Below are 60,093 nucleotides of genomic sequence, written 5' to 3'. Positions count from 1 at the left end.
GTTCCCAGGTCTGCAGATTGCTGGTCCAGGAGCGGTTCCCACTGGCATAAGCTATCAGTGGAGACTCCCTTAGGCCATGATTGTTGTCACTGCAAACTTTCGGCCTGATTCTGCCAAGTAGCCCAAGGGGGCAGTCTAAAATGAATCCTGACTTGGTTGCAGGGTATGGGTGGGTTGCCCACTTTACCTCCCAGCAAACTCTCCCGGGTAGTGTTAGTGTTAGATTTAAGAGAGTTAGAGGTGTTTGTGTGTGTGTGTGTGTGTGTGTGTGTGTACACGAGCATCTGTGCTGCTGTCCCCACAGGTACTGCTATCCTTTTTCACACCTCTAGTGCTAACCGCTGGCCTTCTCCAGGGTCTCTCTCTTTTAACTGCTTCCCTGAGCCACTCTGAGTTTTCTTCTCCAGCACAGAGGAAGCAAACACCATTGATGGCCAGGCTCAGCCAATCTTTTCCCGGGGTTTGGTGACATCTAGTGGCTAACTGGAGAATCTTTGCTTACACTAAGAGAATGTTCTGGAAAATTAACTGAGCAGCCTGGAAAGCAAAAACACCTACTTATGAACCCTCTGCAAAAGCCCTCCTGAAGGCCTTAGGAGGGCAAGGTAAATGACTGGCTCAGTATGACATGAGTTGAAATGGATGTCTTGCTCTCTTGACAGCTGTGACAGAAATTAGAAGTCATCAAAGAATCTCAAATCACCACCCACTGTATCCTCAGCATGAATGGTTTTCAATAAAAAGTGTCCTTGAATAAAATGGAGTCAGGTACTACCAATTTGGTATTTGCTTCCCTTCTCAGAGCGTTTCTCTGGGCCTCAAGCTCTGAACAGACCAAGGATTTCCAGGCTAGTCACGAGATCTACAAAAAGATCTATTGAAGTTCAGGTGCATCTGGTACTGACCTGAGGGCGTCCAGATCTGAAGGTCATTGAGAGTTGTTAATGGCCACTATGATATGGGCGGAAGTGTAAGATAATCCCAGATGTCATGTTTTCAAAGTTCTCATGGGAGGTGCAAGGTATTATAAATAGTCAAATGCAATTTATACTTTCATAGAAAGCTTAAACTACTTGTTACAGGAAAGTAAGGGGCAATCGGGGATCATGAAGGAAGTGGCTTCTTAGAGTTGCCATTTCAGGGTTTATAGGCCTGTAGCCATTAGAGAACTATGATGGATCACAAAACATGGTCTTGAGACCTGCAGGATCAGCAGATTCTCAAGCACCACCCCCAAACTACTGAATTTCAGAAACTCTAGGAGTGGGCCCCAGTAATCAATGTTTTAACAAGCCCCATAGATGATTCCAGTGCACACTCAAGTCTGAGAACCATTGGTTTAAAACAAGCTTTAGGGCTTCCCTGGTGGCACAGTGGTTGAGAGTCTGCCTGCCGATGTAGGGGACACGGGTTCGTGCCCTGGTCCGGGAAGATCCCACATGCCGCGGAGCGGCTGGGCCCGTCAGCCATGGCCGCTGAGCCTGCGCTTCCGGAGCCTGTGCTCCGCATCGGGAGAGGCCACAGCAGTGAGAGGCCCACGTACCACAAAAAAAACCCAAAAAAAACAAAACAAGCTTTAAATGCCCCCTGAAAAACCTTGAATAGTGTTTAGAGACTATTAATGAATTCATGGAGGAAACTGAATTATTTCTATGATAACATAGGCCTACTTCTTCTTTTAAACACATAAAGGTGTCTTAGATCTTCTAATTTATGGTTAAAGGAAGAGGATTATTTATTTGCCTTTACTTCTTTGGATTTTGGAGCGTGCTGTCTTGATAAAGTACAATGTCTCCAGAGTAGCTCAATAGTCCTGTGGATGTGGTGAGGATAAACGTAGAAAAAAAACAGAAAAATGCTCCATCTTAATATTAATCTAAGGAACACAAATTAAAATAATAACGGGACACCACTTTTCAACTAACAAACTGGCCAAGATCAAGCAGAATAATGTGTTTCATTGAGCAGGCTATGGGGGAAATTTTTTTTGAAAAATACACTCCTAGTGGAAACATAAAGTACCATAATCTTTCTGGCAATACAAATCAGAAGCCTTAAAAAGGTGTGGACCTTTGACTAAGCAATTCCACTTCTAGGAATATATCTTAGAAATAATTAATGATATGTGCAATAATGTATTATAAAGATGCTAAGGTATATTTATAATAATTAAAAACAACTTAAATTTCATCAGCACAGGACTGTATAAAAGGAATGGCTCATATGATAGAACATAATAAAAATCAAGCTATACAAGATTTTTCCAGTTTTCAAAAGGAAGATTTATTTAACAAGTTTCACTTAGTACAATACATCTAATGGAAATCACAATACAAGGAAAGATTTAAACCAAAGCCTCAGAATTTCATACAAACGACATGACCAAACTCCTAAGTATTGGTATTACATCTCAAAATTGTCCCAGAGCGTTTTTTTTTTAAAAAAGTAAAAGTGTACACTCACGTGCCTTATAGGATATTAAACCGAAAAGCTAGAATTAACAAACATGCCAAATGTTTTCACTTTAAATCGTAGACACAGCTCCTATATTTGAGTTTTACAGAAAAGCATGTTTCTCAACATGCATCCAAAGTTTTCAATGTATCGTGGTATAAGAGCAACATTTAACATAAGTGAAATTGCTTTAACCTAAATACGCTTACTGCTTAGGTACACTCCTACAACATAACTAACTTGAGGAAAGCTGAAAGTTGTTTTAACAGTTATGGTCAATACTGAACTTTGTTATTACATCCTAGGTGAATGTTTCAGTGTTCAAAATTACTGAGCTTGAAGTTTTAAAACAATCTTGACTTCCACTTTACAGTAAGCATGAATCACAAGCCTGTAATGCGAAACCGTTAGACTTAATTTTTGTTTGTTTTCTTAAAAAAAAGGAGAAAGCAAAAGGAAGGAAGAAAGGAAGGAAGAAAGGAAGAAAGGAAGGAAGGAAGGAAGGAAGGAAGGAAGGAAGGAAGGAAGGAAGGAAGGAAGGAAGGAAGAAAGAAAGAAAGAAAGAAAAGAAAGAAAGAAAAAAGAAAGAAAGAGGGAGGGAGAGGAAAAAGAAAAGGAAGCTAGCTGACCAAGAGTGATCAGAATCAACGATATTTCCCATCTACCAATCATACTGGATATGCCTGACATCATTCCTATTCTAGTCAACTCCCATAAATGCACGGCTGCTATTTGTTGCTGTTGTTTAGTACTCCTTCTCTAAGCGAGGTTTGATTGATAGTCACTGGAGTTTTCCTGCAGAACTTGGTCATATCCACTCATACTGCTCTGACCACCATAACCACCTCCGTAACCACCACTCAGCTGCTGGCTAGCAGGACCTCCGTAACTAGACTGGTTGGATATGCCCATCCCTCCCATCATTTGGCTACCATAAGCACCACCACTTGCCCCTGCTGTAGAATTCAAAAAGAGCTCTACGTAGCTGTGATCATAAGCACCCCCACTTGTGCCTGCGGTAGAATTCAAGAAGAGCTCCACGTATCTGTGTTGCATGTTAGCTTTGTCTTTTGCCATAGCTGCCACAGCATCTTCATGAGTAGCAAATTCAACATCTGCCTCACCAGTAACTCTGCCATCGGGTCCAATTTCAATGTGTACTCTCATGGGGTTAAGAGGTGAGAAAAAATTGTAAATATCATTCTCAGTGGCTCTGTAAGGTAATCCCCTCATGTGTACACAGTGCCCTGTGGTGCTCTGAAAACTGGACCCACCATCTCCATATCTATGATCAGACATTCCTGAAAAACAGTAATTGAGGTCTCTTCCAAATCTATCAGACCCAAAGCCATACCCATCATTATAGCCACCATAGTCATCATAGCCTCCATACCCTCCACCATAGGCACCCCGCCTCATCCTTTCAAACCCAGCCCCTCTGCCAATGCTATTATACCCCCTGCCAGCCCCTGGCCTATCATAGGGACCCGGCCGCTGCATAGCCATGAGCTTTCGAGGGGGATCGTAGTGGGTTCGCACTTCAGCTCGGCTACTCTTGAAGATTTCAATGTACCTGTGCCCTATTCTTTCCTTGTGTTTCTTTAAGGCCTTTTCAGCTATCTCCTGTGAAGCAAATTGCACAAAGGCCTCCCCTGTGCTCCGCCCCTGAAAGTCCACCGGCAGTGTCATCCCATTTGGCACAATTTCCAACCCAGAAAAGAACTGAACAATCTCTTCCTTGCTACAGCCAAATGGGAGTCCTCTAAGCCGGACGAAGCCATCATTGGCAGTATCAGGACTATTTGGACCTGTATGCTTCAACACCCAATCCATTTCAACACTGTTGGACTTGAACACTTCAACGTATCTGTGTCCCATGGTTTCTCTGTCCTTCTTCAGAGCCAATTTCACTTCATCTTCGGACTCAAGTTCGACAAACGCTTCACCACTTGGTCTGCCTTCTCTGGTGTAGATGAAACGAATACCTGATGTGCCATTTTGGATTTTGCAATCGGAGAAGAAGCGCATCACTTCATCAGCTGAGCAGGACCAGGGCAGGCCCCTGACCTTCACCACGAACCCCTCCCTGCCTTCTGTGCTCAGCATCATGGTGACTGTTGGGCTCTTGCTGGCAGGCTCGGTTCAGTGTAATTTCGGTGTAGCTGAAAAAAAATTAAGACTAATTGTCATGGAAAAATGTTCACAATACAGTAAGAGAAAAAACCAAACTATTAATAGAAAACTCAATTACGCTGATAGCTTTTTTGTAAGGCATTTGTATAAACAAAAAGACTTCACCAAATTTCTAAGTCATTCATTCAACAACTATTTATTTGATACTTATTATGTGCTGGATACCATTAATGGTGGCTATTTCTGGACGGTGAGATTATGGGAGCTTTCTGTTTCAGAGAATGTTTTCTTTGGCCATTTCTGTATGTTCTAAGTTTTCCACATTGATCATATATAAACACATAGTCAGAAAAGATATACAAAAGATGAAAAGATATACAAAGTGAATGGCAACAAAACCAGTGGAAGACGTCAAGAAAGATAGTTATATCTGATTACATGAAAAACTTCGTTACATCAAAAGTAAGATTAAACATAAAAGACAAACAATACACTTCAGAAGATACCTACAACAAATACTATCCTCATTATATAAAAAAACTCATACAAATTAATAAAATCACGGAAATATTAAGGCCAAAGAGGTAAGTGGAAAAAAGATATTATAGAGCATTCACACCTTCATTTTACATTTTTCAGTTGCCAGGTCCAGTACTCGGCTCTGGCATACAAGGCTCAATAAGCCCAGAAAGGGCTTATGGTCCTTCAGAGGCACTGTACATCTTTACTAAAGACAAAAAGGGCAAATAAACATTATCCCTGCTATGACATAATTCTGTGCAGGGTGAAAGGGTGTTATAAAGCAGGGACCGGTTGGTCAATTCTATCAGTACAGAATGGTTAAATGAAAGGACTACCCGGCTCAGGGATCTACAAATTCTTAAAATTATGATGGAGCATAAAATAGAAGGAGGCAAGGCAAGAGATAAGGCTGGCTAGGTAGAGATCGATCCAGGAGTTCTTTTGAGACAGACAGAGGCTAAGGACATTTTAAGGGTTTTAAACAGGGGACTGAGGGGAGAAAAGTGAGGAGAGGGAAGTGAAGGGAGGAAAAAGAAGGAAAGTGAGGGGAGGAGAGTGAAGTAATCAGAACCTTTCAGAAAGATCACCATGGCAACAGTGTGGCAGTCACAGAGGGGATTGGGGTGACACTAGCAAGAGCAGTTAGAACTCTGTCTCTTAGAGATATGTTAAGGGATTCACCTAAGGCAACAGCAGTTTAAAAAAAGGGGGGAGGAAAGATATGATCTACACATTCAAAGCAGTGGACTCTGTGGGACTCGGTAACAGATAAAATATATCAGCAATACAGATGTGAAGATACAGGAGAAGAGTCTGGGAAATGTTCAAACCTCATCAGTCATCAGAAATACAAGTTAAAACCAGAATTAACTGCCATTTTTCACCCATCAACATAGTGAAGTTAAGCAGGGAGGATAAGTCAATACTGATATTCAGGGTTCACAACTAATATACTCCCAGAGGAGTGAAAGTTCATATAGTATCTCTGGAAAGCAATTTGGAAATATGTATCACGCCTTTTGATACAGTAAACCCACTTCCGGTTATGTGCCCTAAGGAGAGGATCTGAAATTCAGACAAAGATTTACGGAGCTATATATTCTTTGAAAGGTATTTTACTAACAAAGATAAAATATTACACACTTTAAAAATTATAAAACTAATAACATGAGAAATTACTTATGCTATAATCTTAAGTGACCCAAGATCATAACTGTTTTATAATCTCAACTATGAAAAAGATATATGTTCACATATCCTTCGATCATGCTAGAATTCCTTCCATGAACCTGGTCAACAGAAATACTCACAAATGTTCACTGCCACACTGTTAGTAATGGCAGAAAATTAGAAACCTAATTATCCATCAATAGGGGGATGGCTGAGTGAATTATATTTTATCCTTAAAACAGAATGCTGCGCAGCTGTTTAAAAAAAAAATCTGCCCTGACCTAGGAAGATTTCCAAAATATATTAAATGAAGGAACATGTAGAGTATGATCCTGCTTATTTTAAAATATAAGCAGGCACATATATATGTATGCAAATTCACAGAAGTTCTGGAAGCATTTGTTTTCTGAGAAAATGAACACTGGCGGGTAGGAAGAGTGTAGTGGAATTTCACTGTTTATCCTATATACTTCTAAATAGTTTTAATTTTTAAAAGTCACTGTAATTGGAATTAAGAAGACAATGTTACAAAAGTACATGCATGGGGAATATGTCACATGTTAATAGTGGCTACTCTAGGTGGTAGGTTTATAGCTTTCTCAACTTTCTTTTTCAATTTTTTGTGCATTCTTAATTTTCTATAGAGAGTAATCACTTTTATTTCAGCAAAAAAATAACAGAAAACAAATTTAAATGTTTACTTTTCTGGGATTTAGTATAGCAAATTTGATAAAATTTTCTAATTTTGTATGTGCATGGCTTATCTGACATGGTCTGGGAACACTGGGCCTCTTGGAAAGAAAGTACAAAGTGTACTAACTGCCCTAAAACTACACTGAGGATTCAAGTCAACATTCACTAATTGCCTATTATGTACCTAGAACACTGCACCGTGCAGTGATAACAGTCTTCCTATAGACCATTTTTAGGTCTGAGTGACAGATTAACGCCCTGGTTTTTGCTTGCCTTATCTCTTGGACGACCCATCCCATTTAATGTCCCTGCAGCACTCTAGGCCTTAACATCCCCTCTGTGGTGGCAGGGAGGTTCTGCTTCATCACTGTGTCTCCTGGGAAGGCCACGAGGACTCTGTTGCCTGAAGTAGGAACCAGGATTCCATTTGTGAGTTAAGAATTTGTGCATTTATGTGTGTGTTATATACAGATGTTTTACAGACCAAAATGCTGAGTAGTTATCTCCGAGTGATGAATTACGTGTATTTTTAAAAATTTATAGCATACTATTATTTTTCCAAAGTCCAAAATTGAACACGTAGATTGTTATAAGCCGAAAAATAAACGTTATTTAAATATTTAATTCAGTAAAAAAAATTCATTGGGCGCCTCGGTCAGGCACGCAGCATTTGCCTAGATGTGCCTCCCCCTACAGACAGACAGACAGACAATCAGGCACTGGAGACTGGGTGCCTGAATGGACGGACCAGCATTCAGGCCACTGGACTCAAGATCTGTTTTTCCTAATCCAGGGACGTGGTTTTCAAATGCTTTCCAGCTTACGGTTTCTCTTAAGGGTCCTTTGAGACCCGCCCAGACAGATTGATATACAAAAAACACAGACACAGTCACGAGCGTCCACCATTTCCCCACCAGGCGCAGCAAAGGCGGCTTCCCGGCACTGAGATGGGGGGAGGGGGGTGCGGGGGAGGGGAAAGCAGGGAACGAAAAAGGCGGAGGCGGCCCGCGGACCCCGCTTTGGTCTGCATCATCACCACCCCCGGGTCCCCGTTTCCCACCCACACACCAACCTCTAACGATACCGGATAATTTTCCTCTTTCTTCCCTCAAACGGCTTATAGCGAGACGGTAGACGACGACCAGAACTACTTCTGCTCACGTAAGCGTTTGGTCACGTGAGGGTCTACGTCATGTGAGATCTGGGTCACGTGAGCACCGCTCGGCTCTAACTCGGGATTATTAAAGTGCCGCACTTCCTTCTGGTACGAAAATAGGGCGGGTCGATATCCAGAAAGAGAGAGAGTGGTTGGTGGCGTCGCGTCTTCTATGACTGGTCATTGGTCCGCCTCTGGGGATAACCGTCCCAGTTGCCGGAGAAACAGTCGGGTCAGGGCTTAATAACTCACCGGTGATTGGTGATGAGGAGGAAAGCGGGTTCCCCGGGCCGCCTCTGCCTTTTTAGCTCTTAAGGTTAAATTTAAAAGCCCAGGTGACTCGTGGAAATCTGTGCTGCATGATGACAGCGACGGTGAAGCTGGTGAGCAGAGTCCGGCGGCTGGGCTGCGTGCTGGCCTTTTGCTTCCTGGCCCTGTTTCTCTGGGGGCTCCCTGGGGCCCGGGCCCTCGACAACGGCTTGGCGATGACCCCTACCATGGGCTGGCTGCATTGGGAGCGCTTCATGTGCAACGTGAACTGCCAAGAAGAGCCGGATTCCTGTGTCAGGTATCAGCGATATTGGGTACCCGCTTCCCTTCGCCTTTCCGTGTATTTGTCTGGCTGTGTTTGGAGGGGTGGAGGGTCTCAGCGAAAAAATTTGAGCCCGAGGGAGAGCTCCCCTGTTGCTGCTGCTTTTTTATCCCCAGCAGACTGCCCTGGATGGGGACTAGTCCTAACTTCTCTCCATGTGACCCCTCTTGGCGTGGGAGTCCGGGCAGCGGCCTCTGCTTCTCCACCTCTCTCTGCTTGATCATCCAACTAAGGACTTCTCCATTTACCATCCAGTTCCGTTCAGACCCTTATTGAGAGCTGCTGCTCTGTCTCTGCCGGGTACTAGCAGTGAGGACAGCTGTGGTGAGTAGGAGAGACAGAGGACTAAGACGAGTGCCGTTTCTTCTCCTTTTGGGGTCACGGGTTCCTTGGCTGTAACTGGAGGGAATTTAGAGTGACCACGGAGTCTCTGAGATCTCCCCACCCCGTAGCCCTTGGGTATGGCATGTGCTTGGAAGGTTGAAGTGGAGGATCTTTATCTGTGGAAGGTTGATAAGACAGGTATTGATCCTTTCTGACCCACACATCCCTCGTCTGTAAATTGGGAAAACAACTCATCTCAGGGAACGACTCTGAGGTTAGGTAAAATAGTTCTTATCTCACACAGGTTGGCTTTCAATTAGATAGCCCATTTAAAGGACAAAGTACAATGCAGTACCAGATTCCTCAATTAGGCATATAGAAGAAATGTTCTTAACCTGGAATCCATGGGAAAATTAATGCAAATCTGCAAATATGAGTATGTATGTTTTTCTGAAGAGAGGATCTTGAGCTTTGTTCACATTTTCAAAGGGATCCGTGACCTAGAAACAGTTAAGAATCACTGATAGATATTGTTTAAAACATAATAAAGACACCCTTGTTGCAAAGGCCCCTCTGTAAGCAGCGGTCATGGTAACATCCCAGTGGCCATAAGTTATTCCTATGAATGTCTTTACAGATGAAGTCAGGATGTTGGTCAAACATGACAGAATTAATTGGCTTGCTAAGTTTCAGACTAAATCCATCCATCGTGACCCTGGGGTAAATTATGGCCATCACATATTTCTTTTTTGGTCTCTTCCTTTTTTCCTAAGTGGTGGTTGTCTTATTTTTGTATCTGATTGTATAATAAATGCATGATCATGGCAAAAATTGCAGATGGTAAAGAAGAGTATAATAAAAATAAAGATTCCCCTCATTCCACCACCCAGAAATAATCATGATTAAAATGTTAATATATGACCTTTCAATTTTTTTCTATGTAAATAAAAACAGATTTCTTTTAAAATGATTGTCAATAAAAATGAGATCACATTTATGTTGTGAGCAGTTAACCACAAGACTGAAGTCTACCTGCCTGGGTTCAAATTCTAGCTTATTATTACTTAGCCAGGTGATCTTGGGCAAACTAAGTACCCTTTCTAAATTAAAGAGTGAGTGCCTGGCACAGAATAAGAGCTTTAAAAGTTAAATTGACTCTTTGCATGGTTTCTTTTCTGCAATTTGTTAGTTCCCTATTTTCCATCTGGTATGTTTGGGGTTCTTTTTGTTTGTTTACGTTTTGGTTTTTCTTTGTTTTTGGTTTATCATATGTTGTAAATACAGTGGTTCTTATTTTATTTATTTATTTATTTTTAAGCCACGCTGCACGGCTTGTGGGATCTTAGTTCCCTGACCAGGGATCGAGCCTGGGCCCTCAGCAGTGAAAGCGCGGAGTCCTAACCACTGGACCACCAGGGAATTCCCAATACAGTGGTTCTTGCTGTATTTTGGTTTTGATATTTATGTATCAAACATCAGGTTTTTCCTTTATTATTTCTGGCTCCGGCATCATGCAGAGAAGGTTCTTTCCTACCTGAAGATAACATAGTCATGTATATTTTGTACTAGTATTTTTATGTGTTTTTAAAGTATTTAAATCTTTAATCCATCTGGACTTTATTCTCCTGTAAGCAGTACTACATTTAATATATACTAAATTTCATGGTATCAAATGGCTGGAAGGATCTCTTTCTGAACTTTCTCTTTGATTCCATTGATCTGTGTATTCTAATGCTAATGGTACTACACTAGCTTCATTTACATTTCGTAGACTGTTCACCTGTTTAATCTTTGAGGTGAACTTTTTGAGTCATGTTGCGAAGTTCCTTAAAAAGTCCTTTGGGGATTTGTCCAGGGTTTTATTAAATGTCTAGAAGTGTATAGGGAGAATTACCTTTTTTTTAGTATTGAGTTTTCCTATTCAAGAGCAAAGGAATGTCTCTCCATTTGTTCAAATAATTTGGGAACATCATAGTTTTATTCAGATGAGCCCTGCACATAATTTTAAAATTACCTCTAGGTATTTTAGGTTTTATCTGTTGCTTTTTTGATTTCTCTTGTGAATGGTGTCTTTTTCTCCGAATAGGTCATTGCTGATATCTATAGAAGCTGTTGATTATGTTAACTTTGTAGTTTTACTTTAGTAAACTGTCTTTTTAATTCTAATAGCCTTTTCAATTTCATGTATTTCTCATTCCTCTTTTAATTGTTTGGTGTTCTTAGGGTAGAGGGGAAAGGAGTGAGAAGAAAAAGGGCCTAGTCCAATTTACCTTCCATTGGTTGTGATTACTACCAAATTATTACTGGGTTGAAAAATAAATTGCAAAACCCCAAGATGCTTAACAAATAGGAGTACCCAAGCATTTGTTTAATGAATTGTAATGATTCTTGGAATTTCTCTTTCAGTGAGAAGCTCTTTCTGCAGATAGCTGAGATCATGGCCTCAGATGGCTGGAAGGATGTAGGCTATGAGTACCTCTGCATTGATGACTGTTGGATGGCTCCCGAAAGAGATTCAGAAGGCAGACTTCAGGCAGACCCTAAACGCTTTCCTGGTGGGATCCGCCGCCTCGCTAATTATGTGAGTTTATAGATAATTCTTTTTCATTCAGGAGACTATAAGCACTTCTGTACCTAAGCTTGCTCAGAAACACTTAGAAAGTAAAATAGCTGCTGTTATCCAAACAATGAATTCTAAGGCTAATCAGGTGGAATTTTCATCCCATCAGCAGATCTATGTTTTGCAATAGTTCTTGAGGCCCATCTTGAAGGAGTTCTCCTTTTGTGGAAACAGGTGAATTCTCTAGGAGGAAAAAGGAACTTGGTTCTTGACATGTGTGCATGTATTTCCATATAAGCTTTGAGCAGCTATCACAGTTGTACTATAAACTAGAGTTTTAGAAGATAGAAGGGATATATTCTGGAGATTGTTAAAGAGTAATAGAGCTGGACACTAGTTAAAGGCAGTGAAGAGTGATACTGAGTACAATTCAGTACTACTGCAATGGGGGGAAGAGCCAAGCTCAGTCCCAAATACACCAAAGAGGAGTGGGGTTTTATAGCCAACGAGCAGATTGTGGGGGTCAGTGGATGGAAAATTACTAAGATGAGACATCAGGAGGAGGGGAATTCTTGCTATAGGCAGGCTGAGGACTTGGACATCAAGGGTGGGGCATAGGGAATTTGATCAGATATCAAAAGGTGGGGAGATGACTTTACAGAATTCTTGCTAAAACTGGACGCGGAAGACCAAGGTAGAGGCCTACGTGAGAAGAGGTTTCAGAGGGGCCTGAGGTTTGGTTAAGCAGAGTCTTTGTCCAGATAAATCTATCATTGACCTGAAAAGGTAACTTTTAAGATCCCATCAGAGCCTGCACACCGCAACAAAGAGTAGCCCCTGCTCGCCACAACTAGAGAAAGCCCACGCACAGCAACAAAGACCCAACACAGCCAAAAATAAATAAATTTATAAAAAAAAAGATCCCATCAGAGGAAGATTAGAGCAACTGAAAACTTTCCCTTCAGTTCTATGCTATAGTTACACATATAGTTTGAACTCAGCAGAGTTGGAGACTTTGCTCTTTATCTTCCAACAAACTCATCTGGATAATTTTGGGGGTTTTGGGATGGGGGCAAAGCCCCCCAGTACCTGGTGAAGTGTATTGGTCTCTGCCTCCAGCCTGGAGTGGTTCTCTCTACTTCATGATTGCCCTTCTACTGAGGTGACTCTTTTCTCTCATTTCAGGTCCATAGCAAAGGACTGAAGCTGGGGATTTATGCAGATGTTGGAAATAAAACCTGTGCAGGCTTCCCTGGGAGTTTTGGATACTATGACATTGATGCCAAGACCTTTGCTGACTGGGGAGTAGATCTGCTAAAATTTGACGGTTGTTACTGTGACAGTATAAAACATTTGGCAGATGGTATGTTTCATTCAAAAGATTTAGCCATGAGCAAAGGGCAGAACTTTGAGGCCAAGGTAGCTGAGCATCCAAAGTACTAATCCTCACGTTGGAAATACCCAGTCACAATACTGGAAATAATTATTCTCAATGTGCCAGAGCTCCTGCCTCTTCTCTTCTTGCAGTTTGTCCATGCATTTGTTCATTCACGCATGTAAAATCCACGTGTGCCTAACCACAGCTAATACCGTGCACTTTTAATTCAAGAGGGCTCTGAGTTAATTACAAATAGTAATTGTAACTCTCCTTCCATCACTTGGAAAAGCATCCAGAATGTCAAACAGTCACAGAGAGAGGAGCATCTTCATTCCGGCCTCTCCTCAATATATGCACCATCTCACACTGTCTCCTTGGAACAATCCCAGCAGTCTGTGCAGTACTACACACAGTGTAAGCACAGAGCAGTCACCTGTCTCTGCTGCTGGTTTAAAATATAAACATGGCCCTTCCAGGCAGCCTCTTTTAAAAATATACAGCCCCAGCTGGAAATTCCCTTCTTTCCCTTATTTTACACATTGTTTTCTCATACAGGTTATAAGCACATGTCCTTGGCCCTGAACAGGACTGGCAGAAGCATTGTGTACTCCTGTGAGTGGCCCCTTTATATGTGGCCCATTTTTAAGGTGAGCTAGTGAGCACAGAATCCAATAGAGCCTTGCTGATAGATTTTCAGAACTCAAGAACAAAGGCGACGAAGGTCCCTGTCAAAGCCCAACCTTACTTAACACTCTCATCCTACCATCTCTCCCAGGATCCACCCACTTCTCACCATCCCCACTGCTATAATTGGAGACTAAGCTACCATCAGTTGGGAAGCCAGTCATCTTTGATTCTTCCTTTTGTCTCACGGTTCCCAACCTATCCACCAGCAATCCTCTTAGTACTATCTACAAACTATATCCTGAATCAGCCCACTTCATTATCATGTTAACCTATTCAGTTTCCTTCTAAGGGCTTAGCACTATATGGAATTATTTGTTGATTTGCCTATTGTCTGTCTCCTCCATTAGAATGTAAGCTCCAGGAGGGCAGGGACCTTGTCTGACTTTATCACTGTATCTCTACCATATGGTAAGTGTTGAATAATTATTTATGGAATGAACCCCTGTTGTCTCCTTCTAATCTCTGCAAAATTCTCTCACCTCTTTCTCAACATCTTAAACCTCAGATATCCCACCTGCCTATCTACAAATTTTATTCATTCCTTCAACAAATTATATGCCTAGGATTCAAATTGCCTTATCATATGCTTGCTAAGTCCTGTGTAATTTGCAGGTTTTACTTATTAAAATCATTTTAGTTATTTTTTTATTGAAGTATAGTTGATTTACAATATTATATTAGGAGATCATTATATTTATTTCTGATTATAAAAGGAATACATGTTCATTTTGGAAAAGTTTGAAAATACAGTGAAGTGTGTGACAAAAATTAAAATCTTCCATAATCCCGGTACAGTAGTCCCCCCATCCATGGTTTTGCTTTCTGCAGTTTCAGTTACCCACAGTCAACTGCAATCTGAAAATATTAAATGGAAAATTCCACAAATAAACAATTCATAAGTTTTAAATTGCACACCATTCTGAGTAGCATGATAAAATCTCGCACCATCCCACTCCATCCCACCTGGGACATGAATCATCCTTTTGTCCAGCGTATGCATGCTGTGTACGCTACCCACTGATTAATACCTGTATAGGAAAAAACGTAGTATATATACAGTTTGGTACTATCCGTGGTTTCAGGCAGCCACTGGGAGTCTTGGAATGTATCTCCTGCAGATAAGGGGAGACTACTGTACCTAGTTACCGTTTGGTAAATTTCCAGCAAGAACAGTGTTAAAGCCATTTTAAGTAAGATTTTAAGTTATATAGCCTACTTCTGAAGCAAACTTCTTACAACGAAATTCCATTATAATAAGGATTTAGCTCTCCTCATGGAGACCTTTAATCTGTAAACTAAAGAGGCTACGAGAGCCTTTTTTAAACATGATTGTTTTCATATCACAAGAATATTAGTAGAAAGTAAACAGAGGAGTTATCTCTGTTTTCACAGCCCAATTACACAGAAATCCGAGAGTACTGCAATCACTGGAGAAATTTTGCTGATGTTTATGATTCTTGGCAAAGTATAAGGAGTATCTTGGACTGGACAACTTCTAACCAGGAGAGGATTGTTCCTGTCGCAGGACCAGGAGGTTGGAATGATCCAGATATGGTAAGAAACTGAGCCCTCCTGTTCAAGCCCCTGCAGTGGACCTGTTTCCTACTTGACACTCAAGATAAATCAGAAGGGAGAAGTTCCTGGGAGCAGGCTTTATGTGAGAGTACTCAGAGCAGGGTGCCCTGGAAGGTGACTTGTCTGTATCTCTAGGCAACTTTAAGAATGTTTTGTCTTATCTCACTTGAAGTCTTTTTTAAAAAATCTATTTATTTATTATTTATTTGGTTGAGCCAGGTCTTAGTTGCAGCAGGTGGGCTCCTTAGTTGCGGCTTGCAGGCTCCTTAGTTGTGGCAGGCTGGCTCCTTAGTTGTGGCATGCAAACTCTTAGTTGTGGCATGCATATGGGATCTAGTTCCCTGACCAGGGATTGAACCCAGGCCTCCGGCGTTGGGAGTGTGGAGTCTTAACCACTGTGCCACCAGGGAAGTCCCTCACTTGAATTCTTCATTCTTTGTCCCAGTTGGTGATTGGCAACTTTGGCCTCAGCCGGGATCAGCAAATAACTCAGATGGCCCTCTGGGCTATCATGGCAGCTCCATTACTCATGTCCAATGACCTCCGACACATCTGCCTTGAAGCCAAAGCCCTTCTTCAGGATAAGGATGTAATTGCCATCAACCAGGACCCCTTGGGCAAGCAGGGGTACCGGCTTAGAAAGGTACAGTAAATAATGTTCTATGGGACAAACTAGGAATTGGCCAGGAACATCTTCTCCTGCCTTTTAGTTTACAGTTCATCCAAATGTTTATTTGGGGTGTGTATTTTTTTTTATTAATTTAATTTTGGCTGCTTTGGTTCTTTGTTGCTGTGCGTGGCTTTCTCTATTTGCAGCGAGTGGGGGTTACTCTTCGGTGCAGTGTGTGGGCTTCTCATTTTAGTGGCTTCTCTTGTGGAACACGAGCTCTAGGCACGCGGGCTCAGTAGTTGTGGCTCACGGGCTCTAGAGCTCAGGCTCAGTAGTTGTGGCGCATGGGCTTAGTTGCTCCATGGCATGTGGGATCTTCCCGGGCCAGGGCTCGAACCCGTGTCCCCTGCATTGGCAGGCGGATTCTTAACCACTGTGCTACCAGGGAAGCCTGGGGTGTGTATTTTAAGATGGTTTAATATCCAAGTACCAAGTTTGTCTTGCACCTAAATCTGTTACATTGGAGGATCTGCACTGATCTTTTGAGAATGTATTTTTTAATCTTGATATCATAATCAGTAATGAGGCTCCCTCGTGCTAATTTTTCCTAGAAGTGCTCGGTAGTTCTGATTATAAGATTTAATGCCACAACTAACAAGGCAGCTTATTGCTAGTTACCAAGCTATCACACCTATTTTCTTGACTTAACTTTTCAGGAGGACAACTTTGAGGTGTGGGAACGCCCTCTCTCTAACTTAGCCTGGGCTGTGGCTATGGTAAACCTGCAGGAGATTGGTGGACCTCGTTCTTACACCATCTCTCTTACTTCCCTGGGTCAAGGACTGGCCTGTAATCCTGACTGTCTGATCACGCAGCTCCTCCCTGTGAAGAGGAAGCTTGGGTTTTATGAATGGACTTCAAGTTTAAAAACTCAAGTAAATCCCACAGGTACTGTTTTGCTTAGGCTAGAAAGAGCAAGCTAGACTGCATTAAAATGCTTCCTTTAAAATGTATTATTTTGTTGCCAAAGTGACTACCCCACTTTTGTCCACCTTCAGCTGTTCTTATTTCTTTGAGTAAAAGTTTCTACACTTGAGCTTTTTTTGTTGTTGTTGTTGCTGTACGTGAGCCTCTCACTGCTGTGGCCTCTCCCGTTGCCGAGCACAGGCTCCGGACGCGCAGGCTCAGTGGCCATGACTCACAGGCCTAGCCGCTCCGCAGCATGTGGGATCTTCCCGGGCCGGGGCACGAACCCGTGTCCCCTGCATCGGCAGGCGGACTTGCAACCACTGCGCCACCAGGGAAGCCCCCTACACTTGAGCTTTGTGATGATTACCACTTCTAAAGCTATCTGGAGAACATTTTTGGGGAAAAGCCTTTGAACCTAATGTAAACTGCTGAGAAAATAATAGCTTAATAATATAATAAGTAAAATAATAATTTACAGACATACCTCATGTCATTGCACTTCACAAATACTGTGGGAATTTTTTGGTTTGGGGTTTTTTTTTTTTACAAATTGAAGGTTTGTGGCAACCCTGCGTGTATCACAAGTCTATTTGGCCCTATTTTTCCAACAGCATTTGTTCATTTTGTCTGTGTCACATTTTGGTAATTCCTGCAGTATTTCAAACTTTTTCATTATTATATTTATCATGGTGATTGCAATGTTACTACTGCAAAAAAAAATTCTCTGAAGGCTTAGATGATGGCTAGCAATAAAGTATTTTTAAATTAAGGTGTATACATTGTTTTTTTTAGACATAATGCTATTGCAAACTTTAATAGATTACAGTATCGTTTGAACATAAGTTTTATATGCACTGGAAAACCAAAAATTTGGTGACTACCTTTATTGGAACCAAACCCGCAATATCTGTTGCCTGTATTGGAACTATGTGCCAGGCACTATTCTAGACGCATATGGTGTAGTGACTCATTTTTATCCTCCCAACAACCCTGATGTAGGTACTTATTCACTGTAAATTACAGCCAGGATTTAAACCCAGGCTTTTAACCCTTACACTGCCACCTACTGAGGTATTAATAATTGGATGGCACTAATTATCTTAGCCTAAAGAGAAGATATAAACTACTTCCTCAGTTGAAGGGCAAAAGAATACCCCAACAGGAATAACCTTCATAAATGGACAATTTAGAGGCAACCCAACAGACGACATTACTTAATTTTTATGATTGATAGAATCTTGCCAAGAAACATACCACCTAAGTTTCCAAATCCAAGTTGTTTGCAGTCTAGATCCAACAAATGCAATTGGCTTACTTTCACCAACAATAGTTGATACATTATGACCTAAAATACTGAACCTCTGGCCAGAAGACCCCTTCCACTTTAAGATGAATTGCCTTATCTCTTGAGGTTCCGTGATGAAGCAATGAACTTCAAAGTGGCATATGGAGGAATGAGTTACTGAGGCAATTTCCAGATACTCTAATTCCTTGCTTTTCCTCCAATTGGTTTACCTGAGGACCAACCTGCAGTCAGTGCTTCAGGCCTGCTCCTTCCCCACCTCCCCTTGTACTATCATCACCCTTCTCCCACATAAGCAAAAAAGGGTGTATTCATCTCACCCATCCAGAATGCAGGACAGTACAAAAGCTAACAGGGCACAAAAGGCCCACTCAAAATACAAAGTGCATGTTGTTGTAACAATCCCTTTGCCTGTCAGGTGATTACCGATTATTTTCAATAAAATTGGAGGGCTAAGCATTGTCAGTTAATAAAAATTGGAATATAATTGGTAAATCCAGACAATTCAACCACAGAAACTTGGAAGAAAACTGCTCTCATTGAGATGTGCTTCCAGTCACCAAAATGTGTAGCTTATTTGCAAGAATGAAGCATACAATAGCATACAAAGAGGATTCCAACTGTTAGGCATTTTACAAAATGGACAGTTATCCCCCATAGGTTCCATTGGGGAGTTTCACTGGAAATTCTATCCTTTGCAATTATTTCAACATGATGAAAATAATTTATATCTACTTTAAAATGTGAGGAAGTATATAAAAATGCTTAGGGGGCATGAAAATAAGTCTAATGACATATATAATATAGTATGCTGTGCCTAGAGAACCGGGTTGAAATTCCTCATATAGTGACTTTAGTAGTAAACATTATTTGAGACAAATTTCACTCCTGGTGAACCTCATATTCACTATGGATGTAATTGTTACTGATCTCATTCTATTTGCCCTGAATTCAGGTCTCTACTTATGTCCCATGATAACCAATAACAGCCTTTGCTTTTTAACAAAAGGAATCCCATGAAGTCCCAAGTGATTAAAGTGCAAATTAGACCATCATAGCATCTGATGTGAGTTCAACCAGTCAGATTCAACCCCTAATACGTATCCAGAACCATCAAGCATAAATTTCCCAAGGAGAATTTTACTGATGGCACTAGTTAATTTCCCTTCCAGAAAAATAAACAATTGAAACTAAACGAAGTAAACAATCTCAAATGTTTATTGCCTTCATAACAAAACAAAATACGAAGCTCAGAACTGGATCACTTGGCCCTGTAATAGAACAAGAAGAAAAATGGTGAGTTTTTGTATTTTGCAAAGAACCTTTACTCCATCAAGAACAGCGTCTATTCCTCAAGGGATCACCATCCTTTATTAAGGCCAGTCTTCTCATTCTCCCCTTCCTACTCATGTCAAAACCAACACCAAAATACTTTGAGCTATGGATCTAAGTTTAGTTATTTTCAGAGGATTGCCCCTGATCTTGATGCCACAAAAATGAGTAGGCAGAAATGTTCACCTCTCTCAACATAATAAAGCCATAGAGAAAATATTGCACCTTCCACCCCATAATTATCTACCTTTCTCTTCTTATCTCCTCCCAGCTCAAAATGCTTGCATCTCTTAATAGCCAGCATTCTCTTAGATCTGCAGTTCGGCTCAACACATTCAAGCCTCAGCACAATCTTCTTTGTAGTTTTAGCCTGGAAAATAAAATTAAGTCAAAGCCTTCATAAATCACTACAGAAAATCTTTCTTCAAAAATATGACTGTTGGGTCAAGTACTACTTAAGGCAAAGCTCTGCAAAGTTTAAGAGTTGTGACAATCTGTTTTCAGCTATAGGGAAAAAACAGAAATGTGAAAATCAGTGTATTTAAGAGAAAATGCTGGCAGATTATCTAATTGAAATCAAGTTCTCCATTCATATCAAACATCCTAGAGGGCTTCTTATCAAATAGGCATTCATCACACCACCCTGGCCTTTCAGCTCTACGTAGTTAAGTATTCCACACACCCAAAAATGGGTCATCTGAGTCCATCCAACTATGAAATAAACACAACTTTCACAACCCATTTAAGAGTTAGTAAGTACTACTTAATATCTATTCTCCAGAGACTACCCACAACTACATCTAGGTTTTATGTGCGTTTAACTGTATTATTTAACTCCCCACAAATACTCAACTTCTAAAGCCTGCTCCTGTAGTTAGAATTCTATTCTTAAAAGTTCTCAAAAGAGCAGAAACCTAAGTACAATGTCCCTATCTCCTAAACAAGTTACCCAAATGTGAAAAGGCATATCACCACCTAGAGATCAAACCATTTATTGCACCTAAATGAACACTAAAATCACTCCTGAATACTTTCTGGAACCAGGCTGAATGAGGACCTAAGTGCCAAAAGAAATGCTATGTTCGTGGGAAGGCTATGCTCCAAGCACTGTATACTTTAGGGGGTAGACAAATCACCTGAGGTAGAACAGAAACTCAAAAATTCAGCCTGAGACCAACAGGGAATTCAGGAAGCCAGTGGAAGACCTAAATAGCTATTTTAAAGAGCTTTAAGACTCCATGAGTTAGGTAGCAGACTGACTGTAGACTTCTGAACTGAGAAGCAAAATAAGAGAACAATTCTTACTGCAAGCATGAGCTAAGGATTCGTTAGGACATGGCAACGGATAAGGAAGAGGGTGAAGAAAAGGATTTACGGGTGTCCTCAAACTTCAGTCCTGAGGAAGGCAGGGCACATTCCTGGATTTTTGCCTCTTCAAAAAGAGGACAAAAAAATATAAAACAATGAGGCAGTGCAGTATTGTAGACTGGAGTGAGACCTGGATTGCACTTCCAGCTCCACTGCCTACTAGATGTATGTCTCTGCAGGTAACTGAGATAACTTCACTAAAACTATGAAAACACATACCTATATTGTAGAGATGTGTGGGCTAAAAACAAATGGGAAGTCTCTGCCACAGTAAGCGGGAAGCATATCAAACAGTGACCACTACAAACCTTTTTCCGGAAAATCGGCTTAGTCTGCCCACCATAGCCACTCTGCTTCCTGTCATAACGCCGCTTTCCTGGGAGAATGAAAGTTATTTGTCAGGGTTTATCAAACATAACAAATCACAACCGACAAGTGGAAAAGTCTTCTCAGCGGTTTTATCGGGCTTTCCAGCAGAAATATCAATGCCCCAGTGGGGAAGGGAGGGAGGACTGGGCTCGTGTATTATATAACACAAATGCCGCATTAAAACTAAATCACGTATGCGCATCTTACCCTGGGCATACAGAGAATCCTTGCCCTTCTTGTACTGTGTCACTTTGTGGGGTTGGTGCTTGCCACACTTCTTACAGAAAGTCCGGCGGGTTTTAGGAACGTTCACCTAGTAAATAAACCGTTCAGAACGCGCAGTGTTATCAGACCAGCCGCACAAAACGCCCGACCCGACACAGCTAAAGCTAAGGCATCCCACGAGGACTAAACTCTCAAACTCGCTAACACACAACGCTGACTGGAAGGTGGTCCGGCCCCATGTGCTTCAAATACAGCGGCCTCCGCCGAGCCCAAACTAAAACGAGAACATATTCACTCTACCGCTGGCTAAGTCTACCTCTTTGACCCCATCACTTCAGTTCCTGGCCCCGAAGCCCAGTCCCTTTGGGCTCGATCGCGGCAACACTGAGTTTCTTTGGTACAACGAGTCCACGTAGGAGCCTGGACGCATCCCGGGAAGGAACCATCAACCGGGAAGTAAAGATTAAACTGGATGTTGCCTGGCCGCCACCCCAAGAACCTACCATGTTTGCGACAGCGCTATCGGCACGGAAAGAGAGAGGCCTGGCCGGAAACGGAAGTATATAGGAGGTTTCTGGTCGCGCTTCCTCATGGGAGTCGGTGGGAACGACCATAGAGTTTAAGGCTCTGTGCGCCGCGCCCTCTGGCGGCTGAGAGGACTCGATTCAGGATCGCGGGCGCAGGCTTAAGGAAGGGTTCCGGCTGAGGCTGATCCACTCTCTCTTCAACTTCCACCCGCCTCCTTCCAGCTTTGCAACTTTTCCTCACTTCATCACTTTTGGTGGATACTGCTGCGTAGCACCGTTAAGTGAAGGAAGCAGTGCTCTTCCCAGACCATCTGGCCTCCGTGTGCCTCCCGAGGGAAGCCAGGACTAGGGTCTGTCAAGTGGAGGAGCCCTCCACCTCCATATCCCATTCCCGTTCCACTTCAAGGACACTGGGAACAACATCTTTCACAGTGAACTGCTGGTTCACTGAAGGCTTGGAGGGAGTCAGTGCTCTAGTTTATCTATCACATGGCTAGTTGTTGCATTCCACAGATGTTTATTGAATGCCTATTCTGTGTTGGCCACTGTCCTAGGGGAGGGACACAGTAATCAAATAATCAATGTCATAAATGTATAATTACAGACTAAATACTTTGTGAGAAAGGAACAATGCTCAGCATTAAACAACCTCCTTTTGTTGAGGGAGCAAGTTGGCTGACCTAGGTTCTGAAAAGTGAGGATGAAATTGTTCAGCTCCAACAATAGCAATAACCAGGCCAAAAGATAGGAAGTATCCAGCATTTCTTCACTTGCCTGCATAACCTGGCAGAAGGCATGTGCTAGGTTTCAAGAGAGTCCAGCAGAGAAAGACTGCAGGGTACTGAGCATTTTAAATGAATTGTCCCATAAAATTCTCACAGTAATTCTAAGAGGTAGGTGATACTATTATTCCCATTTTACAGATGAGGAAATTGAGGCCATAGGGTGTTAAACAATTTGCCCAATGCTGCTAGTATTTAGTGGAGTCAGGATACAAACACGGGTGATCTGACTCCAGAGCTTGGGTTCCTTTACCATTATATGATATGATTGTGTGGCCTGGTAATTATAATAGCTAACAATTACTGAACAGTTATTATATGCCAGGTATTTTCCTAACTACCTTACATACTACCTCTTTTAATCCTAACAACCCAAGTGGTATGTACATTTATTAGTGTTTAACGGGCGAGAAAACTGAGGCACGAGAGGCCTTAAATTCACTTACCCAAAGTCACACCAGTGGTTATTTTGTGGAGCTGGAATTTGATCCCAGGTAGTTTAACACCACAACCTTGCACTTAACCACAAATCACACAAGGGAAGCAGGAGCATCTGCAGGGTTGAGGATGATAAGGAGTCAGAATTGGGCAAGGACTCAGGAGGAGGTGTCAGTGGATTAGGGCTAAGGAACCATGACAGCTTGGGGTCTCCTGCTTGCATAACCCTCCAGAAACACCCATAGGTTCAGAACTGACTCTCTGATCAGCTCTATTTTGTTGGACGGTCTCTGGGAATGAGATAATAAAAACATTACCACTGCCTGCTACATTTCCTAAAAGTTTCTTTGCCAAACAGCCAGGCTGTAGGCTCAGACCATTTCCTTCTTCTCTCCAGGCTGTTACACCGTCTTACTGGGCTTTGAGGAGTTTCTAGAGGTTTTTGATGTTAGTAACATGGAAATATGAAGACAGTGAACATGGCCCCTCTTAGTCTAATCAACCTTAGTTCTTTCTATCACACCTTTATGTGGCATGGCTTTGGTTTAGATTCCTTCACCAATCCTGGTCTCTGGTTTGGACATGCTCCTGCTTATTGATTTCCCCTAAGATGAGGAACTCAGAATTGAACACAGGACTCTACATGTGGCCTGGCCTCGCAGAGTAAGTGGTTGTTCACTTTCCTATGTCTAGATATTGGCACTATTTGGGTGCAGTCCTTCCATCACCTGGACAAGTCTGTGAGGAGAGTGCACATGGGCAGAGGGTGAAGACTCGCCTAGTTTTACTTTCCCCTCTCCCTTGTCCTGCTCTCCCTTGTCTAGATCCCCCATCAATGCCGAGTCTCCACCCCCAGAAGGACCTTGAGATGGAACAGGGCATGTGACAACAAGTAGCATCTGACTGATGAAAAGGGGAGGGAAGGCAAATGTCTGTGACCAACTCTCAGGCAGGCCACTGGAGCAGCTATTCAGAGGTGACTAGTGAAAGGGTATAAATTGTCAATAAAATAGAGAGATCATACAACACTTGCTGCCCCTTTATCTTGTGTGGACGTGAGGATTAACTAGTCTACTATCCTACAAAATACTTTTAAAAATATATCCTGTTCCCTTAAAAATTCTGACGGACTTCTTCTAGTGGGATTTATGATCTGTTCCTACATACAGCGCCTGGGGCAAGTAAATATGGCAGTGGCTGATGTGTCAAGATGGGCAAGCAGATCAGTCACCAGGGGCTCTGTGGCCATCCTGGTCTACAGCCAGTACTGTCTGCATTTCCTAGGAGAGTCCTCTGGGAGAAGATCGCTGCTAGAACATAGGCTAGGAGGTGGCTGATGAAACATTCAGGTTTCAAGTAACACACCTAGTCTAGTTTATTATTTTACAAGATTAAAGAGAAAGTTGTAAATTAAGAGTGAATCCTTGAGGCCTAATCTAAAATGGAGAAAATCAACATTCACAGAAAACGGGAAGGACACAAGTCAGTATGTGGGCTTACATTCGGACATTTTTATCTGTAGAAAAAATGCTTTCTTAGAAAATGACTCAGCAGGGGGAAGTCTTGTCTCTACCTCTGTCAGGATCTGTATTTTGGGGTCCCTTCGTGAACACTCTCCATCCTTCACTAGCAAGTTCAACCGTGTGGCCTTGAGTCTCTGCCTTAGAGGATATGAGAAGCTAAAGTCGCCCTTCCTCGCCAGTCCCTTTGTTTTGTCTCCACATGTCTGCATTTCTCCTCTTTTCTGTAAGTCTCCACTGTCCTTTAGGGATGCCAGCCTTTTACCTCGGGGAGGTCGGCCTGAGGATGTGTCTGCTCAACCCAGCCCAGTCTAGAGTCTCAGTGGCCCCAGTAATGTTGAGGAGGGTTCTTTCAGAGCAGACTCAAGAAGTCCCAAGCAAATGAAGGGCGGGGACAGCTGGGGCGGGGAGTGGAATAGGGACAGCAGCAGGGAACCAGATACCATGCTGCTGAGAAGAAGAAAAAAAAGACATTGGTTTAAGTCAGGAAACAAAAAAAGGGAACTGAGTGGCTGTGAAAGGGTGGGGTTTGCTCAGACTGTCCTTCCTCTCTGGACTGTAAGAATATGTCTCCAGGGCCAGTGTCTTCTGAGATCGAGTCCCACCTTCAAAGTCCTGGCATCTCAATGCATCCGGGAAGCTACCTGCATTAAAGTCAGGACTGAGGTGGGTCTGGGGCATGGCAAGGGCTGGGCAGCAGCAGCAAGTACCTTTTGTGGGACCTTGGGACCCTTGAAGGCCAGATAGAAAGCGTGGCTGGTGCCATGTAGTCTGCTGGAGGAGGAGGCTGACAGAGGGTGGGAGTGTCATCAGCACAAGGCCCTGACAGTCTCTTCAGATGATCAGAAGGGGCTGGAAGGGTCCTTTCTGAGGAGGTTGTGGGGGGAACAAGAAGAGAAAAAAGCGCTATGAGGTGACCATCTGAACAGGTAGCAGATGTTGGAAAGAGGCACCTCTGCACAATTTGGCAGAAAAGTAAGATTTATTGCCGGTGGCAAAATAAGCCAGGATAAAAATAAGCCCTTTGGTCAAATATTGCTGGAAGACCCAAAATGGATATGTGTGTCAATGAGACCCTTAGAAGAAGGAATTTTTAAGAGGCAGATTGTCTGAGAAAATGGTCAAAGCTCACGTGCCACAATAGGCTTTTGAGCTCTGTAAGCTAAGGAAAGGTGAAACCAGGGTGTAAAGCCTCAGGCTGCATCGAGCCAACATTGCTGGGATCAGAGCTGGCTTGTTGGAAGGACTGTGTACGCCAACCTCGTGGTAACAGTGGGTAAGAGGCTGGGCCAGAAAAAAGCAGCCTCAGCCTCAGCCCAGACAGTGTGGCCAACCCCTGAGGTCGCGGGGAAGCTTTTTCCTATTACCATTGCCTGCCATGTGCACGGCTTTCTTTTCTCTAGGCTTCATCATTTTCTTCTCTCCTTTGCTCTCCTCTCCTCCTCTCCATCCTCCTCCTTCCTCTACCTGTATCCCCTCTTCTTTATCCCCTCCTTTATTTTGTTCATTACCATCCCTGAAACAGAGTCAGTGCTTAATAAATAATTGTGGAATTGCATTGAATTATTCTTGCCCCTTTCTTCCCCTCCTGTTTTCCCTTTTCCCTTTCCCCCTACTTGCCTAGTGCCTTCCTCATAGTATTGTTGTGAGCAGTAAGTGTGTTAATCTATGTAAAGTAGTTAAAATAGGGCCCAGCAATAGTCAGTGCTCCTATCTCATTGTTTGCTATTATTATTATTCTGCCTGAGACCTGCCAAGGTCCCCAGACGACCTGCCTAGAATAAATAGTGTGGCATTTAAAATAAAAGGGATTGCTGGGCCTGACCAAGACATCCTTGGGTGAGCTGCTGGACCTCCAAATGGGATCCTTGTCCAGTTTCCTGGCCACTCAGCTCTCCAAGCTCAAAGTCTCTATCTCATGCTGTTTGTTTCCAGAGGCAGGGCAGCAGCAAAGCCCAGAGGCAGAGGTCTATACAGCTCAGGGGTTATCTTCTGTGCTGTTAGTTGTGTGCTGGTTCTGCTCCTTCCCTCATTTTGCATGCCAAGCCCCTGACCAAGGGTGCTACAGCCGCTTGGAGCCTCAGATATTTGATAAAACAATGTCACCTACCAAATAAGCCACAAAATGCAAATACCCTAAACAATCTAATGCATTCTACTGAAACAGGATCCCTTAGTGTTAGCCCTGTCTGGTCTATTCTGACCCCTTTTATATTCAGAATATTTAAACTATCTGCTTGCATTAAAGTCCAAATTCCTGTGGCTTATGGCTAGTGATGTATTTGTTTAGAATCTTTTGTAAACGCCTCATGTTGAGAACTAGTGCAACTTTCCATCCACTTCTAGGGTCTTGGTGCAATGTAAAATTATCATCAGCATGATTTACTATTTCCATTCGAGCAAATTTCCTATAGAGAGTTTCCTTTCAGTGGACTAGACCCATACCAGGAAGTGACTTAGGTATAAGGGGAAGATATGGCTTTTGAAAACCAGTTTGGGTGTTCTCCAAAGAGTCATCAGATGCCTGCTGCCTTTTGCCCATGGATGCCATGCCGATATCCGATTTCTAGCTCCTGCGAATAAGGGAGAGCTAGAATTCTCAGTGAGGCAGTGCTCAGTAAGAAGCTAGAGACAGACCTTGACCTAATTCACTCCAAAGCTGCTGGGTGATGCAAATGAAGCCATCAGGGGAGGGGGATAGAGAACTCCTCTGAGGACCCTGAAACAAATGGGCCACGTGTCACTTTCAGTTTCTCTGGAGGTTCCTGTGCACTGACTGAGGGTGTTGGGAGAGCATTCGAAACACAAAAGCCTTGATCCCAGGCTTTCCACCTCCCTCTGGGAGAGCCATCGCCACATGCCTTAGGGTTAGCATCAGTTAGCTGAACTTCAAGGAGAAACTCTAGTCACTGCCTTGACTCCCAGAAATGAAAATGAACTATAGTCTATTAACTCATCCTTACATATCTATCTGTAATAGAAACAGTAAAAAAAAAAAACTGATTAGAATTGGAGCAGAAAAGAGACAAAAGTGTGGGAAAAGCAGGCTCTCCAAAACTGCTATTTGGAGTGGAAATTGGTTACAGTGTTTCTGGAAACTATTTTGTCAATATATTTCAAAATTCAAAATGTACAAACTTTTTGACTTGGTAAATGATGCTTATATAGAGATCCTAATATCATGGGAAAATAATCAGGAGTAGCATTAAACGAGAACTTTAGATATTTTGAGGACAATATGTGTTGGATGGATGGATGGATGGATAGATGGATACTTAGACAGATAATGTTAAGAAAAATAAGCAAACTACAAATAGTATGTGCAATATGATCTCAAATATAGTCAGAAAAATGCAGAGAAAATGAATGGAAGGAAATATGCCTAATATTAATGTCTCTGGATAATGAGCTTATAATTGATGTTTTCTTTTTAATATCCCTGTACTTAAAACATTTTCTATAATGAACATGTGTTATTGTGATATTGACGGAAAAAAACAAAAAGTTTAAACCAGGGAAAACAAAAACTAAATTGAAAAAGAAGGCCAAAGGGTCACACAAGTCCAGAGTGAAAGACGGACAACCCAGCAGTCACCCTCAGAGCAGAGGAACAATGCTGAAAGTATTACCACCAACCTGATGCTCAGTGTAAACTTGCAGATTCGCTATCTGGCACTCCTTTCATCATTACTTGGCCAGAATCTATTGTCTCTAGTGCAGGGCAGAAGAGATGACAGACCCAGAAGTTTCCAAAACCACAGAAGAAAATTGTAAAATGTTAACAACATGAAATGCTGAAGAATACCAGAGCACCAAGACCTCTTAGAAATGATTACAGTAGATGAGAATTTCCCTGGTTAGCCAGCAGCCAGAAAACTGATTTTGCTGGAAGTCTTCACCACAAATTTGGGCACCTGTAGCACTGACCCTGAAACTTATCATGAAATAATTAGCTTTCATTAGGGCCTGAACAGAGCTTCTTGGGAACTTACCAAGAGTAATTATGGCTCTTTGTTGCTATGGGTACGATATTTTAATGACGACTTTTCTGGTTCCAAGACTGGGGAATTCTCAATCAAAATCTCAATCAAAACCTGAGAGATGCTTCTTGGGCTTGAGAAGAGATTTTTAGTAGGCCTATCAGTTATACTCTACTCTAATGAGAGATCATTGATAAGTCTACCAGATTTCATAGTAAAGCCTCAGGAAGATGGGACTAAAAAAGGAACAAGGGATTACACGAAGTGCATAGTCCAACACATAAGCCGGACCTGGGTTTGCCACGTTGTCTAAGTAACTGAGAATTCATTCTGAGAGTGGAAAACTATGACCACATGTACAAGATTGTTCATGGTAGCATTATTTATAATTGAAAACAAACAACCTAAATATCCATCAGTAGGAGAATGGATAAATAAATTGTGATGTATTCATCATATAGAATGCTGATACATATCAAAATGAATTAAAATGTATAAACTAGAGCTGCCAAGATAAATAAATCATAAGAAATGAGAAAAATTGAGAAAAAAAGTAAGATGCTGAAGAGTATGTAACACATATTAAAATGTGAAACATGTAAACCAATACTAAATGTCTTTTTTGGATACTTACATATGTAGTAATTATATAAAAACATGCATAGGAATGATAAATGCCAAATTCCAGATATTGGTAACCTCTATGGAGGGAGGGAACTAAGATTGTGGAAGAGTACACAAGGGTGTTTTGACTGTATGGATAGTATTTCATTTCTAACAAAACACCAGAAACAAAATGGCACAATGTTAGGATTCTATACAGCTAAGTGGTGAGCACATGAGTGTAATGTTATTCTCTTTACTTTCTGCCTATTTGCAATATTTCACAATATAAAAGACAGTACATTCAAGGAAACTTTTATATTCACAGTAAGCAATAACAACCCTAGAATAAAGAGTTGGTGTTCCACCTAAACACTTCGCTTTCATCCCATTAACAACGAAAAATCCTGAAGGAAAAAGCAGCTGGCAACTCTAGAAGTCGACCAGTTAAACAAGATCTCCTTATAGAGGATTTAAAGGAAAATGTAAGAAAACCTTGGCAGAACTGAGAAGAATCCTCATGTGGGAAAAAGTACTGTTGTCAGTTAAGAGAGACATATCATCCTTTCTAGCCAGAGGAATATTGCAGAGGAAAGTGCCCCTGGATCCTGAATTCTCTCTTACTTATCCCCTGTACTTAACCACCATTTCCTCCTTTGCCAAATGTTCTTAGAAGATGGAGAGGGGTCTGTCCCCAATGCTCTTTGCTGATAGCCATGGGGAATAACAGGGTGCTGAGGTGGATGGCATCACACTTCGTTGAAGGCAAAAAAAAAAAAAAAAAATCCCTCTGGGAGGCAATGAGGTACAACAGAAACAACAAGGGTGTGGGGTCACAAATGGATAAGGTTGGGCCAGTCACATAGCCTCCATGAGTCTCATTTTCCTCATCTGTTTGCCATGAGGAATAAATGAAAGAATGTGTGTAAAATGTCTGATGGATGGACTGCACTGGGAGAAGCATGAGTTCCCTTCCATTCCCCTGGGGAGAAAAGGGAATGGCTAGAATCTTGCTCGACAATTATGTAATGCTTTAAAGGAGAAATAAGCACAAAACACAGCTTATTGGATATTTTGGCTTAATAGTTATTTGAACCATGACTATTTCTAACTAGCTTCTCCTGGACCCTTCCCAGTCATAGACAGACTGTGTCAGTTTCTGATTTTTCTCTGGTGTTGTCCCTAATAGTGTTTTGTTTTATTTTATTAATAATAGCCAATTTTTTAAAAATAAATTTATTTATTTATTTATGGCTGCGTTGGGTCTTTGTTGCTGCACGCGGGCTTTCTTTAGTTGCGGCGAGTGGGGGCTACTCTTTGTTGCGGTGCGTGGACTTCTCATTGTGGTGGCTTCCCTTGTTGTGGAGCACGGGCTCTAGGCGCACGGGCTTCAGTAGTTGTGGCACACGGGCTCAGTAGTTGTGACTCGCAGGCTCTGTATTTGTGGCGCACGGGCTTAGTTGCTCCACGGCATGTGGGATCTTCCCGGACCAGGGCTCGAACCTGTGTCCCCTGCATTGGCAGGCAGATTCTTAACCACTGCACCACCAGGGAAGTCCCCCTAATAGTGTTTTATCTTAGCATGAGCAAAGATAGGAGCCAAAGGTGGTTTAGTTTACCGATTCTGCAAGTGCTATTTACATTAACTCCTTGGCATAGTGCAGTTTGTAAAGTGGCTGAACTCTTACTACTAAGCATTCTTTTTTGGAATTCTACTGCTCCACAAAGAGCTGCGAGGCTGCAAAAGGTGGCCGTGTGAAAATCTTTGCATTTGTAGTTTAATAACGAGAACATTATAACACTGGAACTTTATATTTTAAATGAAGAGCTCTGTGTGTGTCTCTCTAGTCTTTCTTCTCCCCCTCTTTCTTTCTCTATGTGAAGTGTGTGTGTGTGTGTGTGTGTGTGTGTAATATTCATGTCACTTCCGTTTCCACCCCCAACCCCACCACTTGAGTGAGGTGCAGGGTCAGCCCTCACTGTGCATCTTTTGTGGTCAAATTGACTCTGTGGGCTGCTGAAATTGTTAGAAAAAAATTAGGACCTTTCACAATAAGTACCCAAAGAAGCTGAAACTATCCTCTAAAGCAGAGTGTCCATTACACACCAACCTTCAGGAAGACATAAAAGCAGATGCCTCTCCTTTCACATTAGTGGTGGATGGACTAATGGTGACTAAGGAAGAACTACCACATTTTCAGGCTGTGTGTGCCTGGAGTGGATCACAAGGAATGGGGGAAAGCAATCAAAGAGGGAGCAACCAGGCCATGGAAATCCCAGCAGTCCTCCAGCTCAATGATCTAGAAGTAGAGGCCATTTCACCCCATGCTCAGAGGGGCAATGGCTAGTGAGAGGCTTATTTACTTCCTCATACTTAGACCAGCATTAAACCCTACCCCAACACAGACACTTAAAAGAGAGGAAGGCTTCCTCCTGTACAAACTGGATTTGTTCTAAAAAAGAAAAAGAACAGAGGCAGCTTCCAGAAGGACCTGTCTTATAGGAAATAAGAGCAGACGCCAAGACTGAAGCAGATGCTGGATCTGAACAGGGGAGTGTATCCACCAAGAGCTTGCAACAAAACTAAAGGTAAAACGATGGGTGTGCTTTACTCAGCTAAAAGAGGAACAACTGGACGTGGTTTGTTTGGATGCTTCTGATCCAATTTACTGGTCATGCTACTCAATTTCTTTAGGGTATTATTTTGTCTTCTCTAAGTTGAGTCTTTGGTTGTGAATAGGTACTTAATTGGAATTCACCATGGGAACAAATGTGATATTAGTACAGGGATCTCGATGAGTTGGCAGTTCCTGAGAATAGACTATTATTACCTGGTTACCACTACTTCTGAGTAAATGAAAAACCTTAATGTTAGAAGAAATCTTTTGGGGGTTTGAGCTGAATCTGAATGCTAGATAAAACTCTAGTTGGTTGCAAACTCTTATCAGTTTGTCACTCCTGTGAGAGATGATTTAAACTGGGGAGTCAGGGAAGAGAGCAGCTGTGTGGAGGGTGTAGGGAAAAGTTTGCTCCTTTGCCCAATTTTCTCAAAAGATCATTTATAAAAAATTGAACAGGTCTACCACCAGAAAACGGTGGCATCCACATGATGAATAAATAACAAAGTGATCATTCTGAACATCCCTGGTGTTCCTGTAATCTATTTTTGTCTCCTCAGTACAATAATAGAACATTTTACACCACAGGAAAGAGCAAAATAATGGTGTGGATAGCCTCAGGCTTCGATAAGAAACCATTCCCTTGCTTTCCTGGTGTGAGAAGTAACCTATGCTTGACAAGTACAAAAAACTACTTACTTTATTCTGCTTCCATGGTGCCACCAAAACCATAAGGAGCTTAGTTTAAAAAAAAAAAAAAACCTACACCCTTCAGGAAAAAACTTACCTCCAACAAAACTTGAGGGAGAAGGGGTTGGTGATTTGGTGATTTTTTTCAGTATTTTTTAGTGCTCTATTTCTGTGGCAGTATTTATATTTTCACTTTATCTTTCTAACGAAGGTTTGGGTTGGTAATAAAAGATAGTGCATTTAAGTGAATAACTGTGTGTTTTGTGTGAATAAAAAAACCAACGGTGACTTTTTGTAACTTTCTTTGCCTTTCTGTATTTCAGTTACCTAAACTGAATCTTTCTGAAGTACTGTAAGTTTGGAGAGGCTAAACAAGTTACTTTTCATAAATGATCAGAGAGAGCATCTATAAAATTAAGACAGTTGCATCACTTTTGCATGATGCTGTCTGAAAGAACTAATCTAAGCAAAAAGGAAGGGAAAATCAAAAACAAAACAAACCAATTACCTCTCAAAAATTGTTTTTCAATTTTAGAACAAAGCTTCTATCCTTTGTAGCTCAGGCAGAGGGTGATGGGCAAAATTAGTTGGGTGGCAGTTAGTATATGTCCATAACTGCAGGTGCAGCCTCTGTATCCTTATTAGACCCCTTGGTTACAGACCCCAGTGGGACAATGTATGAAAAATTACACTCACTGTCTAGGAAACTGGGAACTGAAAGTCCAATATCTGCCTCAGTGGAGTTCTGGCACCTGCATTATCCCTTCTGGGGATATAAGGGTCAACAGCTGCACAGAGACTTTTACTGTTCACAGATTCTGCACGTATCATAAAAGGGTGGTTAGTGTAGAGCTGCCTCTAGACATTACCAAGCACATGGGTACATATCACTTGATATCCAGAGCATTCCATTGCCTTATACAAGAACCCAGTTTATATGAACTCATGATGTAGAATCAATCACCCCACTTCGATGTGCATCCATTATACCTGAAAACTGGCAGAAATGGGTGCTATGGAAGGAGGACGTCAAAGTAAGAAGGTTCTTTGTTAGCTCTGAACATTTCTGTTCCATTTGAAACTAGGTGGCTAGGCTGAGGGGGAACCAGGAGGGATGAGGTTCAATGTGCTGGGTCCTCAAGAACTTTCATTATCAACAGCACCCAGTGAGCTCCAGAAAGAAGAAGCTATGGCTGCAGTGATATTGGAGAGCATCTTTCTGAAGCGATCCCAGCAGAAAAAGAAAACATCACCTTTAAACTTCAAGAAGCGCCTCTTTCTCTTGACCGTGCAAAAACTTTCCTACTATGAGTATGACTTTGAACGTGGGGTGAGTTTCTGTGCTGTGAAACCTGAGTTTTAAGGACTTGGCCTTAGATCTGCCTTGGGCGGAGGTAGATCCTTTTTGGTTTGAAGGGGTAGGTGAAAGGGACCCAAGTACACTTCAAACTCAGCAAAATGTTTCCTAGCCCAGAACTAGCTACAGACATACTGGAGCAAAAATTCAAAGGTGCTAAGAAGCTTTGGGGAAAATCTCACCATGGATTCTTGCAGTTGGTGAGCACTCATTAAATGATTGTTGAGAATGAAATCCAAGACTTGGAAATTGCTTCCTTATTTTTTATGTTAAAGGCACACAAAGTCATCCACTCTTCTATAGTGTTTGCCCTCCATCTGGTAGTAAAAAGGTTAGGTTAATAGATCTGGAAGTTGTTTGGGTTTTGTTTGTTTGTTCGTTTTTTCAAAATGACAGGTCCTGATATAGAGTGTGGGTGTCACCTCTCTGTGTTGAATGATGAGATAGCGAAATCTAATCATCTGGTTGCTTAATCGCTCTTAATCTTTCTCCATTTTCTTCCTCATTCTCTTTCTCAGAGAAGAGGCAGTAAGAAGGGTTCAATAGATGTTGAGAAGATCACCTGTGTTGAAACAGTGGTTCCTGAGAAAAATCCTCCCCCCGAAAGACAGATTCCGGTGAGCAGAGGCCATTGTTAGAACTGGGCATGGGGGGCAGGGGCAGGAGGGTTGCAGTTAAGAAACTTGGAACACTTCAATTCTCTGTAAATAAACCTGTGATGCTGTGCAGTGTGGGACATATAAAGCTCCCATATATGTTCTTCACTCTGCCACATATTGGTTATGCTGAGTCTCAGCGTCTTTTCCCCAGATGCAGAACAACTCACTTAATCTGGAAAACTTGTAACGCCAATCTTAAGATGATATCACATCAAGTTTTCAAACTGATCAGAGATGATTCGTTTTACTCCCTCAGTCACCAGGATCAGATTTACAAGCTTGAGTTAGTCTGAAAGCCAGAACTCTAGGGCTCTGAGTCATGAGATTCTTTAGTAGCTCACTGTTTCTTCTCTCATTTCCCAGAGCCTCTCGAGGACATAACGTCTACTGATTTCCTAGTTGATTTTTTTAAATATCATTTTTTTCCTGATGTCAAGAGTAATGCGTATTTATTATAAAAACTTTGAAAAATACAAAAAAAGCACAAAAAAGAAGATAAAATCATGCATAATCTCATTATTCAGCTAAAACAACTATTAACATGTTCGTGTATGGACTTAACAGATGTTTTTCTCCATTAACAACACATACACTCACACTAATATATATGTTATATATTTAAAACATAGAATCATATTATACTACACGTCTTACTTTGCAACCTACATTTTCAATGTAACAATATAAACTTTTCCCCATAACAATAGATACTCTTTAATAAATTGTTTTAATGACTGTATAGTATACCCTATCATGGATATATTGTAATTTGTTTAAACAATCTCCTATTACTAGACATTTGTTTCCAATTCATTTGATATCATAAATCATGTTGAAAGGAACATTCTTGCATACATCTTTATGTACTTTTGTTATTCTTTTCTTTATAATAACTTCCTAGGAGTAATATTTTGTTCTTTTCTTTATGAAATCTGTATGCTTTGATTATTTTTATAGTTTTATTCTATTTAATTTTGTAGAAGTAGAATTTGAATATCATATACACCTACAAGCTCTGTATGACAGTATCTATTCCTCTACATTCCTTCCAACGCCAGATATTTTAAATATTTGTTAATTTGAAAGCCAAGAAAAATGCTACTTCATTGCTGACTTATTTTGCAATTTTTTTGTTACTCATAAGGTTGGACAATTATATGGCTACAGCTCATTTATATTTTTCCATTTGTGAATTCCTGTTAATTTTTTGGCCGGTTTTTCTATTGAAATTTTTACCTTACTCCTAGTACTTTTTAAGAGATCTAGATATGTTAACTCTAACTATAATATATGTTGAAAATATTTTTCCAGTTTCTCATTTATCTTTGAATTTTGTTTATACTTGTCTTTTTTAACCATAGTGGGTTTTAAAGTCTATGTCATCAAATTAGCTCATCTTCCTCTTAATGGTTCTAACTTTTAGCATTATATTAGAAAGGCCTTGCCTCTCACAAAATTATGTAAATAGTTATGTTCTTTTCTGTTAGTCATAGTTTCATTTTTTTATATAAAGCTCTTGAATCCATCCAGAATTTACGTTGGTGTATGGTGTGAAATAGCTACCTTAACTACTCGCCCCCCACCTCTGACAATATTAGTGGTTAAATGTTTGTCCCAGCATCATTTATTGATTAACCTCCCTTTTCTCAATAGTTTGAGATGCCTGAGATTTTTTTTTGAATGAGTATGTGCTGGATCCTATGGATATGTTTCCCTACTGGGATATAGGAAGCAATCACTAAGGATTAGCATTGTCCATGCAGGAGAGCCTTCTGGAACCACTGCAAAAGACTCCCAGTACCTAGGGAAATCCAGAAAAGAGCAATGCATCAACCAATAACTATGATTTCTTCTGTCACTGCAGAGAAGGGGAGAAGAGTGCAGTGAAATGGAGCAGATTTCAATTATTGAAAGGTTCCCTTACCCCTTCCAGGTAAGGTATTTTCTCTCACTAGCTCACAAAGGGACCTGTAATATAATCGTTAGGGATGGCATGGGCTGTGAGTGTTTGCTTTTCTGTTTTTCCAATCAAACATAGTTTCTTTTAGTCTCTACACCTCAAAGAGAATCCATAATGGCACTAATCCTATTATGGTGTGTCTTGTCTATGGCAATGGCATTGAGAAAGATGCTCTGTTTGTTAAGTGAGCATTTCACTTCCTTCTGGTTCTGCCTATCTGTCTAATGGTGGTCAGTCATGTGGGTTGAAAAGACAGAAGAGGGGAGGGAAGGAGTAGTATTAGGAAGTTCGGTGTAGGGAAGGCTTATTAGACTTACGTATAAACTTAAATTCTATTCTAGTCTGGAATAACTGAAGAGTCACATAGACATCTGTTTGGTAGATGCAATGTAAGGCATAAAAGAGAGCAAGAGCTTCAGATTCAATCTCTGATTTGGTTTGCTTATGTCCTGAGAACTCTGAGGCCACATGTCATGAATATAGCAGCCTCTGCAACAGTGAAAGCCAGAAAAGGAAGTGGAAAGTCTCAGGGGAGGGGGCTTTCTGTCATGGATTTATGAGCACAGCAAGACTAACAAGCAAAAAGAAAAATGTGAAAGGATCTTGTTCATGTCCCTGACTGTAACAAAGTTTACAAAACCTGTGAAGGAGGGGTGTTTTAGACACAGTTTTTACTACCACTGTCTTTCAATAAGTTGATGTTTGACTGGGCTAGTGGATACTGGTAAATAGCAGATAATTCAAAATTAATTTACATTTGACTTTAGAATCCATTGTGATGTCTCTCAAGTCTGTAAGTGTTGGAACCACATCTTATATGTTTTGTACATCTCAGTAACACCTAGCACAATGCCTTGTACATGTGTGGTGTTCAAAAAATACTGACTGATTTGATGACAATGCTTAATATATATTTCACTCTTGAAGTAGGTATGTAGTTCCAAACTTGGTTTATTTGGGCTAATATTGGCAAGGGGAGGCCACTAGGCAGTGGAGGGAAAATCATCCAAGAGTTAAAAATTTGCTCCATATTGACGAAGTGTATAATCCACATGTACTAATCAAGATTTGTTACATAAATCATTACTTCAATTATCTTCTATACAAACTCAAGGTTTAATAAGATCATAAAATATCCTTCATTGGATAAACAAAAATCTTGACTCCACCAAGGGCTGAAGATTATGAACTAGGTTTACACACAAATTGAAATACAAGTCAAGAGGACACAGGAGTATTCACAAAGCAAAGAGTTTCTAAGTCCTACATCACTGGATATGAACTGTTCAGGAATTCTTCAGATGGTTCACATAACCCCAGCTCCACTGCTTACTGAAGACCCTGCCTTTTTTTTGTTTTCCAGTATCATTATACAAAGTTGTAGCTTAAGATTCGTTCCTTCAAGGTCTTTTTATTTTCTGACTCCTAACTGCTGAAGTCTGTGTCCATTACCCCAGGTTGTATATGATGAAGGGCCTCTCTATGTCTTCTCCCCAACTGAAGAACTGAGGAAGCGTTGGATTCACCAGCTCAAAAATGGTGAGAATTATTTGGAAAATAAACTAGTTTCCAAAGAAAGAAGGAAAGGAAGGAAGGAGGAAGGAAAGAGAAAAGTTGGGAGAGAGGGAGAAAAAGAGAAAGGAGAGAGAAAGAAAAGAGAAAGAAAGAAAGAAGGAAGGAAAAAGGGAACAGGGAGGGAAGGAGAGAAGAAGAAAGGGAGAGAGGAAAAAAGAACGGATGGAAGAAGGGAGGTGAAAGAAAGAAGAAAGAGAGGAAGAAAGGAAGGAGGGAGAGAGAGAAGGGAGGAGAGAGAGAGAATGGGGGGAGAAATATTGCATTTTCTTCAATATTAATGATACAATTGAGTTCAATATTCCATCATATAAATAAAGGATCACATGCTAGACTAAGAGTTTCAACTCAGTTCTACCACTGTCTCTCTAATGCAATTTTGTAATTGTAGGCCCTTCCATTTCCCTATTTATAAAAGAGGTCCCATTCTTTACACCAATTACAAGGGGGGTATGGTGTGGCATTCAATGGTTATTTCAATATTTTGAATCCTAGGTATGAAATATGTAGTTCCAAAAAAATTAAATACATGATTATGAGAGTGCTTGGGGTCAGAGTAAAGAACCTGGTTCCAAGTCCTCTTCTACCACTAATAAGCTGGGTGACCTCTGGCAAGTAGGCCAACAAGCTTCTTTGAGGCTCAGGTTTTTCTTCTGAAAGAGGAATAATAATGGTGCCTACAGTACCTACCTCCAGGGTTGTCCTAAGGATCAAATGAGGTAAGGTATGTGAAAGCACATGGAAAACTGTAAAGCACTGTACAAGAAAGCACTGTACATCTTTTCATTGTGGATATTTTCCAAGGAACTATTTCATGGTCCTTGCTTTGTGAGGACCTCAACTTGAATATAGTTCAGTATTTCACACAGACCATACAGTGTGCTCAGATAAACTTGACTGTAAATGCTTACAGCACAGGATGCATGCACACATATTTGTGTGTATATATAGCCACATGTCAAGTGACTGAGAGATTAACTGGTTGAGTTGACATCAGGAAAGGCTGCCTAGAGAAACAGGAAGGATGGCAGACTGATAATGGTATGGTTGGGTTATTGCGTGACAGCCCTTTGTCTTAATAAACATTTAGACTCTGATATGCAGTGGCTGACTACACCAGCTTTGTTCACTCCCTTGAATGTAAGTCTGGCTAACATAAAAATCATCAAATCTTTCAAGCTGAAAGAGGAGAGGAGAAAGAAAGAGAAGTGTCATTTACTTAGTTCTTTCTATGTGCCAGACACCAAGCTAGACACCTTGTATTTATTATCTCATTTAATTCTTACAGCAACCTTGGGCTAAAAACAGCAACTAACACTTAATGAGCACTAACTCTGTACCAGGCTCTGTGCCAAGTGCTTCAAACGGACTAGCACATTTAATCCTCACAATAAGCTTATTAAGTATGTATTATTCCCCTATTAACAGATGAGGGAACTGAAGCTCAAAGAGGTTTAGTAAGTTGCTCAAGGGCACATAGCTAGTGAGTGGTGGAGCCTGGGTTCTTACTACACCCCTAGGTCTGTTTGACCCCAAAGCCTAAACTCATTGCATATTTTTGTGCTGCTTGGTTCTCAAGCCCAGAAACTGCACCTGTAGTTGGCTGCAAGATATTTTAGAGTAAGGCCATGTGAAGATTACAAATAGGTGATGTCTTGCACCACACAGTTCAGTTCTTGACATATTTTGAAGTAAGAGGTCAGCTTTAGCCCTGGGGGTACAAAATGAGCAAACACTTCAGTAATGCTTATTATGATCCAAGATCTTCTCTAAATTCTTTACATATATTAACTCATTTCTTCTTCATATCAACCATATGAGGAAGTTATTTTCACCATCCCCATTTTAGAGATGAGAAAACAGAGGTATAGAGAGGTTAAATAACTGGCCCAAAGGCACTCATTTAGTAAGTGGCAGGGCCAGGCTTTGAACTCAGGCTCTAGAGTCTGTGCTCTAAATCAAGATGCTACCTCCAAGGCTGAGAAATATACACAGAGCTCTAGAGGGCATATATATTTGTACTTCTTTGGTTCTCTCCACTGTGCCTCATAAATTGCCCTGCACACAGAAAGGGACCAACAAATAGGTGTGTTAATTGATTTTTCTGCAAGAGTAAACAACTACCACCAACTTGGGATCCACATTGATGGACAGTTAGGATTTAGTTTGGAAATAGGGGAAGGTGGGACATACTAGCTGAGGGAGAAACCAGTTGTAGGTTAGCCCAACAAATATTTATTGAGTGCCCACTCTAGTGATAAGCTATCCCACTCTGAGGTAAAATGCACCAATTGGAAATCACTAACATGGAAAGGGGACCTCATGGTATACTGGCTACCTCTGTAGTGGTATTGGCTGTGAAGAGGTATGAGGGAGCCTTCTGAGGTGCTGGATCTGAGTGGTGGTTAAATGGTTGTATACAAATGTGGTTAGCTGGATATCTTAGATTGTACATTTTATTATATGTAAGTTATACTTCAATTTAAAAAGTAGGGCCTCAGGTACCTCATATTCAGCTCCCATCTTTTTTCAGTGGTACTTTCCATGCAAAGTTTATATTCCTGAGGACTTAGCCCTGGGCTCTCTCCTTCCACTTCCTTGAACATGGCAGTGGGCACTTTAATGTTACAGCAGCACAGATATTTGTCTACATTCACTCTAGACTCTTCATTTGGTCAAGCTCAATAGAGCTTATCCTAACTGCAGCTTCAAAAATAAGCAAATGACCTGACCTCACCCAAATGAATGAAAGAGTGGCATTGGTGAAACTCCAATGACATATGTGAAGAGTAATCTTTCATTCATTCCCCAAACAGAATTTTAGCCATTATCCTGAATAAAATGAATATGAGAGATCAACCCATCAAGTACTTGGAATGTGCATCAACCATTAGTGCTTCCCAGATAGGGCTGGCCCCATGCATTGGTGAAGTAAGCAGTTTGCTCCTAGTCCTCCCACTAGGACGCTGTTATAGTCAGCTTGGGCTACCATAACAAAACATCATAGACCAGGTGACTTAAACAACAAACATTTATTTCTCACAGTTCTGGAAGCTGGGGAGTCCAAGATCAAGGTGTTGGCCAATTCAGTTCCTGGTGAGAACACTCTACCTGGCTTGCAGACCGGTCACTTTCTCACCGTGTTCTCACATGGCAGAGAGAAAGAATTTCTCTCCAGTCTCTTCTTCTAAGGGCACTAATCCCATCATGAGGGCTCCACTCTCATGACCTAATTACCTCCCTAAGGCCCCACTTCCTAATATCATCGCACTGCGGGGGCTTCATTATATGAATTTTGGGGGACACAAACATTCAGTTTGTAACAGACACTCTGATTTTGCAATTCTCTCCTAAGTAGCTGGAAATACCAGCGCTGTGTTAACCAACAAAAGAAGGGGTGCCATCTTCAAGGGACCTCTTAATTATTTGGGAATGTAGGGTGGGTTCATAATGAGTGTGCTGGAGGTAGGGGGGCAGGAAGTCCTATAGCCTCTCATTAGCATAGCTTAATTTATCAGAGCAGCTAGCTGTTGATTAAAAATTTTTTAAATGTCTACTGGTGCCTAAGCCTGCACCCAAGAATCTTCAAATCCCTGGGTGATGGTAGTGGCATGGGGGGTAAGGGCAGAGGGTGGGAGCAATGAGTTCTGGCTGGGAGGAGTACCTGGAACATTGTTCAGAATTGCCAGTGCCTGATAATAATAAAAGTCAGACAGACTTTTGCTTGGTTTTTATTATTTTAAAGTTCTCTACAGATGACGTAGCCACCTATAGCCTGTACCCCATCTGAACAGCTCCCACCGCCCTGCATTTGGTGCAATGGTGAAGGGGTATGCTGAAAAAGTGAGGGGTGAGGGTGGGCAGGATAGACTGGTTAGAAGCCTTCAAATCCATGTTTAGAAAAGCATCAAGATAGCACTTTAAAAAAAGATGGCACTTTTTGTTCATTTGCCTATAAAATGCATCTGGCCACCAGTAGCTTCTAGGCCTCCCCCAAGGTCTTAAGTGAGTGGAGTGTGACTAGCAAGCTCTTAAGGACTTAAGTTGGTCTCTACAGAGGAAGGTTTTATTTTGTTTTTGTTTTTATCTTTAAAAAAAAGTTATGCAGAGCTTCTTTTTAGCATCAAATGATGAAATGTGTATGTCCTCAAATATGCATATTCTTAGACCAGCCTAGGTCTTTGCCCCAGTGCTAGCTATTGTCAGTTATTTCATTTGTCTTTGCTTTTCTGTTAACTGGCAACATGATCCCAGGATGACTTGTCTAATTGACTTCCGGTTAAGATTCTTGCAATGCCACAGTATTAAAAACTGTAAAACCAATTCCTCTTATCTGCAAATCTCTCATCCTGAGAGATCTTTTGGGCCTCACAACCCTGTGAGGGAAATGGAACTGCTGTGTTTGTCTCCCACAATGAGCTCAACCTACCTCAGTGGCCCTAGGAAGACTGAACTGTTTATTCTAGAGGCAGAATCACCTTCATTTGATCCTGAGCTCTGCTCTGTTAACTGTTCTATGAACACAGAAAGCGTGAGGCAGAAGTTCTCACAAAGACAAATATCTCTAAAAGACCACTCCAGGAGCTGGGACATTGGTATATTGAGAGCCGGAGTGAAAGTCTGGCTTGTCACGTTGTTTCCCTTATCTGGAAAAGACCACCATAGTCAACACCTGCCTTACAGGAAGATTGGAATGGCTACTGGAAAAACATAGATAACATATTTTTGTTCTGGGGCTCTGGAGAATCAGACATTCTTATCACTTTGGTCACCGGTTGGGAGATAGTCATCACAACAGACCACTGAAGAGAACTGCACAGGAACTCTCTGGGGCCAAGCATGTGAGCCAACTGGTCCTGTGTCTGCTTCCCTTCAGGGTGGCTGAGGAAGGGGCAGTTGTTTGAAGCTCACTACTAAACTCAAGGAGGAAAACATGCCTATTGTGGCTTCTCCCACATGTCAGATGTGACCTCTTTCTCTCTCTCTCTCTCTCTCTCTCTCTTCTCTCCTATTACAGTAATCCGGTACAACAGTGATCTGGTACAGAAATACCACCCTTGCTTCTGGATCGATGGGCAGTATCTCTGCTGCTCTCAGACAGCCAAAAATGCTATGGGCTGCCAAATTTTGGAGAACAGGAATGGAAGTAAGAGATCTGATCAATATAATTTCTCCCTCCTTTGACTATCCATCACTTTCTCAGGGCTCTATCAAACCCAGGTTTGTACATTTTGGCCAGTGCACAAAGGAGGGTGGGAGAGGAGATTAGTGGGGGCCAAAATTCAGCTGGTGCTCTGCTCTTCCAGCTGGGTGACCTAGCATTGGGCTGTATCATTCCGGACTTTTCCTAACTTACGTAACGTCAATGAGTACAAGAGTAAATTTCCTAACCAAACCTGTCCTTGGGCCCTTTCTGAAGATGCACTCTGTATCCATCGTCACTGGTTTCTCACTTTGCAGGCTTAAAACCTGGGAGTTCGCACAGAAAGACAAAAAAGCCTCTTCCTCCCACGCCTGAGGAGGACCAGGTATACAGGGAAATTGGGTGCTGCTACTGTTTAAATTGAAACTTACAATCACACCCTGAAAACAGACCAAAGTCTTAGAATTCTCCCTGGGATTTGGCAGTGTAAATTGGTATTCTTGCTGAGACAGGGGCTTTGTGCTTCTAATTAGGACTTCCTCTTCAGTGGAGAGATAGAGGGTTAGTAGGAAGCTCTTGGCAACCATTTAATCAAATCACCTGTTTAAAACAAAACAAAGCCTGATTTTTTTAAATGAAAAATATTTTCAAACATAAAGCTGAAAATTTTTAACAGTGAATATCCATATACCCAACATCTTGATTTTATCACTATTATATTACTTTAAAACTTGATTTTGGGGGTTATTTTTTGAGGTCTAGAAAGCCCTTTCTCATATATTGTAAGTAAGCAAGGCAGGAATTAGTATACTCATTTTACAAACTAAGAAAAGAAGATTCAGAGCCACTTAGTAGGTCCATGTACTAGTTTAGTGCCAAGAAGCTTTCCCGATTATGGCTGTACATGGTTTTTGTCCAGAAAGTTTAAAAATACTGATGCCTGGGTCCAGCCCTCAGAGGTTTTGACATAATTGGTCTTTGAAACTGCTTAGGTGTCAGGATTGTTAACCACCTGCTAGATGGTTCTGATGTACATTCCAGGCTGAGAGCCCCTGCATGGGTGCTTAAAACTGGTTGTTGAATGAATGCTGAATAAACCTTTTATTTTGCCTGATTTGGGTTAGAACAGTGTCTCCAGTAAGCCAGAGAGTTGGGGAAGAATAGGAGAGTGCTTCATATCTAGCCAACATCTAGCCAACCCCACCCCTACTTTTTCCTCTTAACAACACAGATCTTAAAAAAGCCACTGCCCCCTGAGCCAACAGCAGCACCTGTCTCCACAAGTGAGCTGAAAAAAGTTGTAGCCCTTTATGACTACATGCCAATGAATGCAAATGATCTACAGCTGCGGAAGGGTGACGAGTATTTTATCCTGGAGGAGAGCAACTTACCCTGGTGGCGAGCCCAGGATAAAAATGGGTGAGTCCACGCCTGCCCTTCCTGAGCCTTGTGCCCACCTACTCTATACACACGCAAAATCCTGCGGCATAATTCCCCTACTCAGTATCCTGATCAGAAATTGTTCTTCCCACACCAAAAGGAATATGCTCTCCCTCCAAGTACTTCTCAGAGGGCAGCTCTACACGTGGCTACCTCTCTGAGCCTGTAGAGTCTGGCCCACATGTTGTCGAGCACATGTAATCAATGCCGCATGTGCAGAAGCTACACACTTCACTGGCCTAGCCATGCATTGGCAACATGATTCTCTTTGAGGGAGGGGCATTTTATATACCTCCATTCAAGATTGGTTCTGAGCCCAAGGATACAGGGCATCCAAATCTGTCTCTCACCCAGGATGGGAAGTGCTGGATGATCTATCACGTTGTCTCCTCTACAGGCAGGAAGGCTACATCCCTAGTAACTATGTAACCGAGGCAGAGGACTCCATAGAAATGTATGAGTGAGTATGCTTATGTTCCTAGCGCACAATCTTCCCAGAGGAACTAAATATAGTATAAACTTTTTTTATACTTTCAACAAAATTTTGATTTCAAGATACCTATTAAAATCAGTGTCAACTGGGTCAAATGATGCCACTCAAGTTAGTGCCTCTGTCTTACCCTCATCCCAAACACCCTGTTCATGAAAGCTGGAGAGGTCACCACACCCCCCCCCAAATCCAGAAGAACCACACTAAGACAACCTGATAGGAAACATTTGAAAGGTGAAAATGGCAAACTTCTGTGGATGTGCTTTCTCCCTAATCATGGAAGTGGGTTGCCCTTGAAGGCCCTGTCCCTGATCCCTTCCCTGCAACCTTCTGCCACCTGCCTTTGCCCTCTACTCTCCATTTCCATGATTCTTCAGTGCCAAGCACGTTTTGGGAAAGGGATGTAGTATGCTACGCACATAAGACACTCAGTAAATAGAGGTTGAGTGAATTGACTGACTCACTGGCATGGATGAGCCACAGATAGCACTCTAATCTCTGAGCCACTTACACCATGGCCTAGGAGCCACACAAGCACTCTCTCTTTACAGGTGGTATTCCAAACACATGACTCGGAGTCAAGCTGAGCAACTGCTAAAGCAAGAGGTAAGTATGTGACCACAAGCAAATAGCATTCTCCCTGCACAGCAAACAAGGATCCTGAATTGCGGGCTTGCTGCTGTCCGCCATCTCCAGGCAAAGCAGTGTCAACGCTGTCATTTTATGGGGTCCCAATTATACTTTTCGCTGTCAAAAGCAATGAGGCTGCAGCTCAAACATGGAACTTGGCAGTGAAATCAAGACTTCTATAATATTTCCTCTCGGGTTTGGGCAGGTGGGATGCAGGTGTGAGCACCACTTCCTCATGACGGTCAGCTTCTTTTTCATCGTTTCAGGGGAAAGAAGGAGGCTTCATTGTTAGAGACTCCAGCAAAGCTGGAAAATATACGGTGTCTGTGTTTGCCAAATCTACAGGGTAAGTGTTACTGTTTCAAGGCCCTGGGGACAAAGGACAGGGGTGCCCAACCAACAGTTCCTTAATGAAGTGCTCCTCTCACATCCTCTGTCACTTAAACTCAAAACTCATCTCACTTCACTTCTTGGGCCCTTTGGACCCTTGTTCCCAAGTTGCTGACTCAGCATCCACTTCTTCAGGGAACCTCAAGGGGTGATACGCCATTATGTTGTGTGTTCCACACCTCAGAGCCAGTATTATCTGGCTGAGAAGCACCTTTTCAGCACCATCCCTGAGCTCATTAACTACCATCAGCATAACTCTGCAGGTAAGTACCAGGGGAACCAGAGAAGAAGGGTGTGACAAGTACCAGGAGAAGCAATTTAGGACAAGGTGGTTAGGGGAAGAATAAGCCTCACAGGGTAATGGGAATTAGCTGTGAAAATAAACCCCTGTGATGCTGGGTCGAGGTCAAGTGAAGAGGTGGTCAAAGGCAGACCTTATGCCCAGTAGGGACTGACTCCTTATTTGGTGATTGATGCTCAGTGCTAAGGAAAGACATAAAGGAGACTGGTAATTAATCAATCAGCAATATTCATTGTGTTCCTGGTGTGTTCTCAGCAATTTTCTTGTTACTAGAGAACACATGAAAACTATTAGTTGAAGTCCTTGCCCTCAAAGGACAGACAGGCTCAAAAACATCAGAAGAGAGTTTCTAAGCAGTGTAGACATTCTAAAAACTGGGAGATTGGTGAGAGCACGAATACATGGGAAAAACTTCATCAAGAAGGCTTGCTGCTGTCCACCATGTCCAGGCAAAGCAGTATCAAGGCTGTCATTTTATGTGGTCCCAATTACACTTTTCAGTATCAAAAGCAGAAGTAGGATGTGAGTTAAGGCTAGGCTGGGAGGTGGGGATATATTTAGCTGGGTTGTATATTTCAGTTAGCATTCTCTCTTTCTTGTCCCTGAAAAACATCTGTAAGAGGAGAAACTTCCAGAAAAATTCGGGTTGATGGAGATCTTCTGGGATTCAAAATGTACTAGAAAGATGAACACTGGAAGCGTGAGGCTTTAAGTGAGGGTGTGTGAGGCATCTCACCCCCTGCTCCGCACCAGCAGCATGACTCTCTTTGTATGTTTCAGGACTCATATCTAGGCTCAAATATCCAGTGTCTCAACAAAACAAGAATGCGCCTTCCACTGCAGGCCTGGGCTATGGTAACTGATTATTTCTCTAGGGTAGGGTGGACCGGCCAGTTGGAAGGACTACGTCTGGCAGACGCAACCAGACCTTGCCTCTCAATCATCCTTGCAGCACACTGTTCTATCCCAGCTGCTGTGAGGAAGGTTAAGATGGAGCCAGACCAAAGTTATCTAATGCTTTTCCTCCCTCTGGTGGCTCCTACTGGGACTGCAAAAACATAGATTCATAAAGGGATTTATTTTTTAATTGTGGGGAAAAAATCATAAAGGGATTTTAAGAGGATGTCTAGTTTATCTTCTTGCTTTATGCCTGACTTGTACCTAAATTCCAAGACTCCTCCAATCAGTAATCCCCTGTCCCTGAGATTTACCTGAGCAAAGATGGATTAGTACCTCTGAGAATTTCCCTTTTACTGCTTGTCTGTTTCTACCCCCAGTAGGGATTCTTATCTATTGTAGAAATTATACATACATGACTCCCAAATAATCACATCAAGGCTTTGTTGTTATAGGATCATGGGAAATTGATCCAAAGGACCTGACCTTCTTGAAGGAGCTGGGGACTGGACAATTTGGAGTAGTGAAGTATGGGAAATGGAGGGGCCAGTATGACGTGGCCGTCAAGATGATCAAAGAAGGCTCCATGTCTGAGGATGAGTTCATTGAAGAAGCCAAAGTCATGATGTGAGTTACAGTCCAAACTCAACTCTCCACCCAGTCTAGGAATTACCAGGATGGTTCCCACTGGGTTTTAAGGTGATTTATAGTAAGAGATTTGGGACCATGGCCTGAGGTCAAACTTTGATTGGTGGGAGTAACTGCTAAGGTAGTCATTTCTCTTAGATATTGGTGGAGAGTAGTATTGATCATAGGCGTGTACCATCTCAGTAGCATTTGGGGGTAAATGTAGAAAATGAGACTTTCAAAAGGAAGACATTCTGATGTAGCCTTAGTGTTCATTCAGCCCTGGGCTTGTTTCCTGTTCTATTGATGGACTCCAAATCCTGGCTCACCCTCATATATTAGGCACTTCTGGAGTTTAGGGTAGGAAGGAGGAGCATTAACTTGTTATTTTGGTCCCTCATCTGACACTCTACTCCCAGGCCAACTCCTTTCCTCCTCAGCTCCTTTCTGAATAGTATTCAGAGCCAGAAAGGGAGGACTGGTTCATTGCCTTTCCTGTAGGAATCTGTCCCATGAGAAACTGGTGCAGTTGTACGGCGTCTGCACTAAACAGCGCCCCATCTTCATCATCACTGAGTACATGGCCAATGGCTGCCTCCTGAACTACCTGAGGGAGATGCGCCACCGCTTCCAGACTCAGCAGCTGCTGGAGATGTGCAAGGATGTCTGTGAAGCCATGGAATACCTGGAGTCAAAGCAGTTCCTCCACCGAGACCTGGTAGGACCTCAGAAGGATTGGCCTGGGTCCAAGGGCTGAGGGGGTGGAAGTAGAGGAAGACCTATCACACAATCCCTGAGGAGGGTGGCTGGAGCCATCATTTCAGTTTTATCTAGAAAACACTATAAGTTTGGTGAGCCTCTTCCCCAGTGGTCAGCCAGTCAAAGATCTCTGGCCTCAACACCACAGGTTCTGCCATGGTGGGAGCTAGAGCACTCACTCCCAGCCCCCTACCATGACAAGGAAATGGTGGGGTCCTTCAGGGGCAGAAGGGCAGCCCTGCTTCCTGATGGGACTGCTCTTAGCACAGAAGCATCATTTTGGTTATATCAGAGTCACAAACTGGGGGTCTGTTGGTACATTTGGGTTTTTTTTAATGTTATATATTAGTTAGCAAACACTTAAAAACATTTCACATTAAATAACTGAATTTCCAGCTTCTCTTGAAAATCTAGACCATCTTGTAACACCAGGCCCACATTCTCATAGGCCATGCTAACAGTTGGCTGGAGCTGACACCTATGAAAATGAGGGCCTGGTGTTACAATATGGTCTAACTGATTACAGGAAAGTGGCTGGCCTCCTTTAGACCAGATACTTTCCTGACACCTCCACCCACCCACTTCACTCTGTCACTTCACCTGCCTGGCCTCTGGAGGCATCCGAGTTTGGGCCCCTGTTTATTTCAGCCAGGTCAAGGCTCAAATCGCCTTAGTCCCACTGGCAGAAAAGCAGAAAACAAAACACACTTGCCTTCTGTTCTCCCTTAACTCTCAGCATTTCAATGCAGGAAGGGTTGTCGTGGAATTGCCAATGTGAGTGAAATCATTCTGCAAGTCCTCAGTGCTTTACTTATGACTACGGGGGTTGCTCTATATGTGGTGGAAGTGCATCAGAATTTCTCAGTGGCATCAACTGACTCCTGTTAGGTGGGAAGGTGTCTCTATGTGAAGATGAGGCTTCCCTGGCTTCACTCCCCTAGTGGGCAGAAGTTTTGTGCCTTTAACCTGTGTGCCAGGGACAGAGTCTCACTGGTATGTGTTGCACTGCAGGCGGCCCGAAACTGTTTGGTAAATGATCAAGGAGTTGTTAAAGTATCTGACTTCGGCCTGTCCAGGTGAGTGTGCCTTTTTCATTTTTCCCTCTAAAAGTAAAAATGGCACGGTACAAACATGAGGTGACACTGTAATTTTTAATCCTCTCCCTTTTCCCCCTAATTCTAGTCTTTTCCACCATCTTTCTATACCTTTTCTTTCTCTGAATGGTTTAAGTCACTTTCCACCTCTTGTTTTATTGTTATATCCCTCTCTTCTCCTTTCTCCTTTGCTCTTTTTTTAAAAGCTAATTTCTCCAATACTTTATGTTGATCTGTTAATCCTGTTGACTTTACTCCATGTCTCATTCTTTCCTAATCAGTCTAATTCCCACTGACAACTGCAGAATAGAAGGAAGGGAAGGATGAGAAAAGAGAAAGGAAAGAAGGCTAGAGAAGAGGAAGGGAGTACCTATTAGATCTTATTTCACTTCATCCTTGCTGTAACCATATTGTCAACCAGGAAAGCTATATCAGATATGAAAACAGGAATCTGTTAGAAATAACATTTGTAAAAGACACTGGTTGGCCTGTAGGCGTATATTTGTGCAACTCTTGTGGTTGTGCCAAGAAAATTTAAGCAAATATCAAGCTCTCCAAATTCTAACAGTAACAAGTCCTGAATCCTTTGCAGGTATGTTCTGGATGATGAATACACAAGCTCAGTAGGCTCCAAATTTCCAGTCCGGTGGTCTCCACCAGAAGTTCTTATGTATAGCAAGTTCAGCAGCAAATCTGACATTTGGGCTTTTGGTGAGTGGATAAGATCACATGGATTATACAGCTCAAAGGAAAAGGAACGCAGTGGAGGAAATTCACACTCTGTAACCTGCACAGAGAGACTGTTATTTGTTCTTGCTTTCATTCATCTAATTCTTAGGGAGTCAGGCACCACAGAGGTTTCTGGGGATTAAAAACAGTAAACTAGACATGATCCCTGCCTTCTTAGAACTTAGAATATATTGAGGGAAACAAACAATTCATTCAGTATGCCACAGCTTCTGAATACTGATTATGTACCAGGGACTCTGCCAGACCCTATAACTATAAAGACAAATAAGATGCTGTCTCTCTCCTAAAGGACTAATAGTCAAGGGCAACCCTGATAACCCTCCAGTGTACTCAGTACTATAGCAGAAGTTTGAACAAAATGAAAAAAATCACAGAGGGGAGAACCAGATGAATGTAATGTTTGAGGTTGATTTAGGAAGACTAGGATCCCTACTACCCAGAAACAACACATTTTTTTTTTCATTTTCTAGGGGTGCTGATGTGGGAAATTTACTCTCTGGGGAAGATGCCATATGAAAGATTTACTAACAGTGAAACAGCTGAACACATTGCCCAAGGCCTACGTCTCTACCGGCCTCATCTTGCTTCCGAGAGGGTATATACCATAATGTACAGCTGCTGGCATGAGGTAAGTGTTTTATTGGGACCTCAAATTATTTCCTTGAACCTACTTTCCCATTTAGCTGGCCAAGCACCCCAGCCCCACTCTCCTGGGCCACATAGCAGCTGGGCACAGACAGACAGCTGTGCACATTCTTGGATCCTGGCCTACATCCCAATCATTTCACGGCCAGAAGTTTTTCCAGGCCCATTCCAATTCTCACTAGAGTATCATTAGCAGACCCCAATACCAACTTGGCTTTAGGGAGAGGGGTGTTGTGGGGCCATGTCACCTCGCATAAGCAGGCAGCCAAAGGCACTCAGACAAGTGTATGGACATTAAAAAAGAAAAGTCATTAAAATCTGTGTTCATTCCTTTGGGAGTCATTGGCCCTTTCTTCTACTTTACTAACTGCACACCTTTTCTGGCTGTGGTCCTAAATGAGATTTTTTTTTAAAACCCTAAGGCCTGAAAGGAAACTAAAATGGGTAGTGCTCATGTTTGTTTTTTTTTTTAAATACAGTGCATTACGGGATATGTGGGTAGATGTGGTATTTTGAAAATAAACAGCCTGTCCCACTATTAAAATGCTTTGCTGCTCTCACCTTGGGTTCTTCCAGGGGTGCCTTCTCCACTTTCAGTAGATCCTTGGCAACCTTAATTTGGCAACCTAAATGTCTGGTAGGAAATAAGTGCTCAGCTCTTAGTTCTGCCCCACTAGAAACAGGGAAAGACAGACAGTGTCCAACAAGCATATATGTGAACCTGGAGCCATCTCTGTGGGGTGAAAAGTGGGCATTTGGATCAGAACATGGCTCCTTTCCCCTAACAAATCACTGAGGTCACAAAGAAAGTTTGGAGAAAGGGAAAACCCCTAGGAGCCATTTCCCTTCTCTCTCCCATGCCAAGCAGGATTAAGGGTGATTGACTATGCTCCCTCCCAACTAGGACATCCTCACTCTGCTAGTTAAGTATTTCAGACAGGCACTTTCTCCACAGCCTGTTTAAAGCAGGTAGTCATGAAACTGGATTCACATCAGAATCCCTGGGAAACTCTTAAAACTGCAGATGATTGGGCCTTATTTCCAGAGATTCTGATTAGGTATGTCTAGAGTGGGACTTGGGTATGTCTTTTTAAACTTCCCAGGAAATTCTGATACTCAGCTAGGTTTGAGAATTCAAAGGAACAAGAAATGATGACTTTTTGGTTCTGATGGATTGAGACCTTTCTTGCATGAATATGCCCTGAGTCACTAAATACCTCAGGGGCTTATGGACCAATGGCTATCACAGAGGGCCTTAGTCTGGAGGCCAGATGGTGGTAATAAGAGGTCCCAGGTGCTTAGGATCCCTACCCAGTGATGCAGCCCATGGTCTTGAAATGTTAATTCCTTTGTTAACTTTGGCTACAGGATGGTAGAAACAAGTGTTTGAAACCAAACTAAAAATTATCACACCTTATAGGATTTCAGCTCTGTCAACCACTTAAACTTCTTTGGTTGCCACTTGAGGTTCCAAAATAAGAATGCATTGGTGCACAATTATGTAATGAATTTTGCCCTTAGTTTTAATCAGTGTTTGTCAGTGGAATTTTCACATTGTCCTCACCACATTAACCACCCGAGTTACTAAAGATTTAAAGTGCACAAGGACTTTATGGAGCACTTCTATTTCTCCCCTCACCCCTTTTTTTCTTTTGGTAATCCACAGGGTATGCTACTGGGCATATAGCATAAACTTCATAAACATTTGCTGTTTACTCACTGTGCTTCCCTTGAATTTTGGACTCTGGTCCACTATAACACTCTATTTTTTCTTTGGTTTTAGAAAGCAGATGAACGTCCCACCTTCAAAATTCTTCTGAGCAACATTCTAGATGTCATGGATGAAGAATCCTGAGCTCACCAATAAGCTTCTTGGTTCTACTCCTCTACTCCACAAGCCCCAATTTCACTTTCTTTGAGGAAATTCCAGACTTACAGGCCCTGGAGCCTTTGTGCTCTTGCTGAATACACAAAGGCCCCTCTCCACATCTAGGAATGCCTTTCTATCTCTTCCCTTGGATAGTACCTTCTGAGCAAAGGCCAAGGAATTATTGTGCCTGGTATTTTCCCCCAGAGAGGAAATTTCCCAAGAGTATTAAAACAGACTGAATTTGGGATGGAAACATTTTTGGGGAGGGAGGGAATGTAAATAGCCTCACAATGGGTCCAACTGCTCTTTGGGTAGGCAATAGAGCTTGCGGGGAGGGAGGCAGAATTTGGCAGGAATAAAATGGTGTCATAAAAATGGGATGGGAGGGTGTTTTGATAAAATAAAATTACTGGAAAGCATGAAAGTTTCTTGCTATTTCGATTAATCATGCAGCCTCTCTGAAGCGCCCTATAAAACTGCTGTGTGGCACTCATCTGTCATATTCCTACTGGGAGAACTCCACAGGATTCTCCGCATTTAACCCCTCTGGCTCTTGGAAAATTCTGCTTCTGAATCAGAGACAGTGATCACAAACCAAAGCACACTGCCTGACACTCAGTAGGCATTAGATACTATTGGAATGAATCTGACAGTTGGAGACAAACTCTGCCAGATCCTCTTTTCCCTACCTCAGGCGGGGTAAACTCCATTAAAGAACTAGAGCCAGGGGCCCAGGACAGCTAAGTGACGGGCCCAGCAGTCCGGGCCGAGCACTAGCTTGGCAGTGGGGAAAGCGCGGGTCAATTTGGAAGCCGGCAGGGGCGGGGCTGTTGGGCCGGCCAGGAACGGGCCACATGGTCTGAAGTAACTTCCTTTTTTTACCTTCTTTATTTCTTGTCTTTTTGAAATAAGGTCTCGACAGCGCCACGGCGCTGGGCGACGAGTCCTGTGACCTCAGGCGTCAGGTGTGGCGCCACCGCGGGGTCGTGCGCGGGAAAGCGCGAGGCGCGCGGCGCGCGGGCAGCTGGGAGGAGCGCCCAGAGCGGGGGGCGGGCCCGCGCGTAGGGCCGCGCGCCGGCGCAGTGCGCTCCCCGCGCAGTCCCGGAGGCAGTGGATTGTGGTTCCGGTTCCGCCGCGGAGACACGTGAAGGTCGGTGAGTTGGTGCGGAGTTTGTCTCGGCACGCGTGGCCGCGCTGGGATGGAGTCCTCCTCGTCTTCCTCCGCAGCGGGTTTGGGCTCGGTCGACCCGCAGCTGCAGCATTTCATCGAGGTAGAGACTCAGAAGCAGCGCTTCCAGCAGCTGGTGCACCAGATGACGGAACTTTGTTGGGTGAGGAGCCTGGGGCTGGGACCTGGCCACTGTACCTACTTTCCTGCCCTTGCCTCGCGCAACTCGCCACGACGCCTGGGATTCGGGGAAGGGAGAGGACCCAGCAGCACCCCTTGGTTTCCTTAGGTTCCTCAGGTCGAGCCGGAAGGGAAAAAGAGTGACTCCGCTTCTCAGAGGGCTGTCACGCCGGACCTCGGCTTTGTTAGTGCAGAGGATTGGAGATCATAGAAGACTTATGCCGTTGTCCCAACCAGTACTTTAGGCACCTAAGGTTGAAGCTGCCAGTGCTGGTCACCAAGACTGATGAGAGTCCCAAGTACTGGGATTTCATTTTTGGCACCCTGAGTCCCAGAGAATCAGTGAATCTCCTGTCCCTGCACTCTTCAGAGTTTGCCTTGATTACTCAGTTGCTCTAAGCGTCCCTCCTGAGAAGTGAGTGGCTCTAGCCCACTAACTATAAAAGTGGGGTAATCTCTATCAACATACACACTTTTTTGCCTTCTTGTTGGATTGTTGTGTAATACCAAGCCGTTTCAGGTCTGAAGGTTGAGGAATTGAGTATGCCCAGTGAGGGGACTTTGGCAAAAGGGTAGAAGGCATTTATTTGCAGCTTGGGATCAAAGTGTTCTCTGGCAGCCAAAGACAGCATAACTGCCCTGCCTTGACATACAAAATTCACAGAATTCAGAGGCCAAGGATAATTTTCCTTGGAAGTGGAGAGTCTGAGGCTTGTGTACACAACAGAGAATAATGAACGAAATTCATTTGAACCATAAACTTATGGTATTGCTAGACTCTGACCCTTAAAAAATGCTTAATCAACTCCTGTCTGCCTTGAACCAGAGTGCTTTGATTCTTTTAAAAAATCTGATTCATTACATTTGGACCAGCAGGTGGTGTGGTTAAGGACTCCTTTAAGAATCTGAAAGTTGTGGGCCCTTTAGGAAAATTCATACAATTTTCCATTCATCTTGAGAAAGGATTCAAGAGCCTCTGGCTTACGTAGGCATTAAAGAATCTCCAGTCATAGATATTCTTTTTTCCTTTGGTAGGTTTTAGTGTGTCTTAAAGGCAGTTAATGCAAGCAGCATTGTAGAGTTCTAACCAAATTCAGCGAAGGGTTAACTTCCCTTGTATTTTGCTACCTATCTTGCTTTGTAACATCTCAGCTCCACCATTTTCTGGCCCCATGACTTAGGACAAAGTATCTCTGTGCCACAACTTCCGTAAAATGAAGATTAATAATAGTATCTATTCCATAGGGTTGTTGTGAGAATTTAATGTAAGGCTGTAGAAAATTGCCATAAAGTAAGCTGCCAAATGTGAACTATTATTAACATATCAGATACTGTTTTTAGGTGAAGTTTTTCCTCTAAGCAACAAGAAGCTCCCCTTCCTTTTTTTGCCAAGTTCCCTTTGTGATTCTGTATCTTGTCCTGAGCAGGAAAAGTGCATGGACAAGCCTGGGCCAAAGTTGGACAGTCGGGCTGAGGCCTGTTTTGTGAACTGCGTTGAGCGCTTCATTGATACAAGCCAATTCATCTTGAATCGACTGGAACAGACCCAGAAATCCAAGCCAGTCTTCTCAGAAAGCCTTTCTGACTGACCTGAGTATTACCTCTTTGGAAAAGGAAGGTAGTTCAAGAAATGAAGAGCAGTTGATGGGATGGTTGAAGAAAAGGCTGTGGGGGGATCGGCTCCCACCTTTGTCACTCTTGGGACATCCTGTCATCTGAGAATGAACAAAGACCAATTTTTGTGTGTGGGGGTGGTTTGAGGGTCAAATGTGTTTGGGGTTGTGTTTTTTAATGCTAATCTTGGGAAAACAATTGACAGGTGAATGGAAAACTCCACTAGATGTATATTACTGTATGTGGGACGATGCTTACCTCATAGTCCCATTAACTGCTTCCTATAATTTTAATAGTGGAACTGCTCTATAATTTGATAGTGGGACCACATAGGTAATAATCTGTTATTTGTGTGGATTCCTTTCAGATTTCTGGAGAGATCGATATACATCTTTGTGTCTCTCAGAAAGGGCAGCAGTGGGGGAAAGAGTAATTTGGTACTTTACTGTAGGCCTCCTTATCTAATGTTTGATTATCAGTGCTGGAAAAAAATGTATGGATTATTCATACAGTACATTTCACCTTTCTAGGTTATCTCCCTCCCTTATACTGTGATTCACTTAAATATCTATATGTAAAGTACAGTCTTGAGCTAGTACAGGTAGCCTGAGAGTCTAGAGGCCTTTAGTTAAAGGAATCTAGCCAGCGAACATAATTCTCATACTAAACTGCCACAAGGAACAAGTTAACTTACCCTGTATGTCAGGGTCCAAAAAAATTTAAAGATGTGCCTAAATGAAAAAATAAGTTATAAAGATTTAGGCCAGTCAAAAACTAACAGCAGTTTCAGGTAGAGGTGCATGCCTAATGTAAATCAGCATAGTTTCCATTTACTGCGTTCTTTTAATCACTGAAATAAAAGCTTCTACAAGATTCAAGTCTGATTGAGAAGGCTTTCTATTCTGGTTATCACCTACACCCAGGAGAGATTTGGTGTGGGCTGGTTCCAAGGCTGAAATGTAGTCAGCCTGGGTACCTGTTCTGTGAAAATTATGGCACAGTATTCCAGGGACTGCTGACCTTTTTGTTAGAAAAGAGAACCTAGAGATGAGATGGAGAGGGAAGGAATTCAGTGCTGATGGTTAGTTCCCTGAGTGTAGTAGAAGAGATTATAGTGACTGGATTCCCCTCCTCTTACTTCAGATCCTAGTGGACTGGAGTATAGACCTAAAGTGGAACTACTTGTTGGGAGCCTCTAGTGCAAACCCATGAAAGTTGAGAAATACACATTTCTAGAAGCCTCAAGTCCCTGTTTAACTTCCCACCATATAGGCACTACAAGGAAATTTTTAAAACTCCTGATGAAAACACAACTCATCAAACATTTAAATACCTACTCTGCTGGACACTGTTTTTGGTGCCAGGGTTTCAGCAGTGCACAGAAACAGTCCCTGCCTGTGTGGAGCTTCTGTTTTAGTACGGGGAGACAGGCAACAAACACATCCATACGTCAATATAATGAGTGCCGAGGAGAAGAAGCAGAGTAAGGGTGTCAGGGAATGTTTATGGGGCATTGTTATTTTAGCTAAAGATGATTGGAGAAGGTCTCTTTGGGGAGGTGGCATTTCAGCAGAGACCTGAAAGAACTAAGTGACCAAGCCATGTAGGTATCTGAAAGAAGAATGTTTCAGGTAGGGGTGACACCAAGTCCAAAGGCCCTAAGGTGGAACTGCATGCTGTGACACCAGTGTAGAAGAAAAGTCGAAGGTCAGTATGGCTGGAGTAAAATGAGTAGGAGAATAGTAAGAAATATGGTCAGAGACAGATCGGGGGATGGCGGGTGGGGATGTGCTGATCATGTAGGGCGTTATAGGCCATTGTGAGGACTTGGCTTTTACCAAGCAAGATGGGGAGCCATTTGAGGGTTTTTAGCAGACAGTGATGTGATATGACGTGATATAACTTAAGTTTTAGCAGTGCCTGGCTGCTGTTTGGATAACATGTATATGGTAAAGAAGTAGTATTAGAAGCAGCAGGGTAGTAGGAATAATGGCATTCGAAGTCCAGGAGAAATCAGGCTTTTAGGATGAGTATCTGGTGTATACCTTGTGTCTATATGCCCGTGTTGATTCCCCCCCCCCCATAAAATTTAAGAGTTCATGTAACACCTCAAGTCATAAAGGAAGGATCCTTTAGTCTTTTCCATATTCTTACTTCTTCCTTTTTATTATATATTACTTATTATATTTTTTACTCTATCGTTATTTCTTATTCTTCATTACCTGTTAAAGTATTCTCATTACCTTTAGACACAAACTGATATGTCTGTTTTACAAAGTATTATTGCTTGCTTAGCTAATGTACATAATAAGAAAGAGGATCTGTCAGATTCATGTAATACGCTTGAGCACCAAGTATATCTTCGACACTACTAGACACAGGACAAGGGGAATGAAAAGGTAGACCATTTGCCTGCATCCTCTTGGAGGTTACGTACCAGAGCAACAATTTGAGCTCGTTTGTTTTGTCAGCCTAAGAAATTTATTTTCAGAACCTTGATAGAAAGGGTACTGTCAGCCCTAATGACATTCAAAGTCCTCATTTCAAATATTCAGGGTAGAAAATTCAAGACTCAATGTAAAACAGAAGGATTGGATTAGCAGACTCTTCCTGAAATGAAAAGAAGCCTAAGATATAAAATATAAATACAAAGCTGCTCTGGTGGTGGAGGTGTCTGGAGGCCTGCTTGCTATTGTCTCCTGCCCATCCCTATGCACCACCTCCCCTGGTTCCTAAGGCACTGTCTCAGGACCTCTAGGGTTTATGCAAGCATACTGTGAAAACTGGAACCAGACTATCCCTAAAGCCCCCGCCCATGAATGAACATTAGGGGTAACGCATACAAGGAAATCAAGAACTTGATATTTATTTATGCAAACAAATCTCCAAGAGGAGTGTGAATTAAAAAACATAAGTCAATAAACCCCATGTAAAATAGCCTTTACATGGAAAACAATTGATGGTGCTTTTTAAACCAATTTTTCCTTGTATCAATACCTTAGTACAAAATTTTGGCCTAGGGAGATTTTAGCTCAGAGTCCTCATGCTCCCTCTCAGCCTCATTTTTTTGTTTTTGGCATCTTCTGGACTCAAAAGAGGTTGACAGAGAAAAGTCTGGTAACCTTCATTTTCATTCCATGGAGGAATAAGGGTATTGTTTACATTTATTGATCTTAAGTTAAATGACAGTAGGTATGGACCAAAAGGGATATCTCAAAAGCTATAGAGGAAAAATGGCCAAGAGCTATGGAAAGGAAACCACAGGAGGTACCACTAAAATTGTTGAGGGCCATATGCTGCCATTTCTTGAAAAGAATGGCAGAGCAGGTCATGACAGCAGTAGGGAAAAGGAAATACTACATGGGAATGACTGCATAAATACCGAAAATATCCAAGGCCCTGTTCAGATAGTTTATCTGAATGCTTACACAAATCACAAGGCAAATCAAGAGTATCCAGCCCAGGGCTGGTTTTGTGATTGGCTTCCCTAAAACAGCTGCTCAAGGCAGTGTCCAAACTTGATACCTGACACAGAACGTGAGCCAACAGAAGAGCAGATGAGAATATACACCCGAGGTTACTCTGGTCATCCCAAGGTCCCACTATGAAGACAAGTAAGTGGAACTGATCACAATACACAGGGCAAAAAAGATGAATCCTGCAATAAAATAATTGAATTACTATTTTTAACGCTTATATAAGAAATGCTAAAGCTATTTGACAAATCATTACATTCTTAACACCTTAACAAGTGAGCATTTGAGCAATTAGCTGTTTAATCTGTGAATTAAAAGTTGTGTATCTAAAGCTATGTCTTGGAAAAATCCCTCAAAAAGGCAAAGCCTATACAATATAATTGTGCTACACAGAAATACATAGAAGGGATAATTAGGATATGGCAAACCAGGATTCAGAGGTACTGACCAGGAATTCCAGATGAGCAAATGGGCCAACAGAATTTTGAGATGT

General features: G+C 42.2%; 5 protein-coding genes across 8 annotated transcripts; 3 read left to right on the top strand and 2 right to left on the bottom strand.

Moving 5' to 3' along the window:
* Positions 1–2,264: 2,264 nt before the first annotated feature.
* On the bottom strand, positions 2,265–8,178 carry HNRNPH2 (heterogeneous nuclear ribonucleoprotein H2). Of its 2 annotated transcripts, none has more exons than XM_032620662.1 (2): positions 8,045–8,178; positions 2,265–4,616 (listed from the first exon to the last, which is right to left on the bottom strand). In XM_032620662.1, the coding sequence occupies exon 2, from the start codon at positions 4,561–4,563 to the stop codon at positions 3,214–3,216; it is 1,350 nt and encodes a 449-aa protein (XP_032476553.1). In that variant the 5' UTR covers positions 4,564–4,616; positions 8,045–8,178; the 3' UTR covers positions 2,265–3,213. The 2 variants fall into 2 exon arrangements, with proteins under 2 accessions (XP_032476553.1, XP_032476554.1); XM_032620663.1 differs by having other exon boundaries at positions 8,057–8,162.
* A 58-nt stretch (positions 8,179–8,236) lies between these two features.
* GLA (galactosidase alpha) lies at positions 8,237–16,950 on the top strand. Of its 2 annotated transcripts, none has more exons than XM_032620521.1 (7): positions 8,237–8,696; positions 11,451–11,625; positions 12,790–12,967; positions 13,538–13,629; positions 15,062–15,223; positions 15,690–15,887; positions 16,695–16,867. In XM_032620521.1, exons 1-7 carry the CDS (start codon positions 8,488–8,490, stop codon positions 16,719–16,721), a joined length of 1,041 nt encoding a protein of 346 aa, XP_032476412.1. In that variant the 5' UTR covers positions 8,237–8,487; the 3' UTR covers positions 16,722–16,867. The 2 variants fall into 2 exon arrangements, with proteins under 2 accessions (XP_032476412.1, XP_032476411.1); XM_032620520.1 differs by having other exon boundaries at positions 8,238–8,696; positions 16,571–16,950.
* A 2,373-nt stretch (positions 16,951–19,323) lies between these two features.
* Positions 19,324–22,049, bottom strand: LOC116747890 (60S ribosomal protein L36a-like). The gene is made up of 5 exons (XM_032620522.1): positions 21,924–22,049; positions 21,403–21,508; positions 21,135–21,202; positions 19,706–19,828; positions 19,324–19,397 (listed from the first exon to the last, which is right to left on the bottom strand). Exons 1-5 carry the CDS (start codon positions 22,032–22,034, stop codon positions 19,377–19,379), a joined length of 429 nt encoding a protein of 142 aa, XP_032476413.1. The 5' UTR covers positions 22,035–22,049; the 3' UTR covers positions 19,324–19,376.
* Positions 22,050–25,139: 3,090 nt separating this feature from the next.
* BTK (Bruton tyrosine kinase) lies at positions 25,140–53,581 on the top strand. Of its 2 annotated transcripts, none has more exons than XM_032619706.1 (19): positions 25,140–25,353; positions 33,739–33,908; positions 34,454–34,552; positions 36,459–36,527; positions 38,012–38,093; positions 43,144–43,272; positions 43,587–43,654; positions 44,501–44,688; positions 45,107–45,169; positions 45,751–45,805; positions 46,096–46,175; positions 46,355–46,482; positions 47,301–47,375; positions 47,873–48,044; positions 48,546–48,762; positions 49,815–49,879; positions 50,490–50,608; positions 51,118–51,275; positions 53,076–53,581. In XM_032619706.1, the coding sequence occupies exons 2-19, from the start codon at positions 33,768–33,770 to the stop codon at positions 53,145–53,147; spliced, it is 1,980 nt and encodes a 659-aa protein (XP_032475597.1). In that variant the 5' UTR covers positions 25,140–25,353; positions 33,739–33,767; the 3' UTR covers positions 53,148–53,581. The 2 variants fall into 2 exon arrangements, with proteins under 2 accessions (XP_032475597.1, XP_032475596.1); XM_032619705.1 differs by lacking the exon at positions 25,140–25,353 and adding an exon at positions 30,764–31,859.
* A 132-nt stretch (positions 53,582–53,713) lies between these two features.
* TIMM8A (translocase of inner mitochondrial membrane 8A) lies at positions 53,714–57,002 on the top strand. The gene is made up of 2 exons (XM_032619707.1): positions 53,714–54,493; positions 55,938–57,002. Exons 1-2 carry the CDS (start codon positions 54,362–54,364, stop codon positions 56,097–56,099), a joined length of 294 nt encoding a protein of 97 aa, XP_032475598.1. The 5' UTR covers positions 53,714–54,361; the 3' UTR covers positions 56,100–57,002.
* The last annotated feature ends 3,091 nt before the right edge of the window (positions 57,003–60,093 follow it).

The sequence above is a fragment of the Phocoena sinus genome, chromosome X, assembly GCF_008692025.1.
Source record: "Phocoena sinus isolate mPhoSin1 chromosome X, mPhoSin1.pri, whole genome shotgun sequence".
NCBI lineage: Eukaryota > Metazoa > Chordata > Mammalia > Artiodactyla > Phocoenidae > Phocoena > Phocoena sinus.
Note: the sequence above shows the minus strand (reverse complement) of the source record. Positions and strands in the feature narration are given on the sequence as shown.

Coding starts and splice junctions, on each gene's coding strand:
- LOC116747890 (XM_032620522.1), bottom strand. CDS start 22,034: ATGGTCGTTCCCACCGACTCCCATGAGGAAGCGCGACCAGAAACCTCC. Junction 21,203..21,402: donor GGATTCTCTGTATGCCCAGG/GTAAGATGCGCA, acceptor TCATTCTCCCAG/GAAAGCGGCGTTATGACAGG. Junction 19,398..19,705: donor GAGGAGATAAGAAGAGAAAG/GTAGATAATTAT, acceptor GTTCTATTACAG/GGCCAAGTGATCCAGTTCTG.
- BTK (XM_032619705.1), top strand. CDS start 31,805: ATGCTGGATCTGAACAGGGGAGTGTATCCACCAAGAGCTTGCAACAAA. Junction 31,860..33,738: donor AGCTTGCAACAAAACTAAAG/GTAAAACGATGG, acceptor CATTATCAACAG/CACCCAGTGAGCTCCAGAAA. Junction 45,806..46,095: donor AGCAACTGCTAAAGCAAGAG/GTAAGTATGTGA, acceptor TCATCGTTTCAG/GGGAAAGAAGGAGGCTTCAT.
- GLA (XM_032620520.1), top strand. CDS start 8,488: ATGATGACAGCGACGGTGAAGCTGGTGAGCAGAGTCCGGCGGCTGGGC. Junction 12,968..13,537: donor TATAAAACATTTGGCAGATG/GTATGTTTCATT, acceptor TTTCTCATACAG/GTTATAAGCACATGTCCTTG. Junction 15,224..15,689: donor GTTGGAATGATCCAGATATG/GTAAGAAACTGA, acceptor TCTTTGTCCCAG/TTGGTGATTGGCAACTTTGG.
- HNRNPH2 (XM_032620662.1), bottom strand. CDS start 4,563: ATGATGCTGAGCACAGAAGGCAGGGAGGGGTTCGTGGTGAAGGTCAGG.
- TIMM8A (XM_032619707.1), top strand. CDS start 54,362: ATGGAGTCCTCCTCGTCTTCCTCCGCAGCGGGTTTGGGCTCGGTCGAC. Junction 54,494..55,937: donor AGATGACGGAACTTTGTTGG/GTGAGGAGCCTG, acceptor TGTCCTGAGCAG/GAAAAGTGCATGGACAAGCC.